Source organism: Ursus maritimus, unplaced genomic scaffold, assembly GCF_017311325.1.
Source record: "Ursus maritimus isolate PB19 unplaced genomic scaffold, ASM1731132v1 scaffold_12, whole genome shotgun sequence".
Lineage (NCBI taxonomy): Eukaryota > Metazoa > Chordata > Mammalia > Carnivora > Ursidae > Ursus > Ursus maritimus.
The window spans coordinates 31491936-31558530 of NW_024423564.1; the positions used below are offsets into that span (position 1 = coordinate 31491936).

At 38.2% G+C, this 66595-nt stretch overlaps 1 long non-coding RNA gene and 1 pseudogene across 1 annotated transcript; both read left to right on the top strand.

Moving 5' to 3' along the window:
* Positions 1-2712: 2712 nt before the first annotated feature.
* On the top strand, positions 2713-7482 carry LOC103662929. Its single transcript, XR_568596.2, has 3 exons — positions 2713-2864; positions 3673-3955; positions 7062-7482. It is a non-coding gene; the product is annotated as an uncharacterized LOC103662929 (long non-coding RNA).
* A 23043-nt stretch (positions 7483-30525) lies between these two features.
* Positions 30526-30625, top strand: LOC121102116 (annotated as a pseudogene).
* Positions 30626-66595: the final 35970 nt, after the last annotated feature.

The window sequence follows — 66595 nt, forward strand, 5'->3', positions numbered from 1 at the left end:
ATTCTCTTGGAAATTTTGTCAGGAGAAAAATTAGTACTATATATTTTCCAAAGCCAAAAGTTTAAGTTCTTTCAACTTAGTGTTTGGTGCAAAGAAAAAGATGGTATAAATATTTGATATGGGGCCCAAAAGAGGTCTTACAGATTAAGTATTATGGAAAGCTTAAAGTCCTCTGAAAACTAATTTTTGAAGGCTTTATTAAATTGTGGTAAGAGTCCTCATTGTTCTTATTCTTTTGTGAGTCTTGAGTTGCAATTTGAAAAAGCACTGGGCAGGGCAGTTACACAAATAATAATCATTGGCTCAAGCTTTTTAATGGTAAAAAGATGACTTGATTCTCTGAAGAAGTGAACAGGCAACATTTTCTCATTGCTGTTAATTATAATTTAAGACAGACTCAATTTTGTATTAGTCACAGATGTTTCATTTCTCAGTTCATATATAATGTGGTACATGGAATATCTCCAAAGAGATTTTAGAAGTGTTTGCAGTCTTGTCCATCTCTTTACCACTTGGTGTGGTCTTTTCCAAAAATCATGACATTTGGAAAGAAACTCAGATAAGTTTTGAAGACATTTTCAAGACATTTTGCTTTCAATGATCTCTAAAAATATTCCTATTGAAAGTGAAAATTGAGAACATGTTCTGCAAAACAAAATCAAAATGTATATTGTGTCTTTGGAAAGCCTGGTTTCGGGAGTGGTTGGGCTGTGTTTCAGTTGTGCCACGGGTGAGGGTGGGGATACAAATGCATGATTTCTGAATAGATGTTAGTCATAGAAACCTTTAAGAAGATCCAGTGTTCCTATTGCTATTAAGCCAAAAATGTATTTCAAATAATTAGTCCAAGCAACTAGTTCCCAAATTACTCCACTGTGGATTATTCTAACCAGGGAAAACTTATCAGTAGGACAAATCACTCGTGAAATTGTGATAGGTTTGGGAATGTTCCAAAACGTGGCAGGTTTGGAATGCAAACCCTTGATGAGGCTGGGTGTGTCTGAGAATTAAAACTTGCCTAAATGTTAAATCAGCCACAAAGACAATTTGCAATACAGTAACACCTGTATTTTCTGCTAAAGCGGTATGACGTTTCTTAGAAAATAAAATAGAATCCCCATAAGCACATTACAGGAAATTTTCCTTGTGTTATATTGATAAAAGTTGGAGTTCCAGGCTATATTGTAAATCTTTCCTCAAAAGAAAATACATATTAAAGGAGTATCATAACCAAATAGTTTAATTTTAAGATGAGCATTTATGAAAACATTTTTGGGTAAGAACGTATAATTGTAGTACCTTACACATGTATGAGGAGTTCATTATGGGCATGCATGCAAAGTTCTTTAAATAGCATTCTTCCTCATTTTTAATTATTATTATAGACATTAACTTTTCCCAGAAAGAAAGGCATGGTGAATTTGTACATTTATAATTTTCATACTTCGTTATTCACATCTTTCTCTAAAATCCATCTGTGATATCCAGTTAATGAAGTTCAGGCAGTTAATCTTTAGAATAAATTTCTGGCACGGTTTCTCCATGATCCGTGGAGTCTTTCTTTCCAAAGCTTGTGGTGAGGTGATGGGGAATGAATTCATTTGAGTAAATTGTTAGTATTGAGTTTTCTTGTGTAAAGTTCTGAATCCCAGTTGGAACTCCTGATAGTGGTTCAAAACTTTGGGAATTCCCCAGATGAGGTAGCCTCATCCCCAGAAGGCAAAGAGAGAGATGGAAGGAAGAGGCAAGCCACTCCAGATGGGTAGGTGGCCGTTTTAATAAACAAGGGAATTTACACAGGAGGCTTGCCTTGGGTGGCCTCAAGATGAGTCATCTCCTACCCCCTAACAGAATCATAAAGGTTTATATAGAGGCCTTAGCAGGGTTTAGTTATGTGTACTGTCCAGGTGGTCTCAATAACACATTACTCTCCCAAGGTTGTGTCCTTGATAAGGCTCCTACTGTGGGAATGGTGGGAAGAATGCACATGCTAAGGACAGAGGGAGCCGCTGGTTGTCCAGGTCCAGCTCACAGGTCACATCCTCTTGATAATCTCCTCCAACACCAAATACTATTGGAGAAAGAGCTGGAGACAGGGGGAGAGTCAGGGATAGGAGGGAGGAGCAGGATAGAATATATATTTTCTTAAAAATTAAAAAGATTGCAGAGATGACTACGTGGGGACTCATTACAATTAAGCATTTATTAGGTAGGCATCTCTAGTCCAGAAACAACACTTTCTTCCCACTTGACAGTGGCATGTATTGTTTATTGCATCGTTTTCTCAGCGGTGAACATCCAGTGTCCATTGCAAAAGCATTGGGCTGCCAGTCAGAAGGTCCAAATTCCTGTCTGAGTGTTGCTTTTATTTTGTTTCGGGGTAAAATGCTTTATATTTCTGGTTTTCTTTCTTTACATTTTAACATAAAGACATAACACGGACTTCGTCACAGGGATAAGTAAGCCGGTATCTGTGAATTGTTCAGAGGAGAAGAGACTTAACTGTAAGATCATCGGAGCCACGAGGAGGGGGAGTTTTGAAGATCTTGAATGAAGGTTTTGTTATCAAGTGGGTGAGCATGACCAAGCAATCACATCATTCATCTTATTTTATTTTATTTTATTTTAATTTTTTAAGTAGGCTCCATGCCCAGTGCGGAGTCCAACATGGGGCTTGAACTCACGACCCTGAGATCGAGACCTGAGCCGACATCAAGAGTTGGACGCTTAACTGACTGAGCCACTCAGGTGCCCCTCATTCATCTTATTTTAAAAGAAATGCCCCCCAACACATTGCAGCTCCTGACTGAGAGGACATCCGAGACACCGACTTTTCCAAGATGGCAACTCAAATTTGGAGGCAGGTACAGTTCAAAGTCCAAGAAATGTTGCTAACTATCAAATTCAAGTCTTTGATGTGGTTTGGCAGGATGCTAGACTTGTGTGGTGTCCTGTGCTCTCTGGATAAACCGCTAACGGTTTGGTGACTTGGTATTAGAATGTTCCATTTCAAAGCTTCTGAAGGGCAAAGATCCTGAGCACTGAGTAGAATTTTGTTGTTTAGGGAGCCCCAGTGCAGAGGAGAGCATAACCAACTGTTTCTAAGATGAGGGAGTATACACACCCTTCAGTCTCAGAGAGGTTGTCAGAGAAGTTTTCTGGGGCCCCTAGAAAAAGCCATTCTCGTTTCTAGCTAGATCTAGGGTGTTGAGTTCCCAGGGGAACTATAGTTGGTTTATAGCTGCCCTCACTGCTCAGCTTTGAACAACTTCACTTTAAAGTTCTTCCTATTCCTTCAAACTGTCCTCTTAGCTTTGCATGCCTATTTGTTTCATAGAAAAAAAGAGAGAAATGGAATGACTTTCAGAAGCATTGTTTGCTTGCTCAATATAGTAAAATGACATTTAAAAAACATTCTAAATTAATTAATATTTTTTCCTCAGAGAATTCATAATATGTTACTATGTAAACTCCACAAGAGAATTTTGTATTGACAATTTCAAGGCTAATTTTGGGCATTGTGAACTCTATTGTTTGGCCTTCTCTTAAGCTGAAATACCTATTTAATAATGCTTTTGTGTATCAGTTATCTATGGCAACAAAAATGCTATGTAACAAACAGCCTCAAAACCTGAATGGCGTACTACTGTAAATATTTATTTTTACTCATAGGTCTGCAGGCTGACTCATGGCTCTCCCGATCGGAACTGGGATTGATGAGGCTACCTATGGCCAGTAGCTGCTCATCAAGGCATCTACATTCTCTGACATGTTAGAGGGTTTGGCTGGGAAAATTGGGTTGATTTGGCTCTATGCCACATGTCTCATCCACCAGTGGGCTAGCCTGGGAATGTTTACATGGTGAGAGCAGAAGAGCAAGAGAGGAAATAAAAACGTACAAGTACTTTTTCAAGCCTCTGCTAGTGTCAAGTTTGTTCCTGTCCAACTGGCCAAGGTAAGTCACATGACTGCAGCCAGAGTCAGGTAGGAGGAGCTTATAAAATGGCAGAGCAAGAGGTATTCATACTGGAAAACCATTAATTTGGGCCACTAAGAAAATTAATCTGCCACTTCTATCTATGGTGTAATGATAGTTTCATAAAGATAACCTTGAGTTTCATCATGACCTTGAAGTATATTTTCAATGAAAAAAATATATTGTTTATTTTGGTGTGAAAAACGTTTTGTCATATTCTCATTCTTTATGAATTTATAATGCATTATTAGATATTTTGCATCAATATGATGACAAATATTTGGTTAACCACATACCGAGTCATATGTTAAGGATTTATATTATTCTTGGTATTGGTAGGCTTGGGGCTTGAGTAATCACACAAAACTATACAATTTTCTCTAATTTAATCTTAACAGCTTGAGAAAAAATTACTTTTAAATGAAAAAAGAATCACATTTGTGAATACAGTGGTGTATAATTGATGAATAAGTTCTTAATTAGACAGTTACTCCAGACACTAAGACTAGTATAATGGAATGAGGCATTAAAAGGAGGCCAAGGAGAGTATAGTGAGTGGGCAATTGAACTGAGACATGAAAAGTTAAGGTCAAGCCAGATGGGCATTGGCACTGCTTATGAAGTTTTGTGGCACACCCTCCTTCTCTGCTCCACCTTTGAGTCTTATAAACACAGTCCAGTTGGCTTTTGTGGACTGTGGCAGTAATGAGTTATTGATGGGAGTGAGTGCCAGGTGAATAACTATTTCTTTGAAGATCTCTTCAGACTGAGGTAACTGGAAGCAGCACAGAAGGAGAAATTGATGGCCCATATTCAGCTTTTGAATAGTAAAGCTTGAAGAGCTTTTAGGTACTGAACAGCTTGAGGAAAGGCAGGATAATGGGACATAATTGTACTGATTATGCAGGTGAGGTATGTTAAAGAAAAGTCTGCTAATTCTGCTAAATGGTGGCATTTTGTAGCTCCTGTTAATATTTTTTTAGTAGAGGAACAAGCAATGAGTTTATTGAGTCTTATTCAAAAAGATGATCTCTTAAATCAGCTCTAGCACCTTGGTATTTAATGGTTCAAGGCACTTCTCAACATTCCCTCACTAACCCTTCCAACATCCCTGAAGTGTACGTGGGTGTCAAACGTTTATGACTAAGAAGGCTTAGCAAGTAATAACAAGTGACTCGCCCAAGGTTATACCTAAGTAAAGCACTAATTTCTGTGCTAAGCCCATCCCAGGTGTGTGTATGTGTGTGTGTGTGTGTGTGTGTGTGTGTGCATGTGTGCAGCCCACATTATCTCAGGAGGCCATCTAGCCTGCTGAGATAGAACATTCAGAAGCAATAAAAAAAAAAAAAATCTAAGCTCCAAATCACTTTCTCCAAGAAACTTTTCCAGATTAAGTTCTGTTCTCTGGTAAATGAAAGATGTGGGAATGAAAAGACTATTTTTGCTAAAATATATTAGTGCTTTGATGCTTTTCTTTTGAGTGGAAGCTGTTAGAAGAGTTTCTTCGCATTTTGTTAGTATTGTATAGTGTCTATAATCTAGGAACTCGCTAAGTGCAAATTGACAATGGGAAGGAAATTTCTTCCTTTGATTTGCGGAGTTATTTTATCACTTGCTAAGTCAAGAAATCTTTTTCTTTAAGTATTCCTCTGTGATATTCAGTGTTGTTCATCGAGCGTATCTAGTTCTTCTGGCATATGGTGGCATTGCATTTCCAACCCTCTTGGAGTTAGGTACGGCTTGCCTTGGCTTGGGTGATGCATGTCACTTCGGGTGGATGCTTTAAGAGCCAGTGTGTGATTCAGCATGTTCTCTCTTGAAGCCTGGAGTGGTGACCAGCAACTTTTCAAATAGCGGTTGGGACCCTCAAAGATAGCAATGAGCTATTATCCTTGACAGTCTGCAATGGTTGTGCAGCATGAACAAGCAAAAGCTCCCTTAACCGCCCTACCCTTTTTTTCATCCATCAAGATCTGGAGTTGTTTTTCACTTTAGCATAAGCTAGTCTACCCTGACTGACATAAGAATTGGTACCTAGAATTTGGGGTACTGCTCTAACAGATAACCTAAAATATGTGGGACTGGCTAGCATGGATTGTCTGCATGGGGTGTGTTTGACTAGGCATTACAAGAAAGACTAATATATTCTATTAAAAGATTTTGTATATTTGCAAGCTGAAATAAAAAGGAATAGAGAGTCCACAGCAAAGCATAAAAATGAGAAATTCTTATAATTGTTGCAAGGGACACCTATTGTTAAAACCTCTGGATGGATCAAGTTTCAGTCAGCAAATACTTCAATTGGACAAAAAGGGCTAAGAGAAAAAATATTGAAGTTGTGGATCTCCTGGAGAAACCTGATATTCCCAAAGTACCAGCAAATAAGATGAAAAAGAAAGGTGGGGGTGGCCATAAAGTAAAAGAATATAGCAAATCTGAGAATTCTGTCTAGAAAAGAGCTATAATTACTGGTATATGAAAATTACTGTAATAAAATTGGTAAGAGGCCTACTAAGTTTTTAAGGATCTTATACTCCAAAGAATGACAAACCCACAAAAACCCTCCAGATTTAAAATGACTCTTGGAGTTACCATTGTCTGAGGTCAACAAGTGAGTTGAAAAGCTGCACAGCTCCAGAGGAGGGGATAGTCCCTGATGTCCATTTTATATGTGGCCAAAGAGTATAATGGAGAGGAATAAACTTCTAGAAGAGAAACTCAAGGACCACAGTGAAAAAGGAAGCAATCAAGGCCTCATTGAAGAGTATTTCCTACCTCCAGGATAAGGACCCTCAAAACATCCACCCAGGATTTCAGACTTGAGTAGATAAGAGATCTTTGTGTCCTTTGCTTTCTCTTTCCTGGATGAAGTGGTGATAAATGATAAGGAGACCACTGTGCATTATTCCAAGATCCTGGGTTTTGAGTTTGATGCTGTAATTATATAAAATTTTTGAGTTGTTTCTCCTGGGTAGATACGAATATGTTTCATATACAAGAATAAGAATGAATAAAATGTTTGAAAATCAGAAGGGCAGATTGCAGTAGTTATTTGTTTACCAAATTCTTCTGGTTCTCTTTTTAGACACATGGTGGGTTGGAATTTTCTTGATTCCTTTTCCAAAGACATGAAAACAGAAGTGACTTCTGGGTGGAAGCTTAAAGAGTCAAGAAGTAGTCAACTACACTGTCTTTCCTTTTGGTTTGGGTGCCAGCACCTTTAAAGAGTCCCTCCATCAGCTCAAGTCTGTGTGGAAGATAAAGTCTGCAATGCTGATCAGCAATGGATGTTGTGTGTTTGAGAAGTAACCCACTGTTGTTTTACTTTACAATCCCCATTACTTTGGGGATTGTTTGTCACTGCAATGTATTCTGCATTGATCTGACAGATATATTCCCCAACTGGAAAATGGGAATGTTAGATGCATATTGATGAAGTGCATAAATTTAAAACATTCAATTTTACTATTGAACTTTAGTGTATATTTTTTTCACAAAACAAAATAGCAGTCAAGAAATGCTTAAGTTTCTCAAAAACAATTTTACTCTCTATAGGAAAAATGTCTTATTACCTGTGATATTAAAAAGTGTCATCTTGGTTGAACACTGGTAATACTAAATAACATATGTATCTCAGAATTTGATAATGGGATAAACAGAAGCAGAGTTTAGACACATTTGTATTTGTAAATATACAAATAAATTTAGGGGGTTAATCAAATTTCATTATTTTTAATCCTGAATCTGATTTCCTACTGGGTCTGGAAGAATTCTATTCTAAGTAAGTCACTAGAAACATAATGTGTGTATGGCGGGGGAGGTGGGTGTGTGTGGGTGTGTGTTGAGTTCTACTGAATCACTGGGCATAGGCTATTCTTGGAGGCAGCTAGGACACTAGCTCTAAAAGAATCATATTCTCATCTGATATATAAATGCTATGTTCCTCAATAATTATGGATGGGTGAATGTAGATTTCTCTGACATGAGCATGAGCCCGGATTTCACCCTTTCCCTCAAAGGTTATTAATACTGTGCAGTGCTCAATGCTTGTACTTAATAATATAGCACTATTATATTCTGTACTTATACTTACAAAGCAATTTTGTAGTGTCTCTTATTTACTTTATGGTATCCTGCAATGCCTAGGGAACAGTAACTTAGATAGAATCAGCCAACTACAATAACAAGCTGGGCATATTTTATTATTGCTTTAATGGTAGACTTTTGATATTCAATTACTCAACAGTTGCCTGGTGCTTGGGTTTGTGACTGCTTTGAGCCATTGATTTCTACCTCCCCCACATCCCTCCACGTGATATAAGCAGTAATCATTTGATAAATGCTAAATCCCAGTATAATAAACTTGGTTTTGGCTACATCCTTGGGACTTCATTTACCAATACCAAATTCATTTGCAGGAAAAGTATAGGGCACTGTATGGATTCTCAAATTCGGCTCCATATTGGTATTACTGGCAGGATTTTAAAAGAGGCTAATGTCTGAGTGACATTCCCAGAAATTCTGATTTAACTGGTATGGGGATTTTTTGAAAATTCCCCCGGTAATTCTAACATGTAACAAAAATTTAAGAATGACAGGTTCTTAAGTTCTGGTTACAAGCATGTGTTCTGGGGTCATACAGATCTGGATTTATATTGGCAATTCCTCCTTACTACCTTTATAAGCTTGAACAAGTATTTAAATTCTCTAAAGTTTAATTTCCTTATCTTTAATGTTGGTACGCTAACTTGTTACTGTAAGTTTTAAATGGGTTAATACATGTGAAGAGTTCTAAGAGTACCTGACACATAGAAAGCACTCAATGAATGTTTTAACACTAGATTAATTATTAATTCAAGGTTGGGGGTCTTGAAAGCAGGATAAGGATTGACTTGCAGAACAAAAATTAGGTATTTCAGAGAGAGGAAGCAATATGTGTAAAGGTGTTGAGTTGATCAGGTATGACGCATTCTGGGGAATGATGTGAAATTCATTGAGGTGGGAACGTGGCATAGGTAAGATAGACTAGAGAAAAATGAGGCCGAAGACATTGCTGGAAGCCAGATTTTAAGAGTTATATATTCTAAGTGTTAGAGCTGGGTTTTTACCTTTAAATTAATAGTAGTTCTTAACACTAGTATTTGGACACCCTGATGTTTTGCAATTAATTGTGAGTTATGTTACAGGTAGAGTGAAAAACTAGATTCATGTTTATTCATTCCATAACACTATTCTTCCTCACTGGTCTTCTGATATCTTGAATACGGGGGAGTAAAGTAAAATGCAGCAGGTGTGCCAGAAATTACTCATAACCTAACACACAGCTTATTTTAGGCCCAGGCTACCCTTACTGACGTAGCATTATTAGTTGTGGGGATTGAGAATTACTTTTATGTTGTGAGATGTAATTTTAGAGCTATATTTATTATCTTTATCCATGGATGAACTTCTGCTTCAGGCCATGATGGAGCAACTGGTACTAGACTAGATTTCCTGCCATAAACAATGAGTAAACAACTAGAAAAGTGGGCTCATGTGTGAAACAACTTTTTTCAAATGTTAGACAACAAGCAGCACACATGGTCTATGAAAGGTAGAAAACAAACAAGGCAAGACCTGTGATAACCATGCTTTCTCCCTAGAAATATTTACCACACCACAGCAAAGGGAGGGGAAACCAAGCAGAACCCAGTGATCTTACTGAGCTGAGACAGAAATTAGAGTTTGGGGAAGCTGAAGCAACCAAAATTTGTAGGACAGAGTACTGAAGATTACTGAAGACATTCAGATAACTGAAGACAGAGAAAGAGCTTCACACACCTATGTGGAGTATCCTTGAGTTTTTAGCGGAATAGTAAGTTGCAGGTGTACAGGGCAAGACTTCCACAAGCCTTGGCAAAGGACAGTTACTGGGAAAGAAAAACTATCAAGGAATTATAAACAGAAAAACTTCCAGGGCTCAACAGGTTTGGGCCATTTGATATCCAACCAGCCAGTGTAGAGAAACCTCATGGCATACTCATGTGTGTGATAAAGATTGATACAAGATCCCAGAAACCCCAAGCCTTAAGAGTAAGAGCAAATTAACCCTTGAGTAAAGACTACTCTACACGTGCTCTAAAAACAACAACAACAAAACAATAAGCCTCCAAAGAACTAAGTTGATCTACAAGTAATTTAGCTGCTTACCAGGTCTAAGACTAACATTTTTTAAAGGCAAACAACAAAACCTGGACACTGAACACCAATAATGTTCACAATGTTCAACTTCCACCCAAAAATACATGACAGGAAAAAGCAGGATACTGTAAACCATAACAGTAAAAATAGATCCAGAAATGAGAGAGTGGATGGAATTAACAGGTAAGGAAATTAAATTGCTGATAATAACTATGTCAAGAATTTAAAGGAAACAAGAACATGAATAAGTAGAGAAATGGAAAGCATAACAAGAAAAAAGACTCTTCTAGAGGTAAAAAAAAATACAATATCTAGAATGGATAATTCACTCAATGGATTTAAGAGCAAATTAACCATTTAAGAAGAAAACATCAGTGAATTTGGAGACTGGAAAAAAAAATTAACAGAACCTTTCAGGCCTGTGGGCAATGTCAAGTAATTTTACGTATATTTAATTGGCATCCCAGAAAAGGTGGAGAGTGGAGCAGAAATACTATTTTAAAAAATGGCTGAAATTTACCAGATTTGGCAAAAAATATGAACACACAGATCCAAAAGCCTAACAGAATCCAAGCAAAGTAAATACAAAGAAATTTCCACCGTGGCACATCATAATACACTTGCTGAAAATCAGTGATAAAGAAAAACCTATGAGCAGCTAGATGAATAAAGAAAACATGCCCTATACAGGCAAAAAATATGAATAACCAGAAACAACACAAACTAGAAGACAAAAGAATGACATCTTTTTTATTTTATTTTTTTTTTAAAAGAATGACATCTTTAAGATAGTGGAGGAAACAACACCATCAAAAACACAGAACAAAATGAAACAAAGCAAACAAAAACAATGGGCATCATAGACTTCTATATCAAGCAAAAATATCTTTTAAAAATAAAGACTAAGTAAAAGTATTTTGAAACAGTCAAAAAGAAATAATTTATTGCTAGAATATATATTTACAAGAAATGTTAAAGGAAAATTTTCAGGCTGATGAAAAAATAATACAAGATAGAAATTCAAATTTACATAAAAGAATGAAGATTTCTGGATAGTAAATATACAGATAAATATAAAGGTTTTTTTTTCCACTTAAAATTTTTCTTTAATAGACATTGCATTGAGTAGTTTAAAAAATACAGAAGTAAAATGTATTATAGGAAGAACGAGGCATAGGAAATGGAAAAATACAGCTGTCTGGTTCTTAAATTATTTGTGAAATACTATAATATTATTTGAAAGTAGATTGTGATAAATTGATGATATTGTAAACCCTAGAGCAACAACTAAAAAGAAAAATAAAATGAAAAGGTCTACCTAATAAATTAAAAGAGGAGGTAAAATGGAATACTCAAAAGACAAATCACACTTTCCGAAAGAAGGAATTCAAAGAAAAAAGGAAAAAGGGTTAACTAATAGCAAGATGGTAGACTTCAATCCGACCATATCAAAATTACAGTAAACATAGTCTAAGCATATCTATTGGAAGGCAAAAATTATTAGATTGAATAAAAAAATCAAAGAATGGCTAAATCCCATTTATAAGAAATGCACAAGTAAGTTAGAGTAATGTAATAGAAAAGTTACACCACGAAAATAGCATAACAAATCTGGAGTGGCTTTATTCATATCAGACAATGTAGATGTCAGGATAAGAAATATTGAAAGAGCTTTAGAGAAATAGTAAAAGGGTCCGTTGGTTAAGTAAATAATCTTATATGTATATGCATTTAATAACAGTTACAAAATACATGGAGAAAACTTGATAGAACTGAAAGGTGAAAATAGAAAAAATCCACAATAATAATTGGTGGTCTCAACATTGTTTCAGCAATTGATGGAACAACTAGACAGAAAATCAGTAATATAGAAATCCTGAAAAACAATATAAACTAACCTGACCTCATTGACATTTGTAGACTGTTGTACTCAACAACAATACCATACAAATTCTTTGCAACTGCTGTTCTGGGGCTGTGTTCACATATTTAAAAGGATTTAAATCAAACTGTATTTTTTTTTACCACAATAGAATTATATTAGATATTAATAACAGAGAGATCTAGAAAATCCCCATATATTTGGAAATTAAACAACACACTTCCAATTAACCAGTGGGTCACGTAAGAAATTAAAAGGGAATTAAGGGCGCCTATGAGGCTGTCAGTTGAATGTCTGACTCTTGGTTTCCTCTCAGGTCAAGATCTCATGGGTCCTGAGATGGAGCCCTGTGTCAGGCTCCACACTCAGCAGGGAGTGTGCTTGAAAATTCTCTCCCTCTGCCCCTCCCCCACTTGTGTGTGTGGGCACGTGTGCATGCTTTCTCTCTTTCAAATGAATAAATAAACCTTTTAAAAAAAGGGAATTATACAATATCTTAAACTAAATGATTATGAAAAAGCAATGTATCAAATTTTTACCTAAAGCAGTACTTTGAAGGAAATTTATAGTAGCTAAAACCATGCTTCAGGGGAAATTGATAGCTTTAGATGAGCATATTAGAAAAGAAGAAAAGTGCAAATACAGTGATCTAAAATGTCACCTTAAGAGGCTAGAAGTGAAAAAGAAAGTTAAATCCAAATTAGGTAGAAGAAAAGAAATAACAAAATAATTTGAAAGAAATCATAGCCTAAATATAAAAGCTAAAATTGTGAATCTTCTAGAAGAAAACAAACGAGAAATATTCACCAACTTGAGATAAGAAAAGATTTCTTATATAGGATATTAAAAGCATAAACTAAAAGAAAAGTGATGGGGGCGCCTGGGTGGCACAGTGGTTAAGCGCCTGCCTTCGGCTCAGGGCGTGATCCTGGCGTTGTGGGATCGAGCCCCACATCAGGCTCCTCCACTATGAGCCTGCTTCTTCCTCTCCTACTCCCCTTGCTTGTGTTCCCTCTCTCGCTGGCTATCTCTGTTAAATAAATAAATAAAATCTTTAAAAAAAAAAGAAAAGTGATGAATTGGACTTTATCAAAACTAAAAACATCTACTCTTTACAAGACACCATTAAGAAAATGAAAAGGCAAGGTATTGACTAGGAGAATGTATTTGCAATACATACAGCTGCTAAAGGATTTACATGCAGAATACATTAAAAAAACCTCTTAAAACCCAATATTAAGTTAAATCTAGTTTAAAATGAGAAAAACATTTGAGAATACTTCAAACAAAAGAATACATACAAAACACCAATAAATGAATGAAATAATGTTCCAAATCCTTAGCTGTTAAGGAAATGTAAATGTAAATTAATACCACAGTGGGTACCTCTACATATATGAATGGCAGTAGTATGGAATAATCAGAATTGTCATATACTGGTGATGGACAGAAAGCGGTACAACTACGTTGGAATACAGTTTGTTAATGTCTTATAAAATATATTCACTTAACACAGAATTTCAGCTCTTAGGTTTTTATTCAGTAGAAATAGAAACATCTAGATAGAATGGAAACACTCAAAGACTTTTATACAAATGCTTATTGTAGGTTATTATTATTATTATTAGCTCCAAACTAGAAATGTGCAAATGTTCATTGGTTAAAACAATTAACCATCCTACTCTGAAATAAAAAGAGACTAATAATTGACACATGCAGCAATACAGATGAGGTTCAAAACCGCTGTGTTGAGCAAATAATTCAGGCACCTATACATACACCACATGTTAAGGAGATATTTGTTATAGTTTGGTTAGTCAAAAATTTAATGACCTACAATGGAATCTCCCGGGTGCCCCTTCTCACTAAAAATGAAATTAAGTATTCTCCTCGTGACTTAAAAAGTCCTGCCTTTATATGGCCTCTGTATATTCCCTAACCTCCCTGTTCCCTTTCTACTGAGCACCAACCAGTCAAGTTCTTATCTTCAAATCCAAGGTCATTGCCTCCTCAGAGACTTTGCACTTGCTGTTCCCTCGGTGTGAAATGGTCATTAGCCATGTCTTTTCATGGCTGACTCCTTCTCACCATTTAAGCGTCTATTCAAATTTCAACTCTTTGGAAAGTGCTTCCCTAACCGTACCCTTACCTAGCCACTCTATCACATTATCCTTTTGTGCTGAGCATGTTATTAAAATCTAAGATTATTTGTTTCCTTATTTATTGTCTGTCACTGCTACTGCCACTACAATGTAAAATTTAACAACAGTACCTCTGTTGTCTTATTCCTCAGTATAATCCCAGTGCCTAAAACAGTGCCTGGTACAAATATTTTTGGGATGAATAAGTGAGGGTAGGCTTTCTGCATATTTGAATGTTTCAGAATGGTAAAGATTATGAATGAAAAATTATCAAAATGTATTATCATAAACACTTATAAACATATGTATTCTGATAAATATATACATATATGCTGATTGTACATGTTGCATTGTTTTAGAGACATTTATAGGACTCCATGTAAGAGGGACTCACTAGCTTAGAGGATCGATATCATCGTTTCCTGTATTGTCAAATTGCACTTCTCACTAGTGAACCTGTTTTATGTATCATTCATTCATTCATTCATTCAGCACTTATTGAGAACCGTTGGGCACTGACAATTCAATAGGTACAAAATAAGATGCGTGGGTAAAGTAGTATGGAAGTACAGAGATGGAAGAAATAATCTGTGTTTGGAAAAGAGGTTGAGGAAGTGGGAAAATCTTTGAAAAGAACTTGCCATTTCAGCTTAGACCTAAATGATAGTAGAAGTAGGTCAAGTAGAGTGAGGAGGAAGGGATTTTCAGGCAGAGGGAAAAACTCTAGCAAAGGCAAGAGGTATAGGAGCTCAGGAAGTCACTTGAGGTGACTGAAGTATAGTGTGTGTTCGAGTATGGTAGAGAGTGACGTTGGAAGAATATGTTGAAGTCTGATCGTGAAGGATTTCCAATGCCATGCCAAGAAGTGTATGTAGTAGGTAATTTAAGAGCCATCAAAGGGCTTTGTCTAGGACTGTGACATGAGCAGGTTTGTGATTTCAACAGGATAATTCTTGCAGCAGTTAGAATGAGAGACTGAGCCCAAAGGCATGGAGATTAGTTAAAAGGCCATTACAATTTTCAAGCAAGAAATGAGGCCTAAATGAAGGCAGTGGAGGTATGAATAGGGAGGAAAAGACTGATTTCAGGATTAAAATTGATGGGTCTTGGGACCTATAGGGGAGTGAGGGAAAAAGAGGAGATAGAGCTGACTCTGAGTTTCTGATTGGGAGTCTTGCAGATGAGGCTCTAATTGATCCACTGTGACCTGCAATTGATTGGTCCTCCTGGTTCACCTCATTTCCTTCATTGACCTTTCTCCCCAACTTTAACTCCAGGAAAGAGGTTTCCTTCTACTTTGGGCTCATTAATACCTCTTCTCATTCACCAGGTATAGAACCTACTAGCTAATCAATCTGCAGGAGGAACCTTTCCTTTTCCTCTGTGTCAGCAGCTGAGTATCTTACAGATTGATTCAGTATGCTCTCAGTTCTGTCAAAACTGTTTCAGGATACCTAGAGAGCTATTTCACTGCCTTGTAGGTTTGCACGTCTTCTAACAACCTGCTGTAATACTTTAATTCATTCAACTTTTTCTTATTATCCCCTTGTATCCACTTATATGAGTCCATAGATGATCTCAACTCTAGCCTCAGTGGTCTCTAAAGGTTTGTTCTTAGTCCTTATGTGGGATTCAGTATTGAGATGAGTACTACAGGGAAAAGAAAAAACAACAGTGCACAAGGGGTGGTTTCTGACTTTTCAGAGTTTATAATCTAGATGAAGAGATGAGACTTTACCTCTTCTCTGTTTTCTTCCTTTCTTCCTCCCTTTCCCTTCCCTCCCTCCCTCTTTCCTTGCTTCCTTTCTTCCTTTGTTCCTTCCTTTCTTTGTTCCTTTTTTCCTGCCTGCCTTCCTGCCTTCTTTTTTTCCTCCTTCCTCAATTAAATCAAATTAAATAACTGCAAAGGCAGCAAGAGTGCAAAGGTAAGTAAAATATGAAGGTTTTTGATCACACGACAACCAATAATTAAGTGATAAATTATGTGGCACGGAGATGAAGCCTGGATTAACAGGGAAGACCTCACAGAAAAACCAGTACACATTTAAGGAATATCTGTTATTAGGAATAAGAGGTGGAAGAACCCTCATAAATATAGGACATCTTGATTTTAGGGTATTTTCTTCCCATGCCAAATCCAAACACAGTCATATTTTGTTTTTTCTCTTAGTAGAGGAAGTTGAACAAAATATTGATTAGATTAATAGATTAATAATAGAATTGTGGGAAGGGAAGTAGAGGAAAGATTATTGAATATTCTTTCTACTGTATTACAAAGAATGTATATTTTCCCAAGAACATTAGGCAAATTTTGGTAGATATCTTGGAAGTTGTTTTGAATTGATTTATGCCAAGAATGGAATCCTTTACTTCATTTTAGTCCCAAAGTGAAAAGGGAACCAGTAATGCGTTCTATGCATCCTTTTTGAATAGTTAATTGTCATATTGCCTAGTGTGGAACAAATGAAAAAACCACCTCGTTGTTAGGCTTTCAGTTAAGGCATTTGATTCCCCAAATACTGATGCTTAGCATGCACAGGGCACTTTATATTTGTCAAGTTATTAATTTGTCTTCATAATAACCATGGGAAAGCAATGCAGTGATATCTTTACTTAGCAGATGAAAAAACTAAGGCCACCAATATGCAGAATCACCAAGTCTACCATTTTTTAAAACACTTGAAGTGGGTTTTTTTCTGGTGGCCTTGATACTGTATTTCCAGATGGTGAATCCAAGGAGCCAGGCAGTTGATGTGATTCATTCGTTAACATTGCCTTAAACATCAAGCTCTTCTGAGTCTCATTCTTTGAACTTAGCTGATAATTTTATGGTTATTATAGGAACAATACTTTTTTAAATTTGTAACTTATTTTTGTTGCCTACAAAGAAGCTTTAAATTATTAAATATCATTTAACAGATAAAATTAAATAAGTGTTCTTAATTACCCTATGTGGCTCAAACAGTTGTTTCCGTAAATCCAAGGAAAAAATTCAAGTGAATTTGTTTACCATTGGCTGAATAAAATTGAAGTTCAGATGACATAGTTCTGATAACTTATTACTTGGCACACAGAATTATTTTAAATTACTGCATTAGCACTGAATCTTTCAGAATAGCATCTGCTGGAAGACCATCAAAGAATCCCAGGGATTTGGTGCAGTCACTACAATGACAATAAATAATAAATTGGCAACCTCCGGGGCTGGTCATTTTATTAAAATACATTATATATTTTTTCAAAACCAGCAGAATCTATACCAGTGAGTTCAAGTTTTTAAAAAATTCCATACACTACTGTTGCTTACTTCATATTACTCAATACTGTCAGGCTTTTTAATTTTTGCTGGCCTAATGGAGATAAAATTACATCACATTGAAGCCTTAATTTGCCTTTCATTGGTTGCTAATGCAATTGTGAATCTTTTAAAATATTTAGTCACCATTTGTGTGTTCTTTATTGTGAAATATCTATCCATTTGTGTCTTTTGCTCATTTCTTATGGGTTATTTGTCCTTTATTGATTTGCTGAATTTTCAAATTTATCACGGAGAGTAAACTTTTTTGGTTACATGTGTTACCAATGCCTTCTCTAAGTTTAGGGTTGTTTGTTTGTTTTAACCTTTTTAATGAAATATTTTGCTAATTATTTTTTGGGGGAGGTAAGGGATATATGCTTACAATTTATTAGGTAAATAGTCAACTTTTTTTTTTTTTTAAAGATTGAGTGTTCCACCAAGTCATTTATCTTTTTTTATTTTTTATATATTTTTTAAAGATTTTATTTATTTAATTGACAGAGAGAGAGACAGCCAGCAAGAGAAGGAACACAAGCAGGGGGAGTGGGAGAGGAAGAAGCAGGCTCCCAGCAGAGCAGGGAGCCCCATGGGGGTTTGATCCCAGGACTCTGGGATTAGGCCCTGAGCTGAAAGCAGATGCTTAAGGACTGAGCCACCCACAGACCCCTCTACCAAGTCATTTAAATCATGCCTATCTAGAGTAAAATCCTTGTTTAATGCAAGAAAATTAACACTGGTACATAATAGTTTGACTAAAAAAGTGGGCAACATAAAACATGATAATATAAGATACACAATTGAAAAAAAGCAAATGAGGAAACATACTGAAATAGTTTCGGTAAATACAGCTTAAATATGGAATGAGTAAAGACAGGTCACTAGCTTCTGAAAATCAGCCTATAGTCAGTATGTTCTGCTGAGGAAATGTTCTACTAACCATTTCTTAATACCAGCATTGTCAAATTTATCAGTTTTGCCCTATATGGTTAGTAGATTCTGAGCTCTTGTTTAAGAAATCCTTCTCTACCAGTGGTTTTAAAGATACTCTCTTCTATTTCTTCTAAAATTTTGAGATTTGCTTTTCCCATATATGTATTTAATCCATCTAGAATATCTTTTGCATAATGTAGAGATCCAATTTTATTTTTTCCAAATGGATTATCAATTTTCCTAATACAATTTATTGACTAGTTTTTTTCTTCCCTCAATTGTCTGCAGTGTCATTGTCACATGTGAGTATATGTGGTCCTGTTTCTGGACTCTCTATATATGTGGCAAAAAGGTTTACTGTTTCCACTGGGTCCAGGCTTGGGGGGCTCCAGGGTGGTCAACAAGCTGCCTAGCGGCTGCAGGGACACCCTCAGCCAGAGGCCCTGACACCAGGAGGGTGCCAGAGGGGCCCCTCAAAGCCTGCTGGGTTCTGGAGGCTCCTCACCGTGCTGGAGGATGGGCGTTTGGAAGAGAGGCCCGCCCGGCCCACGCCCTGCCACGTGAGCCAGGTGGTCGCCATCTTCTGGATGAGCTTCACCTGCGCACCCAGGCGCCGTTCTGCCGGAAGCCGGGGAGATGGGCGCCTGCGCGGGCGGAACCCGGGCGGGCAGATAAAGGCCCGGGTTCAGGGTCCGCTCCAGGCGGCTGGCGGCTTGCGTGGCGTCCGGGGCTCGATGCCGCTGGACTTGAGACGGCTTCTGCTTCTGCACGTCCGGGAAGAGGCCGGCCGCCGCGCTGGTTTTGCATCTTCCAGAAAAGTCGACAGGCTTCGCCTCCGCCGGCGTTGGAGAAGCGGGCCGCCCCGCGGAGCCTCGACCTGGCGGTGGAAAGAGAAGCCCGGAGAGAGGTGGGTGCGGGAGCCCCGGCAGGGTGGCCTCCACCTGGGGGGGAGTCGTTCTGACCACTGGGGGCTCGTAGCTGATCTACTCTCAGGAGCTCAGCGCAAAACACCGTGTTGGCTGGTCCCGGGGCCGGAGGGTGGCCGAGAAGATGGTTCGCAAGGTTGGGACTGGAAAAGAGGTTGCACGGTGGTGGGAGGTGCAGGTGGTGGGAGGCTGGAAGACGGGGTCCTGGGGCCCTTCTGTCCGAGCACTGTTGAAGCAAAACACAGATCTGCGGGACCGCCGGGCATACTCCTTTTATTATAGTTTTTGATTGATTTTTGTATATTTGTCAAAATACATAATTGGATTAATTAATACAGCTTAATAATAAACTTTGATTTCTGGTAGGAATGTAACACTTACCTTGACTCTGCCACCACCCCTTTGGGAATGTTTTGGCTATTCCTAGCGCTTTGTCCATATGCATTTTAGAAACGTTAAATTTTTCAAATACTTTCTTTGGAATTTGAGTGGAATTTTATTGTCTCTAAGATTAATTTTGAGGAAAACTGCTATTTAAACTATGATCAGCTATTTTATGAATTTGGTGTATTTCTCAACTTAGGCATTTAGAAATATTTTCTCAATGACTTATGGAATCTTCTTTTTCTTCCTAAAGAATACCTTTTTGTATTTTATTTAGTTCAGGCCTGAATTTTTTATTTTCTGAAAATGTCTTTATTTAGTTTTCATTTTTGAGGATTCTTTACATTGGGTATAAAATTTTATGGTAGCAGGTATTTTAGCATTTTGAAAAATCCTCCCATTGCCTTCGGGCTTTGAGGTGTTGTGCGCAGCGTGCACGCGCGGTTGGGGGAGGGCAGGGAGTGAGGAGGCAGCTGTTAGTCTCATTGATGCTCATTTGAAGGTGAGTATCATTTTTCTCCGGCTGCTTATAGGATCTGTGGTGTGCTTGGATATGGTATTTTTTATCTCACTTGACATTTGTAGTACTTTTTGAAAATATGGCTTAATGGCAACAGTTTTAAAACATTCTCAGTTATTATCTTCTCAAATAACATTTCAGCTTCTTTCCATAAACTCTTCTAGGACTTTAATTACACATAGATTAAACTACTTAACTGCATTGACCATATCTCATATACTCTTTTCTTTTTTTCACCCTATACCTTTTCCTCTCTGTGCTTTATCCTGGATGCTTTCTATTAATGTATTTTTGTTTATTGACATTGATATTTCTATTGACATTGATATATTTCCTAATATATCTTGGATATATTTGTGTATACTAAATCACTAGTAGTCCTTTAATTCGGTCTATTCTGCAGTTAATTCTAGCCATGAAATTCTTAATACAATTATACTTTTCATTTCTGAAATTTCCATTTCTATAGTTTACATTCTATGCAAAAATTGTTTCTCTTTTTATTTATATGAACATAATAAGCATAGTTATTTTTAAGTTGCTAGGTGATAACTCCATTATTCAGATTCTGTGGATCTGCTTCTATGTTCTATTATTTCTCTTAATTTTGGTTACATTATCTTGCTTAATTATATGCTTAGTTATCTTTTTGTTTTCATTGCTAAATCCTAATCTCTGCATATCAAAAAAAAATATAGAGATAACTTGAGGTTTAGGGTGATGTTATTTTCCACCAGAGAAAATTTGTTTATTTTTGACAGGTGGCTAAGGACATTTGTCATCAAAGTTTACTTTAATTCAAATAGGGCTTTAAGTCATTTGAGACTAGTTTCTCTTTTGTTCAGCCTTATTCCCAAGCGTCAGAGATTTGCCAGTCCTTCCCCACTTGGCAGGTTCTGGGCTTGAATTTCTTTCCATCTAGCCTTATGTGTCTGTTAAGGTCTCTGCTCAGCTTCTCTGTCAACTCTTTGTTCTGGAAATACAGGCAGCCATAAGGGAAACTAGACTCAAGTGTAGATTGATTACTCTGTGTGTTTATCTTCTTCTGAATTTTTACTTCATAATTCATTACTTTCTTGTTGTATTTCCTATGAATTCAAACATATGACAACATGATGTCCACATTTATTAGTTGTTTTAAGCTGGAGAAATGATCTGAACTATCTAGCTTACCAGTGTCAGAATTCCTTTCCACTAATTTTGAAAAATTCAATGTGTGTGTGTATGTGTGTGTATTATTTAAAAATATTTTATTTAGCTTTCATATCTGGCTGGTCATTTTTGGTAATAATTTGTTCATTGTTCACATATCTTGATTTTTTTTTCTCCCTTTTAAACATCTCGTTGTTATTCTACATTCTATAATTAATACGTTCAGAACTCTAAAAGCCTAGGGGTTTAAACTTGTGGCTTGTTTCTGCTTACCGTCCTAAATAGTTGAGTATTTTTTCATGTGTTTAGTAATTTTTTTTAAATTTTGGGGTCATATTTTGTTGAACTTCTTCTGTGGACATCTTGAGGGCCTAACATTGGGGTGCTTTCCTCCAGAAAATACTGGTACTTGCTCCTGGTGGGTACTCTTGGATGCGATTAAGTTGATACTACTGAAATATAATATTTCCACTTCAAGTTTCTCTGGATGAATGGATAGTATATATTTGAAATTGTGACCTGAATGATAGCAGATCGATGGAACCAATTCTTAGGAGAAACTATCAGTGTGTGTGTGTGTGCGCGCGCGCGCACACGCGTTCATGCATGTGTGCTCATTCATGTGTGTTCCACCTAGAGTTCTAATGAAGACACACAGGTTTCTGATAGGTTTCTATTGCTAATATGCAGATGTTTTTAAAATGTCTTTTTAGTAGTGCTGTAGCACCGTTGAGGTCCCAAATTAATGAAGTCTATATCTCATGGGTCCTTTACTGGGTTGTAGCTGTGAGTACATATCCTAGACGTGTTGGGTAAAGAAAAAATACATCAAGTACATCCAAGAACAGATGAAATAGCATGTTAATAGAGAAGTAAAATAATTCCTTAAGCGAGATATAATACAGAGGTCAGGCAGGTAATGCAAAGGCTTGAAGTTGCTAAAAGTAAGATAATAAGAAGTGGTAGACACACTGTCCGAAGGATTAAAATTTCAGTTTAAAAAAGAAGATGGCCAGGAAAACATCTCCTACAAGTATTTGACTCAGAAACTACTAGTTTTTGACCTCTGGTGACACTCAACCCATACCTTGATAATATACTTTAAGTAGGCTCTTAAATATGTGCTAATATTTCCTAATATACTGTGATGGCGTTCAACTTGAGATCTACATGTGATCTGTAATGGTCTGGCTTGCTTAGGCTGTTCTTAAAACCCTATGCCTGGTATAGGCTTTGTTCTACATTTCTTTTTTCATGATGAGAAACATCTTTACCAACATTAAAAATAATGGTCATGGAGCAAGGATTTCCTAATCATAGTAAATTGAAAGAGTTTGGATAAAGGATCAATTCCATAAATTAGGGATTCTAGAGGCTAAAATTAGCAGTATTCATGATTTAGAGAACAAAAGTTACTATTAAAACATTGTGCATAAAATGCTTCCACCACTAATCCATATTATATGATGATGAGAGAAATGAGGTGAAATAGAAGATTAATGAAAAAATCAATGATAATTTCTGTCTTCTTACTAAATAAGAGTCGATTTGTATCATCACTATTAGCATCTAAGTATAAATGGGAATAAGATCAGGTCTAGAGGGAAAAGTTGTGTTGAATTTTATGACTCAATGTAGGCAAAATGTAGTGCTTAATTCTACAGCTTTCCACTTACGTTGTGACCACACACTATTTTTTCCATCTCCGGACTAGATATTCAGTAAATTCTTTCTATATATCACGAAAAAAATGCTGCAGAAATATATTTCTTATTTAATTTCTACTATTCTTTTAAATGGTAGTTTGCAGAATGCATCTGGGTGTACAGCTAATGACCCATGAGCAATAAGCAACTGTTTAAGTAAAAAGCACTATGAAAAAGCTTTTACCAAACAGCATTTTAATATTTTAAATAGATTTTCCATTGCAGGCTCTTTGTAACTGGATTAGTTCTCTGATGTGTTCTGACAGAGCTGTGGTTAGGGATACTCCATTAACTTTGTCTGTCATCTTATTTCCCTAGTATCCAGCAGAACACCCTTATATTTCATAATTTGTATTGCTATCAGTGCTGATTTGTAAATGTGCAAATTATAATTAACAGTGGCTACTACTTCTATTAAATATTAAATCATTCTTGCAGCTTATATTTTCCACAGCAGATGGAGCCCTGTGGTATGCAAATAGACTTTCCTTACATTGTCAGCAATTTCTAACCTATATTTTAGTTTAAAGAATACATTTTTTTTCTGTTTGCTTTATGTTTTCTATAGCATTTAGGTTAATATTTATTTACTGCAGATTTTCTTTCTACCAATAAGAATTTCATGGACTATTACATCCCAGCACTGTGGTTTTGTTTCCCTTCATTAATAGCTCCTTAATCATCTAGCTTGCTTGTAAGTATGAGAGCTTGTTATTTGTACTGATACTGCAGTATTGCATAAGAAGCATTTAGTTATATTTTAATATGTACAGCAGAAGCAGAAATGTTGGGTGCACCATCGTAGGTTTTAATTTGAAATCCAATCTATGTGCACATTTTTCCCCCAGAATAAGCAAACGCATTTAAGGTTTTATATTGTGTCTTAAACATTCTATTAAATGTCATCAGCCGATTCAGGAAAATGTATTGCAAAAATATTAGAGAAGTATAAAATGTGTAAATGTAATAGATGCTTGGGACATGGAGAGGAATGTAAAAGTCCAACATTTATCAGGTAACCATAAACCACTAAGAAACATTGATAGAAAGTAACATTCTTATGATATATAGTATCTTAAGCATGAACTCTTATTTCTGGTATTTATTGCAGTGCTGTTGTATTAAAAAACACTAATCCAGAATTATTGCAACCTTTCCTAACTGTGGATTCCTAGAGTATGAATATTTTGGTTGCGGAGCAAGTTCTAACTTTCTTAACAGTGAAAGGATATATGCTCTTTAAACCCGCCGGAATCAGAAGGTTGTTTCCTTGACAGGTTTTTAATGGCAAGTTAAGACTGCCGGGGAAACCATAGAACTCAAAGGCATTAACTGACAAATTAAGCAAAGAGTAATGAAAACTTCGATGTGTTTGAATCATCATTCATTGAACTGTAATTGCCTTAGCAGCAGAAAATTAAATTGTAACAAGTAAGGGTCTTGACACTTCCCGCAATTTCTTAAAAAAAAAAAAAAAAAAGTTTTGCATGCCATGGAGGATAAACAGCAGTCACATGAAATACTGGATGTGAGTCTTTTTAATTAATTAATTTTATTTATTTATTTTTTGGAATCAACCACTCAGTAAGACACACAAGGTTATTATAACAGTCTGCTTTTTGGATTCTTTAACTTTGAAAATTTTGGTTTGTATTAGGTAATATAGTTATAATAGGGTCATGTTCAAGGTACAGGGCCTGTTGGTTTATGGAAACAAGTAGAAATGACTTGCCAATTATATGATCTTCCTCCTCCACTTTCTGGGGGAGGAAGAGAGATCAGGAATATGCAGGATAATTTTTTTTTTTTATTTTGCCTTTATGGGTGCCATTCAGAGGTCTAGTTGAAAGCATATTCATTCATTTTTGAGTGGCCAAAGAAAGTAATGTCCAAGCAGCACGTTTTTCTTGCAAGAAAAGGAATATCTTTGTTGTTGTTGTTTTTAAGTGGTATGAATACTAGAGAGCATACAGGGTACTCAGAAAGAAAAGCCTGCAGATATCCTATAGGAGTCAAAACAAGAGACTACACAGGCTTTATAAAGCAACATTTTAGAGTAATTGAAAGTTATAGTTATGGAACCCATAAGAACAGCCTGACCACCTCTCTGTGAACTGTAGAGATTGCGAATTTCCCAGAAGATAATGCTTCAGCTTTGGGTGGGAAGCTGTGATGAATGTTTGAGTGGGAAAATATGTGTCTGAGTTAGAGCATCTGCTTTCATTACTTAGTTTTCAAGAGGACATTGCGAGTCAAGGAAATGAGTGGGTTTTATCCTGGAAAAGATCCAGGGGAAACTAGATCTCCTGAAGACAAAGGAAGAGCAGATTTCGGCGGCTCCGATTTTGGGAGTGGTGGGCAAGACTGAGTGGGGTGAGGACTTACCATGTGGGTCAGTGGTGAGCTCTGCTCATTGGGGAGCAGTGTCCTCCCTCAGCACCGTGGGGCCTTGTTCAGGGTTAACTCATTTTAAAACCTCCCACTGAAATCTTCCAAAATGAAGTGCCCTAAGAGAATGCCTTTGCCTCAGGAAGCCGTGCTTAACAGGGATCTCCTGAAGAGAAGGCCTCCACAGTACATTCGTAAAAGCCTGGATGAAGGAGCCTAATGGGAACATGGAGCACAAAAAGTAACTGGACTCGGGTGTGCAATTGCAGATTCGAAGTTTAAGGAAGAATCTCCATAAAGAGACTAATTCTCAAGGTCAAGTAATTTCATTAACGATTCATAAGCCATCTATGTTCCGAGAGGATTTGTATACTATTCCAATAGTCTGTATATTTCTATAGCTTGAAAAAAATAAAATAAGACTTAGTGCAATAGTGACAGATACAGCATGTGTTCATATCCATATGAAAATCTGTCACAGCAATGGAGACAGGCTATTTTTTATTCCTTCTTCATTTGGGGGCAAAGGTTAAGGATGGAGGCTGGGCTGGAGTGGAGAAAGAGGAGGAAGTGGGATATTTCTGGATGAACCAGATAAAAGGCTGCTTTGCTTTGTTTTGTTTGAATGCCTATGGCAGACTTTGGGGACCGCATACTATCAGTAACTTCTCATATTTGCTAAAGCCAGTGTCCTTTCTGGACCTTGCTTCCTTTCCTGTGTATCTTTGTATCTTTAGCCAGTAATACCTACACAACCAGGTTAAGGTCTCCTGGTTTCCTATGAAAACTCCAATACTTAAGATCCGTTATCATGGCCACCATTAGGCTAAAGTATAAAGTGGACCAAGTGGAATTCACAGTTCATTCCCATTTTGTTGGATCCTTCTTTCTGATAAGACTTTCCCCTCACGTCCTTCAAGGAGCCCAGTTACAGCTGTCCTCCCCTAACCTACCTCACCCTTCAACCATCCTCTTCCTGTCCTCATCTAAGTATATAATTTCTGTGGCTCATGCCCTCAGTACCTTGTTAGGTTTATTTAATCTTATCTGGTAAATTAAGTAAGATGCTATTAGCTGATAAGGGTGTTTGGATAACTTTTGCCTTTTGGATGAAATTTTATTTACATGGGCTAAGAGACCCTGTGCTAAGAACAGTAGGACAGGAGCATCCTTTGTTTCTCTTCCAGTCGCCAGTTTAACTACTTTGACTATGAGGAGCTTTGGCCTTCTACTTTAAGTCCTGAGATTGTGGAAGGCCCCCAAACCAGAGCCTTCTTTATTTAAAAAAAAAAAAAAAAAAAGTTAAATAAACATAGCATATCCTCGAAAATAATGGTTGTCCAGTATCTGTGAACTTACACAAACCTAGTATTAGGCTCAATAGAAAGTAAATAGTAAATCTAAATAAAATTACCCTGTAGGCATCTAGCTTTGCAAAAAATGTGAACTCTCCTTGACCTCTTCATATTCCTCATGTTCCCTTTGAATTTTTTATGGATTCTGCTTTTGAAGACTGAATGTATTTGTTATAGATACACATGTTCTCTGGAAAGCTTGACTTGAGAGAAACTCCATGCAAAGAGCTTTGTTTCTGTGGGATGCATGATCCAATAATTTGCAAAATGCTGTAGCCACTATCTAAATTTATATATATATATAAATATATTTATATATAAAAATATTTATATATATATAAATTTATATATAGTACTTATTTATAATATATAATATATATTATATAGTATTTATTTATAATATATAGTATTTATAATATATAATATATATAGTATTTTATACTTTATTTATTTACTTATTAGAGAGAGCGCACTTGTTAGAGCACAGGGAGGGGCAGAAGGGAAGGGAGAGGGGTAGGGGGAGGCAGAGGGATAAGCAGACTGTGCACTGAGTGCAGAGCCCAATAGAGCACTTGATCCCAGGACCCTGAGATCATGACCTGAATGGAAACCAAAAGTCCGACGCTTAACTGACTGAGCCACCCAGGCACCCCAACACTATCTAAATTTCGAGGTTTTGCAATGTGCATTAGTGTAGTAAAGACTCTTAGAAGTACTGTAGTGAAAAAGCCTGTTTGAATTTGTTTAACTCAACATTTCCTCAAGGCATATTCTTTTGTGCACAATGTTCTGGGGGACTAGTTTTCTAATTAATACAGTTGTGGAGGATAGGGCAGGGCATGATGCTATGGACATCTACTTGTGCTCTAGTTATTTTAGTAGAAGCAAAGGGAGAAAATGTTATGTTGGAAGAGGATATAAGCAGCAACAGTAAACACACCCATTCATTTTCAACTCATTCATTTATTCATTAAGGATTTACTAAATACCATACAAACAATACTAAACCAGGAGTTGGGGATTTTCCCTAAAAACAAACAAACAAACAAAACAAAACAAACGCAAAAAACAACAAAAAATAATCTATGTTGGGAGACATTTAGAAAAAAAAAAATCTTGATTGAACTTATGTGACTGAATCCATGATCAGTGGTGAGAAGATGTCTTATAGTGGTTGAATCTCAACTTCTTAGAATTTGCAGGGAGTACTGGATGCTAATAACTACTGCCTTATCTAAGCCACATTTTATGCAGACATCCAGACTCAGTAAAGAACATCTAAACAAAAAACCGTCCCTTCAGCAACCTTTCATTCTGTTAAAGTTTTGGGCTGGGAGTGATATTTCCTTTCTCTGATATTGGGAAGAGAGCATAGATCTTTGATTCAGAGGACTTCAGTTTGAATCCTGCCCCGTGGTTGGCTACATCCCTAATATTGCCAAGGCAGAGACACTGAGGATCCAGTTATTAATATTTTCCTGTACTGAATCTAGGAGGATCCTAAAGGGATCTAATGAAAATAGTTCTGTCCTTCATAGAATGTGAAAGTCTGTATGGATGTTCGGTATTGTTTCTATTATTCTTGCTTTTATTATTCTCCATCTAAACAAAATAACCAATTTGCAAGGCATTGTCTTAAATATGTTCCATTTATTTTCTCCCTAAATCTTAACAACAACCCTAAGTGTTAGATACTGTAATTGTTTCATTTTGCAGATGAGGCTCCCAGAATTTCAATAACAGGTTTAAGTAAAATATGTACAGATTTTTAGTGTGTTAGATCTGTGCCATTTCAGCAACTTTGGACTTTTTTTTATTCAACTGATAATAATAAGCACCTACCATGGTCTGTGTATGGTTTCAAGTGCTATGTGTACAGTAGTCAACAAAATGGACTAAAATTTCTGTACTTGTGGAATTTAAGTCCTAGTGAGGAAGAAAAACAAACATAATATCTATACAGAATGTTAAAAAGTCATGAGTGCTATGGAGGAAAAATAGAATAGGATAAGGGGTAATCGAGGGTGTGGGGAGAGGGGATGAAATAACTTTAAATAGGTAGGACAGGGTTGCCTGTCAAGATGGTGGCCGTTGTGCAAAGATTTGAAGGAGTTGAGGGAATGAGTCATGTGGATATCGAAAAGAATGTTCTGGTTAGAGGGGACAGATAGTGCAAAAGTCCTGAGGTGTGAATATGTTGGATATGTTTGAGGAACAGTGTGTCCACTGGAACTGGATTAAAGTGAGCAAGGGGGAGGGTAAGAAATTGATCAGAGAGGTCAGATCACATAGGGCTTGTGGACCACTGCCAGGGCTCTGGCTTGAACTCTTCATAGAATGGGAGATAGGGAAGAATTGGGAGCAGAGGAGGGACATGATCTGATGTATATTTTGAAAGGATTTCTTTGGCCATTTTGTTGAGAATACACTGTAGGGGTTAATGGTGGAAGCAGGGAAATCAAAAACTGCTCATTCCAGGTACAGAATGAAGTGAATTAGAACGTGCTTCCAAATCTCATTTGGTGTACATTAAACTCAGTTAGTTCATTTTCCATATAGCAAAATGAGTAAGCTGGGGACGCCTATTTGAACACCTATTTATCTTGGCCAAATACTTTCTTCTAGCATCTTGAAGTCATTTATTTGGCCATGTTGGTGCTATAACCAAAATGAGTTTTTCTATAATAGTGACATAAATCCTTGACTTCCAATAGAAGATTGGATTAAATAGGATTTTTTTTTTGGGGGGGTGGTCGGTGGGTGGTATATTCCAACTACTTCTTATCAAAACCAGTGTAATTTTCAGTATAGACTAGGTAGTGGTTTTAAACATCATCTATCCAGATTCCATCTGATGGTAGAGTATAGGATTAATAGTGGATTATCATTAGAAGCCCATATTCTACCATGCAGAATTAGGATCAGAACCATGATCTTTTGGAGTATTGACACAATGGGAATTTGAATTCATTTTTAGTAACCATTGATATTATCCAATTCCTAGCCCTCAGATCCATACAACAGAGCCTAGATGGGGAATTTGATGCTGTTACTCTTATGGAACTGATAGAACTGGAAATCACATAAACTGTAGTAAGCTCATTTATTGATATTTGAGTAACTTTATGGACCATGCTTGGGTTAATGATAGGGCAGAAATGCCATTAAAGCAGAATACTATTAGTTAATCCACTGGTGACATGCATTAGTGATACTTGAAAAATTGTACAGTGGTGAGGACTTTTGTAGTTTTAGCTCATCCCCCTATTAAGATTTGTAGGTGTTTTTTTACATGAACTTAATTTTCTCCCTTCATCCTCAGCGAATGACTCAGATCCCTTTAACCTACCAGGAGACACGCTCGAGAAGGCTTTCTGTTAATGGAACATGACTGCTGTGTTTTCTTTCAAAATGCAGCACCGTTGCTTTAGAATTACAAGTCTACTATGTGACCAAGAAGCATCCTCCATTGAGATACAGATTGCACAGTTTATTGGAAATGTGAATCATACTTCCTTTATTTACTGTAAGGTTCATGATGGGGAGTAGACTGTTCAAGAAAGTCTTGGATTAATCTGAGGCCCTTCCCCTTCATATCTGATTTATCTTTTGCTGAGAATTGATCAGTGCCTTCATGGAAGATATGCTCCAGAAATGACAGTCAGTTACCTGTTAGAAATACCTTCGGTGCTCACCTTGACAGCACATATACTAAAATATTGGAATGGTATGGAAGAGATTAGCATGGCCCCTGTGAAAACAAATTCATGAAGCATTCCATATTTTTATGCTAAACTTACGGTGTAATAGTTACAAATAGCAAATCATTAAGTTGTACACCTTAAAATACAAGGTTATGTGTCAATTATATCTCAGTAAACCTGGAAAGAAGAGGAATATTTGTGTTTAGAGGTTGGAGGGAGGGCCAAAGGGTCAGATAAGGCCATCCCATCTTTTGAGACTCTGGTCAGGAATTTAGCAAGAAACTGAACATGCAAAATGCTGTATTAAGCACATGTGTTGGTACCTGAAATCCGGCATCCTTTTAAAACAAAGTGGTTAAGAGGGTATAAATGTTAGTATTCCATTGCCATCCCTGCCACCACAAATCTACAGCCTACTATTTTCCTACCATACATTTCCTAATGATGCTTCTGTTGATAGAAAGCCCCAGTCATTTTTTATTAATGGATGCTGTGACTTCTTCCCACTCTCTTTCCATTGGCACAGCATTTACTGATTAAGGATGCTGGGTGAGTCAGAATATTCCTTGCATAATGATTGGTTACTTGGAATGGGCACCAGCTCTTCCTTTGTGATAAAGAACAGTGTATATAAATAAGGGTAAGAGATTTTCTTGATGTTCAAGGTCTTTGGTCTCTTGAGTTACAGACTATAAATTTCCTGGGCCACATTCTAGATGCAGAACTTCCAATGAAGTCAACAGAAGTTTTTTAAAAAAATTAATGGCAGGAAAATGCACTGTTATTATTTATTATTATTTCTTTTTGACTGCTCTGAAGATAATTTGGTGCATAAAGTATTGAAGTTTTGGGTTTTTCCAGTGACTCATTTTCATGCAAATGTCTATCACATTTCTGGGTATTGTTTTCCTCTATCATATATATTTCCATCTTCCATGGGTAAATCAACATCTCCATCCATATTGCACATTCAGCGGCTGTAAATTCAGCCTGTATTCTCATTAAATGCTACGAATATGTGATCTTCATTTATGATTTTAGCGGGTGTTTCTGAAATTTCTACAGCAGCATCTGGCCAGGAAATAGTGTCTGTGAATCAGAATTACTACACCTAATTTTATTTTTCTTTGTATACTCATTTCTCTAATCCTTTCCTAGCCAACAGGAGAGTATGTGAATTCTTTTCTATCCTAATTCTCAGAGACCCCCCCCCCCCCCCAAACTCATGTATAGACCTTAGGTTTGATTTTGGTTTTCCTGTTAATGTTGGTTCAGGGAACAATGGAAACAAATCCTGAGTCCCGCCCCTTCCTCCCTGCCAGCACTCACATCTAAGCCACCACTGTGGTTTAATCAGACCAGTGCAAGCACCTCCTAAGAGGTTTTTCACCATGTTCAGCTTCAGTCCCTTCTAATCTCTTGATGCCACTGTTAGAATGATCTTTTAAAAACACAGAGATGATTCTGAATCTCCCTGCTTAAAACCCTTCTTATCGTCCACAGGATAAAGACCAAATTCTTGGACCTGGCTCATGGAGCTCTTCCTACTCTGGTCCCAACTTGCCCCTGAGGACAGTTGTTTTACCCTCTGTCTCCCTCTATGCTCCAACCACAGGCCCAGCTTTCAGACCCCCACATCATCACGTTCTTCACCTCGGAGGCTTTGTACGCGCTCTTTCCTTTGCTTGGCGCACTGTTCCACTTCACCTGCTCCTGAATATATCCTGCTTATCCTTCAGCTCAAGCTCTCCTCTTCTGAGCGGTTCCTCTTACTGCCATCCATGAGTTCTGCATTCCCATAGGATCCTGCACTTGACCTTTTAAAATAGCCATCACTCCTGTGACTTTTTAGCGCATATCTTCCCCAACAGATAGCTCTCTTCATGAGGCCAGTGACCCAATCTGTGTCGTCATTGCTCTGTCCCCAGCACTTTGCACATAAAAGGCATTTGGGCACCTAATGGATATGTAATGAATGTTTGCTGACCTCACTTTAGTCCTCTTCTATTACTGACCTCAGTCACTCTCTTCTACTATCATTGGCTGTGTGTTTGTCTCTTTCCAAAAGGATAGTGGGATGTTCTTCTTTTGAAATTGCACAGATACTCATTGTCTTTTATCCTTCCTCTCTGGACCAGCTTCCTGATGGTCATTTTCACTCTAAGAGCCCAATTTGCTTCGGGGGTGGTTGAAACATCCATGTGTGAGGAGGAGACCACTAGCCTGAGAGGAGAGGCTTGAGTTTGAATTCACCTATGACATTAATTGGGCTTTTAACTCTGGGCAAATTGTTGAATCTCTGTGGTTATTATTCCCCTAGGCCACAAAATGAGAGGAACAAACTGGATACTGAGAAGCCATTTCGTGTACTTCAGGGGAGATTTAGTCCGTTGTGCCGGGGTACAGAAGATAACGTGATTGAAAGGTGAGCAAATGGAAATTCAGCATATCTTACTACAGTGAATGCTAGATTTTGACCTAGAGAGGGCTGAGGACAGGCTGTCTGTTTCTTCTAGCATGTTCCCTCTTCCCCATTGCTCTGTGATCCACAGCAACCCTGGGCAATTATGGCTCAGAGAGAGAGTGGATGGTGGACATCCATGAAACATGCTCCCACATGGATTAGTGACAAGCCAGGGTAGTATATGGCCACATGGTGGAGGTTTTGGGGGTAGGGTGGGGTGTTGGGGTGATTGTTATTGTCTGCCATATAATCATAGTATCTTTCCTTATATAATAGTCACATTGCTGAAGAGTGTTTAATGTATAATTAGTGAAAAGGCATAGGATTTAGAATTAGACTGATTAGGGTTTAAATTCTTGCTCCATCACCTTAGCATGTGTGTGTGTGTGTGTGTGTGTGTGAGAGAGAGAGAGAGAGAGAGAATGTGTCAGAGAGCTATGGATCCAATTTGATTTCTGAGTCTCCGTTTCCTCCTCTACACATTAATGACAGTAACTCTGTCATAGAGTTGTTTAAGGATTTTAAAAGATAATATTTAGGAGTTACTTGTGTCCATATAGCGTGCTTCTGTCTTGTGATAATACCATTGTCCTCTAGAGGAACTGTTCCTCTCTACTTAGTTCATGACTATGATGTAAGGGCTGCTAATCAAGTAGTGACTGGTTGCTCTATGGAAGCCGACTCCCATTATCCCCAAAGCAAGGGATCTGTAGATGAACTGAGCCTGGGCAATCTGAGTATAGTCCCAGGTCTTTGAAACTGAGGCTCAAGTGAGGCTCTCGTGGTGGAGGCGTGAAAATGCAGACTCAGAAGCTGCTGGCAGCTGGGATGCTAGCTTCTCAGAGACTCCTGATTTGCAGAAGACATGGATGGATGAAGTAACAGAGAGGAGAGATCCTGGTACCATCACGTCTTTCGTTCTAGTCATTCCCATTTACACTTTTCCTTTTCCTTGTCATCTGAGTCAATAAATTCACCTTTTTGTGTAAGCCAGCTCAAATTGCATGCCTGTAATTTACATATCAAAGAGTCAGGACTAATAGAATAGCATACTGTAGATCCTGAGGGGACTTTAGTTCTCTTCTTCACACAAATATGATCTAATTTTTTTGTTTCCTCTTAGGATAAGGCCAGGTATTATGGGTTGAAAAAACCAAGAGTTTCTGTATTCTCAATTCCAAGTTTTTAATATATTAGTGCTCTCTCCTTTTGATTTTCCCCACAGATTTAACTACTAATCTAAACAATATTTTTTATACTTTGGGTACTTTAAAAATATAACAGATGTGGATATTTAAATATGTTAATGTATACTACTGCAGATTATAAAATTGGTACAATATTTCTAGGTGGTGCTTTTGTAATAAGTATCCAAAAGTTTTGTTTATACTTTTTTACTCATGAATTTCATTTTTGGTACTCCATTCTGTTGAAATAAGCCTGGATGTGAACAATGCTATATGTACAAATTTATTTATTGTAGTTTAGTTTGTTAGGATGAAAATAAAACCACTTAATGTTCAAATTTTAAGGGTTATTTGAATTCAATGCCGCCTTTTAAGTAATTTTTATAATATTTGATGACATGAGAAAACTCTGATATATATTTTTCAGAAAAAAGAGGCCATAAAATAGTTCATACAATATAATTCTGATTTGCAGTATATATACATACATGAGTGTGTGTGTGTGTGTGTGTGTGTGTGTGTGTTCAGAGCTATATAGCAAAAATATCAACAAAGGTTCTTCCCTAGGCAATTGCATTACTTAGTGTATGGAAGACATTGTGATTGATTCCCCAGCATCCATCCCATTATCCCCTCCCTACCTCTACAATATGTGCAGCAGCCATGCAATTTGGTGAGGTTGACCTTCACCTTGAGTTCTATGGGTGGTCAATCATTGTGAGAGATCCGTCAGCATGCTCCCATCCCTCTAGTGATGGTTATTAGGTTAGGTGTGGACACATAATCCAGGCATGAGCCATTTAGTGAAAAGCATTATCTTGGCATTAATGTCTGGTTCAGAGATAGGCAGATAATTTCATTGGATCTAATCAGAGTTGAAAGACTTTTAGTTGAGTAGGAGATACCCAGTCTCTCTCCCTGACATGGATAAGGACACCTGGAGTTCCAGGTGATATTGGAAGATATTTTGTGATCTTAGGGGGAAGCTGGCCTTGAGTGAACTGACACAGAGAGGACAGAGCAGAGGTGTCATGAGACCTTTTATGTGGTGACATTGTAACATCTCTGAATCATAACATTAAAGTCTGCCCCAATTTTAGAATGAACTTACATAGTACCTAATTAATTAGACTAGATGGCATTGAGCTTTTTATTACATGAAAATAAAACAGATAAAACTTGAGTGGTTTTCATTTTTTCTTTTCCATTATTTGTAAAGATTTTTTTGCATTGAACATGTTTTACTTTTATAACTAAAAAGATTATTTATTATAGAAATTGCTATTAGCCAAAAACTGGCAAAGACCCATTAAATCAGTGTGTATTCTTCTCTCCTTTCTCACTCTCCCCCTTCTTCTGAACCTCTTTCAATTCTCTTTCCCAAATTCCCACAAGAGCCAGAGAAGCCAAAAAAATGTCAAAATTTTGTCACTCCATTAATTAGGAGACTTGAATTGGGTGAGGCACAACCTACATTCTGTGAAATTGATTGGCAAGTGACTGGCAGAGCTACCTTCTTGCTAACAGGGCAATGGCAGAGATGAGATGATCACCACTGTTTATCAGCATGTGGCTCATTCTCAATCTATGGAAACGTGGGAGGATTCATAGAGATGCTGGTTATCATATACTGACCAAAGAAGCTCCAAAGCCAGGCTCTAGAACTCCCTTACCAAATTTGGCATTGTGGTCAAAGGAAGAAACCCCATGAGCAATGTGGATTGCAGAAGCTAAAGTAAATTTAGCCTAGACATATACTCACATCTAATGAGTTGCAGCCAAATCAAATTGGTTACAATTTATAAGGCATGATGCATTGGAGAGGGGGTGCTGTTTGAGGCAAGTGAACCTGTAACAAATGGTAAGCATGGAGAGAAGTAGCTCAGAATTCTGTTGAGAAGGTGCTTCAGAAATGGACCTGGAGAGGAACAAGGGAGCTAGTGGCAGCATCTTTAAGATAGCAAGTGGACAGCTGTAATAAATCCTGCCTCGGGGAAGAAGAATGCTCCCTGGCAGGATCTGTCTAATGATGGCACCCCTATCTCTATTTCCCCACACCCCATTGCTCCTGGTTCCAGATTATATGCACTGTGGGGCTGCCATTAACTAGATGTGAAATCTTAGGCCAGCCACTTAACCTCTCTGTCCTTGAGTTTTCAAATCTGTAAAAGGGCTGAGAGTTGGTCCAAAGTACTTCTGAGGACTCTGGCTGCTCTATGGTTGGTCCATCCTCCTGTCTGTCTGCACAGAGCAGCCAATGACGAGAACCTCGGGAGCCTGTGAGCTCTGCTTCACGCTGTTGATTCCCTGCTGGTGAGGAAGGCAGCCTCCCAAAGTGGCGCTCTCAGGGAGGCAGGGGGCTTTTGAAGTTGATGCTGCTCTCCTTGCAGCTGCTCTGCAGAGGGGGAAAAACCTGGATTTTAAAGAAGCAAATGGTCTTTTTTTTTTCTTTCTTTCTTTCTTTTTCTTTTTTTTTTAAACAAAATTAACTCACAGCTGCAAGCAGCACAATGAAAGCACATTTTAAAATAATCAGATGCTTTTGGGGCCTCCTTCTGCTGCCAGAACAACTTCAGTCCGAGCTGCTGCGGGCTGCCTGTCAAGACTGCAGCCACAGGCGCCAACTGTCCAGGGGTGAAGTGGGTCCTAAAGCTGTTGATGTCAGAAAAGAGACCGAAAGTTTTATGATCTTGGGGACCCTAAAGGCCTCAGCTGTTTGTTTGTTTGTTCTGTTCTAATTAGGATGCATTATATACATTTGAAAGGCATCTGACAGCTAATAGGTTGTTTTTAAAGGGTCTTTTCATGAAACACTTTAAAAAAATGTTTAGTGATCTTTTACATTCCACTTAATCCACTAATCTTTATTTTATAACAGTGATAAAATGTGAGCCCACGCAGTCTCTGAAAAGTGCTTGAGATGACCAAGGTCGAAAATCATGCTAGTTTCTGAATTTCCACCTGTACACGGTACACTGATTTTAGGATAAGGATGGTGTGTATTTAGAGTTGTTTACAATACTCTACTCTGACATAGTGTGTCTGTTTGTGAACTTCTGCATGTTGTTCAGGCTGCTGAGTTGACCTCAGAAGAAAAAGAAGTAATGGAGTTGGATATTTTGAGAAAAGCTTAATGAGATACTTAACACGTTGGAGAGGCCAACTTTGTCTAAGAGAATTAAGATCATCATCAAGAGCTGACGGCCAAGAATCCCCTTGATGGCTAGGGCTGGGTGCAGGGACTTATAGTCAAGTGACCTCAGGGCAGATCCTTTGGGGGCCATCTGTTAATGGTGTGACCCTAAGCGAGGCTCCGCATCTTCCAGATTTCTTGCTGGCACAGCAGAGATAACAGTCACTACCTTATGTGATGGTGATGTCTTGAGGACCAGATAGGAGTGCATAAATATAGTGAGCATACTCTCTGCTCATATTAAAGAGTCTGACCTGACAAACCTTTATCGAGCATTTACTATGTTTTCAATAAATGTTTCCTTTTCTTTTAAATTTTTTTAAAAGATTTTATTTTTGCGAGATTGAGAGAGTGATCGTGCGCGTGAGCACATGAGAGGGGTGGGGGGAGGGGTGGAAGGGCAGAGGGAGAAGCAGACTCCCTGCTGAGCAGAGAGCCTGATGCAGGACTCAATCCCAGGACCCTGGGATCATGACCTGAGCCAAAGGCAGAACCTTAACCGACTGAGCCACACAGGTGCCCTCCTTTTCTTTATTTTAAAGCCCAGATTTAGTTGTCAAATCTCAGGAAGATGAATGGGTTTAGCATTTTCTGAAGATTGGAAGAAGAGATGTAGGACAAATGAAAAGCAATACTGGGCAGGAAAGAATGGGCTTTTTCACTTCAAGATTAAAATATCACTAAGTTCAAAAATGTTTTTCTATAAACTAAGGGATGCTCTATATTTAGTATGTTTTAAAGGAAAACTAGGCAAAAATTGAAACCAGTCTAATCTGTTGAGATTGTGGTTTTCAAAGTAAACCATGTGTTTACGTCAAGGCCAGGAACCTGGCTGTGATTGAAAGACAATTCCTTTGTTCTTATTATAATTAATAATGATGATGCTATCTTATTTTGGATTTTGAAGGCAGCCAGACTATTACTGTCATAATTAAGAGTATTGGCTAGAACCCATTCATGTTGTTAAGGCCTGAGCCTGCCTTTCTTTAATTGGGCGATTATAACAGCAATGATAATAATAATGTCACAGCTGTTCTAAGCTCTGTACATATAACAACTCATTAATACTCATAACAACACTTGTGGCAGTTAGTTTCTTATTCCCTTTTACAAATGAAGAAAGAAACTGAGAAACAAAGAGTTTTTAAATGACTTGTCCAAGATCCTACAGCTTAGTGGTAGAGGCAGAACTTAAAGAAAGGCAGTTGGCTCCAGAGTCCGCTTAACCCACTTATAATACGATCATTTTCTTAACTGTGCTTTACATATTGTTACAAGCTATCTTGAATCATGATAGGTCATCTTAAATACTAAAATCTGGGTTACATATTTATCATTTGAAACATATATTTTCCTTGAAGTTTGCAATGTTGTTAGCAATTGGTATCTAGAGAAGGTATGTTTAGGAATTTACCAATTCTTCTATTATGCATATGGACAAGTATGTGCAGTATTTTTTATTGTGATGTTGCTGTTTGGTTTCTTGGCAAATTGGAGAAAAGTCCATCCTGTCAATGGATGTCAGCCAGTCGTAAGTCAAAAACTCATTCGCAAATATACCCGTTACACTGTGAGCATAGTACAAGGTGTGATTTCGAGAATAACAAGAATTTCCCTTTGACAAGGCTTCATTCCTGTCTTTAGAAACTTAAGGGCTAATGAGTCATGTCACCTAAACACTGACGGAACAAAGAAGCTGAGAATCGGGGTCTACATGCCTATGTATACCATAAATAAAATCCATTCAACCATTCTGTTCCTAAATATCTTTCAAATTCATTTCCTCTACCCAGTCCTGGCCCTTTACTTCCCCTGATCCTAACTCAGATCCTTATCACTTGTTCCTACTGCATTGCAGTAGCCTTCTATGTGGTTGCTTTTCTTTTAATAGCTTCCATTATATCTTACATATTCTTTCTAGTTGATCCTGATGAAACAGAATAATTACCCCATCGCTGTTGCCGAGCACATTCCCCTGACTCTTTACCTCCACACGATAAAGCTTGAACTTTTTAGGATGACATATGAGGCCTTCTACAAAATCCTCTGCCTAGTTTTCCAACCCTTTCTTCCCTGATACAGTGTGCCCTTCATGCTTTACTCTTTCAAGCCTGTAGAATGCCTTTTCTGCTCTTGTCTGCTGGGAGAAATCCAGTGAATGTTCTCAGACTGAATTGAACCATCACCTCATTGGAGAATCCTCCTTTGACCACCTCCTTACTTGTCTCTTAGTCAGAAATAAATCTCTCACCTCTGTGCTTCCATTACACTTCATACACACCTTTATTTTAGCCCTTCCCATGGAGTTTTGTAATTTTTTGACTATATGTTGATCTTCCTCACTGGAGGGGAGGACTCTGTAAGGTAAGGATTATGTCTTCATGCTCTCTCTGCAGTATCTAACACAATGTCTGACACAGAAAGGGTGGGTATTCAATAAATGATTGTAGATGGAAGGATGAATGGATCAACAAATGATGGAACAAATTATATTGCCCAAATAGAGAATTTTGGAAGTTTTCTGGAAGTTTCTTTCATGAACTCACTTAAATATCGGTTCAGGTGGAGTAGAACACGTGACATGGACTCGATGCCACAAAGTCTGGGTCTAGTCCAAGATTGTCCCAATTTGGTCTGGTGGCCTTGGACAGATCATATAACCTATCAGTGCTTCCAGTGTCTTCATCCTTATCTTCTTGAGGAAAAGCCTCCAAGGTTGCCATCAGGATCAAATAAAAATAATTCATGGTCAAAATGCTTTTGAAAAATATAGATAAGACATTTCAACAAAGCTTCTAATGACCAGACCTCTGATGTTTAATTCTATGTCAGGAAGGCATAGCATATATATGTTTCTGTGCTCCTTATCATCTCATGGTCGTCTGCTTGTCCCTTCGATTGCTCTGGGCCATTGAAGATGATCTAGAAGGCTACTTTTAGCAGGTCAGTATGCTCACAAGCAGTATCTAGAATTGCAAAGAGAATCTTAGAGAATATAGTACACATTCAGTATAAAAAGAGCATGCCTATATTAGACCATCAAAAGTCAAAGGCGTAATTTGAAATGATGAACGTATCCATTTTAAGTTACACATTACTTTGCATAGTTAATATCACTGTAATTAGTCATAGTTCCTATAATTTATTGAAAAAGATGCTCATCCCCTCTAGTGTACTACAGTGATGAATGTTGGGAGAGCAACTTTGGAAGCTGGAATCAAGAAAATGAGTAACAGTTGGAGAATTAGTATGTAAATCAATAATACCCTTTCTTCTTCATTTCAAAACCAGGATTTTCATGACACGCTGCAAAATCAGAGAGCTCCCACAAGTTAGAGCTGTCACCGCACCCCACAGAACTAGGCAGGCCGCTTCAACTGTGGGAAATGTTTAAAATCCTCTCAAACATTTGAGTAAATCTCTAGTAAATATTTAAACTCTGTATAACTAGTCACAAATAAATTAAGCTGATTTTATGCAGTCTCTCTAATTAGAAGGGCACAGCATTTGTTGAAACGTGATTAGTATTATTCATTAAGCAAAAAATTCTCATTTGTATCTTATTATCACTATTCTGCATAAACCAACACAATTTGTCATGAACTCCCTCATTTGCTGTATCCTCAAAAAGCAGATTATGCTTATTTTTCATTTGGACAGTGGAAAATCAGGCCAGGTGTTTGGCAGCACCAGAGTGTTCAGGTGTAACTGTGCCAGTGACGGAACATTACGAGCAGCGTGGATGAAGAATGAGGCATGGAGAATCTTGGGACTGAGGTGCCTTGAGGCCCATCCCTTCTGAGTGCCCCTGCTGATGAGACAGGTGTTGCATGGGGCTGCTGGGAGGCGAGAGGGAAACAGAAAAGAAACTTTTTTTTGTCATGTCAGATCTTTTCCCTTCCGTCGGAATCTGAAAATGCTTGCTTGAATTCCTGCAGCATTCAGGCTAGGGGGCCTGTGCGGTGTAAAAAGCATGACCAGCCATATCTTTGTTTAAAATATTTCCAAAGCATAAAAATGCAGCTCCGTGATTTGTCTAGAACTGTCTGTCTGTCTAGACACACAAGCGCTGTACATATTTAGCTCTGCAGCCTTCTAGATATTGATAGATAAGACAAAGACTCTGTTGTATTAGCTGGACAGAAGGGGACTGAGGGCTGCTTTTCCTCCTCTGCAATCTATTCGTTTTGTCTTTAAAATCTTCTTTGTTCTCTGGCTCAGGTTAGAGGCTCCATTAGGGCTTGCGAGAGCAGCTGCTTTATGATTCTGGCAGAAATAGGGGTGCGAATGCGGTAAGGTCTGTAAAAGAGTGGCACAATGATAGGAAATTATTTTTTAAGGTTGTAGTGAGCTTAAATATGCCCTTTCAAATCCTGTCTGCTCTTGGGGAACTTTAGAGCTATGAAGAACTGGATACTATCTGGCTTATGTATCAGTGTCTCTCCGTTGTGTCTCTAGTCCTCTTTGTTCCTTCACTGTCCTCTCTTGTTTTTGTAAATACTCTGCCTTTCCCAGGCCTCCCTCCCTACTACTCCTGATGTGGTTGATTTCCTGAGAGACCAATCCTGTGGGGAAAATATCCAACAAGATATTATTGGAGAGGATGGGGATATTGACCTAACATACACAGCAAAAGGGCAAGGTATGATTGTGTCTTCAAATGTCTACAGGGTACTCGACTATGGAGTGGCTCCAAAAGCCACTCTAAAGCAAGCAGGGGGAAGATACCGAGAGGCAAATTATGGCTCTGTTTGAGGAAGCACTCTGTCATAGAGGTGTCCAGACATGGAACAGGGAGGCTTGTGAGGTGGTGAGCTCCTTATCACCAGAAATAGTAAAGCGGAGTTTGCCCTGGGGACTTGATCTAGATGAGTGCTAAGTTCCTTCCCATTACTGGTTTTGATGTTTTTCTTTATTGGGAAGGTGGTGCTCAGTGGCCTCCAAGTCAGGAAAACTTGGAGAATCCCCATGGTGAGAGAATTTCAAACTATTCAGGAATCTCAAGTTCTTGCTCTTCTGTTCCGCACATTTTTTCCCCCAAAGATTTTATTTATTTGTCAGAGTGAGAGAGAGTGAGCACAAGCAGGGGGAGTGGCAAGTAGAGGCAGAGGGAGAAACAGACTCCCCGCTGAGCAGGGAGCCCGATGTGCGACTCGATTCCAGGACCAAGATCATGACCCGAGCCGAAGGCAGACGCTTAACCGACTGAGCCACCCAGGTACCTGCCTCACATTTGCAGAAGCCTGCAAAAACAGTTTACCTGCTACCACATCTTACCTGGCAAATATTCTGTTAACACTAGGGTGGCTGGTCATGCTGAGAGACCAGTATAACGGATGGCATTTTTAACTCCAGCTTTAGGGTACCCCTTGTCAAATTTCATACAGAAACCTGACCAGTAGACTGAGGGCCTCCTGTTATTGCCCTGCAGCCAACGCACAGCTACGAAGAAGTTAATGGCCCATCCAGAAATCACCCTTGCTTTCACAGCATTTCCTTGTCTTCTCCGTGAATGAGGATTTGTCCAAACACAGATTTGGGGTTTCACATTTGGATGTAAATAGTTTATCCACTTTGGAGACTTTTACAAAGTTAAAATATATTCAAGGGTATATCTATGTGAGGTGGAATTAATTACAAATTCAAGGGATAATTATATTATCTTCCCAAGTAGGAAATTCATTGTGAACTTAGTTTATGGGTAAGATGAAATGAAAATTATGAAACTTTTGAATGTGGTTTCTTAAATTGTGGTCAGGGACCACCTACTTGTTGAAAAACAGATTCCTGGGCCCAGCCTCCTATTTATTATATTAGTTTTTATTGCTGTGTAACAAATGGCCACTAACTTAGCAGTGTAAAACAATACGTATTTAGTATATCTTAGTTCTGAAGTCACAAGTTTGGGCCATGTGGTTAGATGTTCTTGGTTTAAGGTCTAACTAGGCTAGCTTCTTACTGAAGACTCCAGGGGAAAATCCAGTTCAAATCTGATTTAGGTTGTTGGCAAAATTCCGTTTCTTGCTGACTGTCAGCTGAGGGCAGCTTTCTGCTCCTGGAAGCCACCCACATTTTTTTCCACACGACCCTTCCCATCTTCAAACCAGCTAAGGCACGTGGAGTCCTTTCCATACTTGGGATCTCTCTGACTTCTTTTGCTGTTACATGTCAGAGAAAACTCTGCTTCTGAAGCACTCATATGATTATCGTAGGCCCAACTAGATAATCTCCACATTTTAAGGTGCGCCAGCTTGAGACTTTAATTACATCTGCAGAATCCCTTCATAGCAGTACCTCGATTAGTGCTTGATGGAATAAGCAGGATATGGGAATTGTGGGGAGCCCATCATTAGAATTCTGTCTACCACACCTACTAAATCAGCATCTCTTCAGGGGAGCCAATGAAATCTGTCTTTTTAACACACTCCAAGTGATTCTGATGAATAATAAACTTTGAGAACTACTGGCTTAGAAGGATAATAAGTAAAGCTGTGAAGGTTAGGTATTAGGTGAGTGATGTAGAAAACAACTGTTATAGGAGTTCCAAATGAGGGACCACTGAAGACTGAAGACGTAGATGATTACAGGGATGTTCGTGGAGAAACTGGACATTCAGAAGGGAACAGCAGGATTTCTAGACAGGGCAGAGGGTGTGAACAGAGATTTGAACTTGAGAAAACATATAATTGGCCTTTCAGAGTACAATTAAATTCAGTCAGGTTGGAGAGGAGAGGTGTGCAATTGTGATTTGAGGGAGAATGTGTGGGGCCTGGATTATATTAACCTGTAAGACCTTGATTGCCAGGTCAAGGAGTTGAAATAAAGGGGAACCATTGAAAGTTTTTAAGAATAATTATGTTTAAAAAGCAATGTAATTTTATTCACTTTACCTCATTTACTCACTGAATTTCTCTGCAGTTGAGGGTTGTGTTTTGATTTGCTTTTAGTAAAATCAATGTCTTGGTTGGATCCCCATGAGGGCCAAACATTTTTATTATTTTTATTCATGGGGATGAAGAAGGAAGGAGGTTTTCAAGTCGTAAAAAACAAACTGACATTTGGAAAAGGGTAAAATAATTCAGGGTCAGACTCTCTGGTTGAGGGAGAGTGAGAGTGACAATGTGAGTCTCTTTCACAGGTACCTTTCTACCTTTTCTGATCCCTAAAATGTTTTCCACTCACCATCCTCCAGGTATAAATATATTCCTAAGACTCAAGATCCTTAATGAATGGGGACTTGTGGGGAAGGGGAGTGTTATTAGTCACTACATAGTCATCAGAATTGAAAGATGAGAGTTTTGTAGCTTGGAACAGAAGGTGCTCTACCTTGGAGCCAGGTTTGATAGCTTTGAATTCCAGATGAAGACTGCAGATACAGGAGGGTATCATCTGACAAGCATCTTAAGCAGATGGATGACAGAGTGGGTGCACTGGAGAGTATTGTTAATTTAATGACTCCAGATAATGCTTCTTTAAAATTGAAAGCAAGCCACTGGGAAACAGCCAGCAAAGCTGTGACTAGTGGGTTTCTGGCCTCCTGGTAGATCTACATAGGGAAAAGGAGAGGGACATGTGTAGTTCTGAGTTCTGCAAAACTCAAATAGCTTCTCAGAAGAGGTAGTACAGGTCTTACTCATTGGCATTTTTGAGGATTTAATCAAATTCTCTTCTCAGGAAGCTGGGGGATCACTTTATTTTAGTCGCAATTCTAAATCTTATGTTTAAATATTAAATGAATTACAGAAAAGATTATCTGGGCTCTTCCTTCCCCTAGGTTTAGTGAACCAAAACCTCAGGAACTTTGAGCCCATGAAGTTCTCTAATCCCATTGTCTCTTCATTTCATTATTTTACTTATTCATTTAATGATCATGAATAGCTGTTTCATGCTAGAGGTTCTAGAAATGTAAAGATGAACCAAACACATTCCTATTTCATGGAGCTCATGCTCCATCAACAACAAAGCAGGGTTCTACTGCAAGTTGAGCCTACACTGTTACCCCAGCAGCAATGAGATGTAGACAGATGGTGAAAGTAGGGACTTGTCACTACTCTTCCCCTTCACCAATGTCTGTGGGACCCAGCAGAGAGCTGAGGCTCCACCTTTACCTGAAATCAGTGAAACTGAATGAAGTAGAGTCAGCCCCAAGCTTCTGACTTTGTCCCCGTGGGGCAGAGTGGGCAGCTAAACTGAGCTTATACCCCAACTTGAAGTGAATGAAGTAGTGCAAGTCAATGCTCCACTTTAAGCAGGAAGGTCTCTTAGACACTGAAGAGGGAGCTAAACTTCCAGTCCACCCATTTCCAATGAGGCAGTGTGAGTCAGTATTCCATTTTTGCCTGGGTAATGTCAGCAGGGCCCAGGGGGATGCTGGACATACACACTCAGCTAGTGCTCACACTGTACCTCAGCAGGAGGACTGTCTACAAAACAGAAGACCAAATAGGATCTAGAGCCTACTAATACTAATATCCAAACTGTCTGGATACAGAAAAAAAAAAATCACTCATCAAGAACCACAAAAATCACAACTTGGAAAGAACTGATAATCAAGAGACACCAACACCAAGATGAATCAGATGTTAGAATTATCTGACAAGAGGGGGAATGGGATAGACCGGTGATGGGTAGTAAGGAGGGCACGTATTGCATGGTGCACTGGGTGTTATATGCAACTAATGACTCATCGAGCCTTACATCGGAAACCGGGGATGTACTGTATGGTGACTAACATAATATAATAAAAAATCATTAAAAAAAAAAAAATTATCTGACAAGAATTCCAAAACAGCCATCATAAAAATACTTCATCAGCAATGACAAATTCTCTTGAATCAAATGAAAAAAAATGAAAATCTTAGCAAAGAAATAGAAGTTAAAAAAGAACCAAATGGAAATTATAGAACTGAAAATTATTGAAAGCAAAATAAAATACTGGATAGGCTCAGGAGTAGAAAATAGATAACAGAGGATAGAATCAATGGACTTGAGGATAGATCAATAAAATTTACACAATTTAAACAACAGAGAAAATAGACTTATAAAAAGGAGAGAGAGAGTAGGAAAGAGAAAGAAAATATTTGAAGAAATAATGTCTGAAGATGTCCTAAATTTGATGAATGATCTAAGCCTACATATTCGAGAATCTGAGCAAACCCTAAGTCAGATAAACCCAAAGAAATCAGTGCTAAGATACATTAAAATTAAACTTTAAAAACTGAATAAAAAAACAACATTGAAAGCAGCTGGAGATAAATGTAACATTATTTATCAATTGAACATCGGCTTGAATTCAACATTGATTCAAATGATAGTGAATTTTTCATCTGAAACACAGAAGGCTAGGAAAAGGTGGCACAGAATTTTTGAAGAGCTGAGAGAAAAGAACAGTCAACCCAGAATTTTATATCCAGCAAAAATATCCTTCAGGAATGAAGACAAAATCGACATTCTCCAAGGAAAACTAAGGATTTGTCACTAAAAAGCCCTACTCTTGCATGGCTAAAGGAAGTTCTCTAAACAGAAAGGAAATGAAAACAGAGGGAGGCTTGGCACTTGAGAAAGGAAAAAAACATCAGAAAATGTAAAAATCAGGGTAAATAGACTGTTCTGATGAATTTCTTAAATTATATTTAATGGTTGAAGCAAAAACCAATGCACCTTCTGATATGGTATTTTATGTAAAAGAAATACTTAAGAAAATTATGTTTTAAAAATAGGTAATGTAATCTAAATGGAAATAAGTTTTCTACACTTCATTTGAAGTGATAAAACATTGAGATTGGTAAACTGTAATAAGTTACAGTCTAGAATGGGAAAAGTATGTTTTCCTGAAACTAGAAATCTACTCATCAACCAGAACACCTTGAGTAGACTGTACATGGGTGAGAAATACATTTTTATTATGTTCACACACATAAAAAGTCATGCTGGTACTTACTGGATTGCATTGGATCAAAGAGATCTTCTTTGGCAATGTAAATTGGAGGTGGGAGCAGAAGCAGTAAGGCTTGAAGAAAGTGGATGAGTTCCAGTACTTGAATTCCTTTCTAAGTTCCACAACAAACAGACTTCAGCTCAAGTCAGAACTTATCTAAGCAAGACCATCTCTTTTTTTCCCAGGCATTTTTACCTTTGATTTGCAGTAATACCCCTGAGTGATTGAAATTGAATTCTAGTGTGGGCTCAGCCCCACCAGCAGGCAAAAGCAGGGAGTAATTTTGCTGCCATGGGCCTGATGTCCCGTTTCTCAATTATAAATCATAAGTAAATATATTTGTAATGGAAGGAACCCTTCCATATTACTCTGATACGTTGTTTAATCACATAGATCTCCTTGGAGGGGTAACCAAGATCCTAAATCCAGCCCAGGCATTCACTGGGACCTCAGTACCTGTGTGCAGTTTAAAACCCAGTGTCACTTTGAGCAAACAAGTTTTAACTTAGGCCTTAGCACTAATGCCTGTTTTGGCCTGCACTTGTGAACTGGGATAGACTACACCTAGGCTTTGAGAACTGCTTTCACCTTTCTTCCTTGGAATTCCTTTCCTCAAGCCCCATCTGATGATAATGGTCTGCAGGAACTTACCACTTTCAGGGTGAGGGAAGGATACAGAAGTCAGCCCTTCTGAGGGTTTGCAGCAGAGCTGACTAAAACAGTGTTTCCACTTTCCTGTGCTTCCCTGGTCCTGCTGGGCTTTGCAGTCAGAGTCAACAAAGGAGCAACATTGGAAGAGGGTAGAAAAGAATAAAGTAGTGTGAACCATCCAGATAGGAACTCTGGAACATTGCAGAGAAGTAGGGATGGCTTTTCATCTTTTGGCTGAACATATCTGAAGTTCCTTAGTTATCATGGCCCAACTATGCATCTAGGAGGATTTTATTGTATGCTTGGATCTTCCTTCTTGGAGGGTTGGGATGAGGTGTGAAAGGCTTGAAACTCTTCTACGGTGGTGGTTTTCAGACTTCAGTGGAGCACTGTGCTGGATATTCTGCTTGTAGTCAGTGAGACTGACCTTTCTTCAAAGAAAACTTACAAAAATAAAGAGGAAGCTGCTCTTTGACATGGAAAATAGGGATCCTAAATTCTTAATTTAATCAGTGTTCTCCTCAGGGCTCCTATGAGGCACCTTCTTAGGCCACGAGGGCTTCACATAATACAACTGGAAACCACTAAGTTAGGGTAAAGACAATATAGGGAACACACAGGCCCAGACTTTTATCTTCTCATCCAGATGAACACTGCAGGCTCCCCTTCTAGAAGCCTGCCCAGGATACCAGCCAGTTACCTTCTAGAAAGGGCTTATTCCACCTCACTTTCTGTCATCCAGCTATTGGCTGGAGTCCTCTTTCCAGTGACTGATCACTTGAGGGAGCACAGCTACTAATCCACCTGACTTAGAGTTGCTTATGTTCTATTATTGCTGCTGTGCTTACTATCCTTGGGTCTGAGTTGGTATATTGGACTCTTTAGTTTTCAGCACAAATGGTCACTAGTCAGTTTCTACAGATCCTTACCCAGCAGGTACTTGTTTTATTCTCTGCTTTGAGTGGTCTAGGCATACCTTGTGTGTTTGAGCCAACCCATGTTATGATAGCCCATTCTTCCATGGATAGCTGTCAGCTAGCAATTTATTTATAACATTGGGGCAGAACTTACATCCCAGTGGTCCTCACTCTTCTTCTTGAGAATATTATGTAACAAAGTTAATTTCTCTCTCACATGACAAATTCATGTCTTCAAGTTTCTGAAGACCTCATATCTTCTCTGAGCCTTCTCTTTTTATATTATGTATTATCTTTTCAGGATGCATTTATTTTATTTTTAATACTTAATAGTAAAACTTGTTTATCTGATCACCTGCAGAAATGATATTTTCTTTGTCTTAAAAACAATTCAACACCTTTAAGAGTTAGGACTTCTATAGGAAGTTCTGTAGGAACTTCAGAGAAAGATGGATTTTCTTTGTGCCATCATCCTCTGCTTCTTAATTTGGCTGCTGTTATGGATCTGGAGCAGTATTGATCAAGAGAGATATTTCTGATTCTTGAGGGTTTAGATACAGTGTATGAATGGAAGGGGAAGAGTCATTTGGTAGTGACCTACGCATTATCTTGGATGATACTTCTGCCCACTTGACCCCACCAATTATCTGTGCTATTGGTTATTGGGGTCCTTTCTCAGGCTCTGAAAGTAACAGATATTAATGTTTATTCATCCATATTCTCCTTGTAAATGCATATCCTTCCAAATGAAATAGACTTTTTGTCTCTCCAGTGCTGAGTGCAGTGGGTAATACAAAGGAGACATTCAATAAATAGTTGGTGATTGGAATAAGTAAATCAAAAAAGGAAAAGCCCCATAGACATTCTTTCTTCTCTTTTCTCTCTCTCTATGTATCTCTGTGTATATGTCTGTCTCTAACACACACACCCCTACCTAGGAGGGTCTAATCATACCCTAAGCCCTTGCACTAAACCTTCCCCTGACCAGCTTAGGGTTTTCGCATCATGTCACCCTGGCTGCAGGTTTCTCTGACAGTTGATGCTGTTTACAGGATCTGAACTTTCCTGCCATTCTAAGTGGCCAAGTCCATTTATTCTACTTGAAATAATTGATTCCTGTCTTGTGCCTCCCACCCCCTGTCTGTCCCATAGTTTCCTGCCCCTGCAAATTCTGATGAGGACTAGTCTTGGTTTGGTCCCCGCTATCTACAGTTGGATCTCCCTAGTCCTAACTGCGTAAGCCTCTGCTCAGTGCCTCATTTTTCCTTCCTTCCTTTCTTCCTACTTCCTTCCTTCTAGGGCAAATATACACTGTATTCTTACTCTATTGCTGAGAAAACAGTAATGAACAAAATACTAGTCCTTGCTTAAGAAGCATAAAGTCTAATGGAACCCCATGCTCCTGTGAAAGCCTTCAGCTGTTGTCTGCTGCTGGTACCTCTTGAGAGTTCACCTGGTTCCCATTGAGTCTGTTCTCTGGGTCCTGGCCCCATCCCATTTCCCCTTACCACCACCTCACTGCTGCTGCTTAGGACCTGTATTTTACCGTTGAGGGTCCACTTTGGAATCCTGTGCCTGTTGAAGTCAGCAGCATGCTTCGTGGCTGCCTATGACCCTATGGGGGCATCATCATATCCCATGGAATTGACACGTCCCTACAAGCATGTGTTCATGCTCATGTGCACACACATGCACACACATTTATAATGCTTTCTCTGTTGTACTCCACTAGAAAAGAGGGTTTTCATTTATATCAGTTACATTTTTGATTCTAAGACTTCCTGTTATATGCCCCCAAACCTTTACTGGGGACTCTGATAGGATTTCCCAGAATACATGATGACAACTGCCTATGGTACCAAAGGAGCTCACTGGCTCTGTATCTGAATATGAATAGTGGGTGGTAACAAGGACTCACTTTTTTTCCTTTTTTCCTAATTCCATATTGTCACACTGAATGTATCAGGGTACATATTCATTGCCTTAGCCTCCTGGGTTGAGTTGCTGTGCTCATGCATAATCAGATAAGGAGAAATGGGCCCCATCCTCATTTAGAAACTCAATGCACCTGGAACAAAGAACTTCTGATTCTGCTTACCATCTGCTGGGGGAAGAGAAGGCCTCCCACTGCCCCATTTGCCACACTTAAATTGAAGGGTGCATTCCCAGCAGGTGGTTCAGAGCGTGGATCTACAGCCCGGGTGTGGATTTCACCCTCAAATGCCCCAGATGAAGTTGTGTGGGAGTTCTTTGACTTCCCACATTTGGGAGCAGAGTGAAATTGAATTTCTGAGTAGGAGGACTGGTAAAGAAGAGTCAATGTTCTGTAAACCATAGACTAAAAGACAGAGACGAGAAGACAGATAATAAGTATATGTTTTATTTAATAATGTTCTCAGTAGTTTCAGTCATTTTTCTGTAATTTTCATGATGAATGCAAGCGATACTTTTCTGCATATCCTTAGTGTTGAGAAAACAGGCTAGGGAAATAATTTTTTAGTCAAATATGAAACTGTACATGATTCTAATACCTTGGAGGAGATTTCCTTCTACTTTCCATTGTTCTGTAAATGAAAAGTAAATTATGCTTTGTTAAAAAACTTTCCATTGAATAGTTTTATAGCAAATGTTTCATTCACTTCAATAAATAAATGTACAATATTTTTTGAAAGTTGAGACTCAGGCTTTGTAAAATTTAACAACTCCACCAAATTAGTCTCTCTGGTTCTTATTCTGCAATAGAAAATTATACTTTTTAACTTTTAGTTAAGTAGCATTTAAATAAAATGTTGAATTCATCTCCAAGCCTTTGTGAAGCATTAGACCTGAGATGCACAAAGGTAGTTACTGTTAGAAAGCTAAAGGATTTTTCATGATTATGTTCCATCTTAATGAGAGGTGCCATCTTATTGAGGGATAGTACGGCTGAGTGAATAGAACACTGCTTTAGAAATTAGGCTTCTGGAGGCCTCCTCGTAAGATTTCCAGTGTATCACTCTGTGGCTTTTTGCTGATGCCTTAACCTCTCTGGGTATTTGATTTTGCTTCTATAAAATGGAAATAATAAATGTGGGTGTCCACAAAACTCTCAGGGATCTTTGAACGAGAGAAGCTTTTTTACATGCAAATGATACAGGAAATCATGGTGGACCTACCTAAAACCTACAAGGGGACATTCAGCAGATATCATTTGTGACCACTAATCCAAGTCAGAATTATTTCAGATCGTGGGTTAATTTCATTCTTCTATGTTTGTGATATTGTTATTTTGACTGATTTTGGGGAATGGGCGTGAGAGAGGAAAGGAGGAAGGAAGAACTGAATATATTGAAGCAATTATTTTTGCTTCTAAATGTAGGACTGCATTTTAATCAAAACAGTAAGTAGAACACATGCACTACCTTACATGATACGGCATGAGAGGTCTAGAATCTTCACAAAACCTCAAGTCTGGCTTTATGCTTAGAAAAAAATAATTGGGGGAAAGATTATAGTTGCTACTTCATATCCTTTTTGGCACTTTGTAAACACAAAGCAAGCTCCCCTCTGTACTCTTGATTCTTCCACAGCAACAAAGAAAGGAGGAAGGAGTTGTTATCTTAAAAGCCGTGCCCCCTCAAAACTGAACCATAATGGTTGGTTAACCACGGCCAGTCAGCCAGTTGGAGTGAGGCTGGAACCTAGCACTGATTTCCTCGCCCACAGGGACAGGATCTTTTTGTTGGGCTCAGACACGGTATGTTTGCACCTCATGTACTCCTTTGAGTCTCAGCCCAAGCATATCAAGTTGTTCAAGGAGAATTGTTATTCCTGGTTAAAGCCAAATCAAAGGAAATCATTAGGTGTTAGATGGCTTTGGATGAAGGTATAAATTTCTTGTGAATTCCTAGTCATAAGGGCATGCACTGACTTAAAGTTTATCTCAGGGGCACCCAAAACTTAACTCAGATTTTTCTAACAGAGTTTGCCAAAACAGGATTGTCTTTGAACAAACTCCCTAAGTGGACAAATGTTGCCTGGTGTACAAATGCAATGGGGATTTGTTGATTAAAAGTGACTTCTAGTCTTATATAACATATTGAAAGAAAATTCACAAGCCAAATATGGGTCTTCATTGTAGCATGTAAAAAATAAGGCTAGCACAAGATAGACAAGGCCATTCTTGGAGTAGATCAGTTTTCATTTGTTCCTTTGAAGTAATGAAGGTCTTGGGCATAAGAGTATATACCCAAATAGAGAATACATTCCACTGATGCATTTTCCAGATTTAGGTAGCCAGGTAATATTGCCCTGATTTCAATAGATAGGCCCAGAGTAGTAGTAGTCTGTGTATTTATGGCTGCCTTATAATCACCAGTTTTAACACATTTCAGGGACCATTTATGCCTGGACATCCACTGACTCTAGTATCAGAACAGGAGCTCCTGCAGGAACCCAGGGCTTTGAAATAAAGAGCTTCTAACACATCTTATCCCCAGTGTCTCGCTTAGGCCAAGCACTTAGAAGACACTTAATGAGGTTTGTTGAACAGTTGGGCAGTGTTGTCCATTATGATTTCTTTGTTGCCTTTTATCATAGTTGCTGCTCCTTGAGAAGCTTGATGGTCATAACTGTCTTCAGTCTTAGATCCGATGTTAGCTGTGGTTACCTGTTAAAGACCTAACCGGTGATAGCCTCAATTCAATGACAATTCATGATTGCCTTAACAGATAGCATGAAGAAATCTAAAAGTGACAATGCAAAGGATCATGTTAGCTTCCCTGGGAAATAAACAGAAGTATGAAATATAGTCTGTGTTTTAGGAAAGCATACCATCCTATGGAAAGGAACAAGGCAAATTTGAGGAAGCACTTAAGTTACAATATTTAACAATGTAAGTAAAAGGAAATCACATGGCACAGGAAGTGTTAGTGGAAATCAGAGAAGGGAGAGGAGGAGACAGTTTCACGGAAGAGTTGGGGCTTGATCTAGACCAATGACGTCAGAGATTGGATGGAGGGAAAGGCATAGCGTATTGTGTTGAGGTACGTAGCTGATCTCTACCAGCCTTGGTGAGGGGAACTGACCTTTTCTCTAGGGAAGAACTCTAGTATCCTAGAAGCATTCCAAGGTTGATGGAAGCCCCTGTGTGAGAGGTTCCATTGAAGACTGGAAGGAGACTAGTCACTTGCAGTCCTGCTGTTTAGTGTGGTACAGAGGATCCAAAGAGTCGCAAGTTCATCTGGCTTTTCATGGACAGAACAAGAGTCCTCTTCTACCTCCTCTGTGTCACCAGATTGTCCAGCCTCCTGGGAATGTGGTCTCTTGCCCTATCATTCCCTTTCAGGAGGCCTTGGTAGTCATACTAATTTGCTGTTAAAATATTGGTTCTAAAACTCTGATGTTTCCTCTGGGACCCTGGACTATCCAGAGGAATATCTTTCTCTTGGGTTTTGGATGAGACTCTGGCATTTCCTGCAGCACATCCTCTAGGGCCTGTTCAGTTGGCTTCACCAAGCAGCAGGGATCCCTGAAAGCTTGTACACTATCTAGTGCCTCACATCCAAACAACAGGACAGAGAATCTAGAAGTTAGAATGATGATCTGACATTGATTTGAGTATTCCACACAAACACAGTTTTGACTGTCCCAAAGAACTGTAAGTTAGTTCAAAAGAATAAATAAATGTGGTAACATAAATTCAAATCAGGCATCTGTGTAGCTGTTTATATATGGACATTGAATTTGGGTTCTGTTACAGAGCTAACCCAAACTAAGGTTTTTTCCCCCTGTATGATTTGCACATTTTCCCATATTGCTTTGTAAGTATTTTACATGTGCATGTATGTGTACTTTGTGTGTGTGTGCATGTGCGTGTGTGTGCACGCACACACACGTCATTGCTTTCTAGGCTAGCCTGTAAACTCCTTGAGGGTAAAAATTTCATCTTTTGAAATCACTCACAGTGCCTATCAGATGGATTTAGACTCCAGTAAGAGCATAAATGTAGCCTAGTTTAATCCACAGAGAATTTGTTTCTGATTCCTCGCTTTATTACGTCTACCACTCAAACTCTAGCTTATCTCCTTCAAAAGCTTTCTGTTTCTTCCTCATGTTTCATTTCATGCTTGGTGTATATGTGTATAACCAGTCAACTTCATCTCACTTCTTTTTATTTCCTTGTGTGGGAGCCATTTTAATAGTATTTGTTTCAAGTGAAGGTCTGTTATCCAAAGTAAACACAGAACTTGGCTAGAGAAAACTATTTGAATAATATTCATACAGCAATAAAACCTTGAAAATGTAAATATAAAATACAATATCCATGGGTAGTAATGTTATTCACATACTTTACTAAGTGCTATTGGGATAGAATATAGCTAATATTAGAAGAATCCTCATATATTCCATATAAGCATCTTTCATGAGGAACTCAAAGAAAATTTTACTAAAGATATTATAAAACTTAATCATTCTCTTCTCACCAAAGTTTAATGTCAAAACAGAGATGGGTCAGTCAAATATGCTATTAAGTTTGGGTCCAAAGACTCCAATTTTTTTTTTAAATCCTAAAATATAGGTTCAGTTCATGTTAAAGCATGAGCTCTTTGTGGGTAAATATGGAATTCTGCTCTCTCCATTCCTGCTAGCTAGCTACACAGTGCAGTTAAAGGAAGGGGTTTTGTTATTCACCTTTACAATTCCAGTGCAGAAGTTATGAGGTTGTTTTTTTCCTCCCAGGGAAGTTATTTTGAGCACCAAGGCATTGTAAAACCATTAGATCATAGATGCTAATGATTGTAGACTTATGGTGTGGGTGGGGGGAAACTGGAATTCTAGGGAAAGTGTCATTCATCTTATTAAAGATGACAAACTGGCTGCGTGGAAAGTGTTATTGAGTGACAGGATCCTGTGGAAAGAGCGCTGAACTTAGAGTCCAAATGCCGGAATTTGGAATATGAGCTCTGAGCGGTGTTAGAGCATGTGACTAGCCGTATGACTGAGGCAATAATGATTCTCAGTATACTAAAAGCTATATACATTATCAGGTGGTTTCTATTTACCAGCTACTTTGCATCTGTCATTCTAGTCCTTACTATTGCCACTAAATGGTACTATTTACCTTTCCTGTTTTACAGGTGAGGAAATAGACTCAGAGAGGTTCAATGACTTTCTAAATGTCACACTACCAGTATACTGGTGGAGCTGAGATTTAAAATAGAATCTATTCCAGGCCAAAGTGTAGGCTTTTTCCACTTGACCATGATGCCAGTGAGACATCTCTAAGCCACTATGTTTTAAGCGCTTACTGTAAGACAGTCAATGTAGTATTTAACATATATTATTTCGTGTGATCTACCAAAAATGCTGTGAGGCTAATATCATTTTACAGATTCATAAACTCCAAAATAATCTCCAAATATGTTGTCCTTTCTAACTTACAATCCTTTTCTCACATGACCTTGATAAGTTTCTGGGGTGGTAGTCCGGGCTGGTGTTTTTTTCTTCCATTTTGAAAATAAGGAAGAGGGTGCTCAAGGGTATCCCTCCTGTTTTTCTTCTGCCTGTTGGTTGTTTCTCTTCCAGGTCCCCTAGCCCCTCCTTTCAGTGTTAGAGCTCCTTAAGGGCTTGTCTCCAACCCCCTTTTCTAATTTGCCTTTATCCACTGTATCTCCTCAAGGCCATTCATCTAGTCCCATGTCACTGAATGCATTGATGACTTCACGTTGATGATTTATTTAATCATTTATTTATTTAATATTTAAATCTCTACTTTTATGACTTCCAAATTGATGACTTCTAGATCTGATGACATGGATGTCTCCCAAATTTAAAGCTCTAGCCCTTGGTGTCTAAGTTCCAGATGTCTGCTCAGTATTTCTACTTGAATGTCTTAAAGGCATCTCAAACTGAACATGAGCAAAAACAATTGTTTTCCCACTCATTTATCCAATCTGAGGCTCCTGCATCCTTCCCTGACTCGGGTAAAGACACCACCTCTACCTCATTGCTCAAGGCAAAACGTGGGAGACATCCTTACTACCTTCCTTCCCCTCACCTTCCAAGCCAAGCCATCCCCAACTTTTGGTAGCTGTGCCATTGGATTCAGACTACTACTTATCACCCTCACCATTATGTCCTAGGTCACATCTCCATTATGTCTTACTTTGGGAATGGCAATTGTCCCCTGATTTTTCCTTTTAATCACTTTGTCCACCTGTATAATTCATTCTACACTGAGACAAAGATTTTTTTTTTTTTTGTAAATCTCCTACTTAAAAGCTTCCAACAACTTTCCATTGTATTTAGAAGAAAATACATATATCTTTTCAGGCCCCAAGAGACCCCCACTCTCTGTCCCTGCCTCCACCACTGACATCATCTTCTATCACACTTTCTGTTGTTCATATATTCTGACCACATGGCCTTCTTGTTTTTTCTTAAACATGCCAGCATTGTTCGTGCCTCATGGCCTTTGAACTTTTGAAATATTTTCCCCAGATTTGTGCATGACTGGCTCTTTGTTTTCACTCAGCTCTCGCTTAATCATTCTCTTGTGTTGACCACCTTTGTCAAGTAGGATCCCCCAACCTCATCCAGTTAACTTTGTATTTTGTTGTCCTGTTTCATTCTGTTTGTAGGGTTTGAAATTATCTACTTGAAAGTATCTTCTTTTTATTCTAAATATGTTTATTTTACTGGCTTATTATCTGTCACCCATTGTAATGGAAATCCCCAAGGACAGGGACCTTTTCAGACTTGTTCGCTATACAACTGTGCCTAATACATAGTGAACACACAGTCGTTACTAATGATCAAATCATTGAATGGATAAGAAACAACAGGCAGTATAGGATCAGGGTTATGAACCCAGGCTTTGGATCAGGCTGACTTGGTTATGAGTTTAGACTTTGCTATATCACCTCGGGAAACTTTCCTTTTGTAAAATGGAAATATTAATAGTAATTATCTTATGGTTTGTTCTGAGCATTAAATGATAAAAGTGAAGCACTTAATGAAGTATCTCTGGCGCATAGCGAGGCTTTAGCAGTGCTGGGCTTTCTTATTAAAAGCATCTCTAGATCCTATGATATAAGGCAATAGGAAGAAAGGTCTTTATATCCCACCTCTTATCAGGTCTGGCCCTGGGATAGGTAGTGAGAAATGAGCTTGAAGAACATTAGATTTGGCTAGGAAAGGGTGCAGGTCTGAAGCTGTCCAATAGTTCATGATGTATCATTTGCATCTGCACAGAGCTTCCATATATAGCTCATGGATGCTGTGCACTGTACAACCCCAGGGGTTTCATTGATTTAGACTACGATGTAAGTTCGTGAAGTTATCCAATGAATTGGCCTTATAATATATATCCTAACTTATTTAGTCCAAGGTCAAGTAAGTTTAATATCATCTGAAATTTCACAATTCTTGGTTGCCTTTTATCACCAAGGCGTTTTGAATTCCATGCCATCTTATTTTTAAAAGTACAAGGATTCTTCCCCTACCTCAGTTTTCTACATCCTAAATGCCGCATGCTGAAATCTCAATAGTTTCAATTTTATCAGTACTTTAAGAATTACGCAGTGACTATATTTTATGAATTAAGGCATGCTGTCTGACAATAGAACAGAATATTTGGGAAATGATCTGTCTTGGAATCTTATCTGTGGGGTCATTACAACCTGTTGTGAGTGGTCCAAGAGCTGGGATGGGTTTCATTTATCCTGCTTCCTCTTTGCCCTACACTCTACATGCCGATTAGAGGTGTTCAATAAAGGTGTACGACCTGAGTGAACATCTGACTCCCAGTCTTCTTTGTATGAGCAAGATGGGATTGGTTCTTCCCGAGGTGGTCCTGATATGAGACATCTCATGGTGGTGGAAGGGAAAAACAGCTGCACCGAGTTGGTTGCACAGAAGATAAAGCACCATTGTGACATTGATCCTAGTCTAATTTGAGACACTGTGTTACTTGACATTAGGCAATATGTCCAGAGCAGTTGCAATTTCATGCCAGATGTTTTTAGGCCACACATGGAGTCTGAGAGTTGTCCCAAATGGCAGAATGTCTCGACACATCATTTGAAGGTCATAAGTAAGAGGGGTCAGCTCCACTCTGAACTCCTTCATAGTCTTAGCCCATTTGATTTTTATAGCACTGCTGACTTTGTATGCTCTTGATTTTCACCTTCTTAAACTTCAGAATCTAAATACTGCTCTGTGAAGGCCTTAGCATAAGTATCTTTGTCCTCATTTACTTCCATTATTCTTTACCTCTTTGTAGGCATGGGACCTATATGTATTATAGATTATGTGGGGCACTGGACTCCTGCTCTGGATCAGGTTCAATGAGTTAATGATGGAATTAAAAATATATATACCCGTTCTTTGACTTCTGGTGGTTTTGCCCGTCTTCTTTCTAATACAGTTTCTATTTGTAAAATTTATAAATAAGCAAAAATATAAAAGGTGGGGAGTGCTTTTATCATCAGGGGACGCTCTTTATTTTCCATCTTCACTTAGAAACCCCATTTATTCCTTTGCAGGGAGTGTATGGGATTATTTCAGAGCTCATTAATATAGTGGAGTTGATTTCAGCAGTTCCTCTAAATGACTTCTGTTCATTCCCCTCAACCCTAACCTCCCTGTCTGAGGGAGAACTTTGGCATCCAAAGGGGCTTCTTCCAGGTAAAGTGACTCTACTTTGTATTTAGAAAATGATCTTTTACAGAAGAGGTTAATCACACTACTTAAGGCAAATTCACAATAGTTAAAATAGATCATTAGGAATTCATTCAGGTGTGGCTCCTGTACATTGACTTCCAAATTTGCAAGGGAAAAGAGGAATGCTTAGTTTTAAGGACAAGATCTATTCGAAAATAATGTTACCTTACCAGGAAGGATTATAGTCTGACAAAAACTATTAAATCTCAAAAAAAAGAAAAATCAATCCCTGTTTCAAAAACTTGGTAAAAATCTTAATTTAGAGTAAGCCTGGATATCTATTTTGCTCAAGTAAAAGGGAATAATACCGTTAAATTACCGTTAGATTGTATGTTCCTTGAGGGCAGAGGGCATTCTTGGTCAACTGTAAAGCCCCTTTTAGTGTACATAATATCTTGCACACGGAAAATGTTTAGTAGGTTGGGTTTGAGTGAAATTGGATGTTTGGACTTCATTCTTTATATTCAGAGAATATACAAAGAGTAAAATTACAAAGAAAAAGCATAGTTTGGCTCTTGGTGGTGCCATAGTGGTGTAGCGAAAATAATAGGAACCTGAGATGCAAGAGACTTGGATCTGATTTGGGTCTGCCATTGGCTAGTTATGTAACTTTGGTTGATAACATCTGCTGACCTTAATATATCTTAACTTTAAACTGAGGAAGTGAGAGCTAAGTGCCTATTTGCTCTAAAATATGGTCATTTGAATATTTATTTTACTCTTATTCTAAGCCTAATTTTTACTTGTGGTGGTTACCGGGACAGAGATATCAGTTCATTCTTACCTTTAGACACTAAATTTTTTATCAACCAACCAACCCACACTCCAGTTTTCTCAGCCCAGGGACACTTCTCCGATTGCATCAAGTAGGTCCACTCTGTCTGAATATCTGACTCTGAATATCTGGAGTTTTGAAAACTTACTTTGAGAACTTGTAAAAATAGGGCAGAGTAAAGACACAAATGACTGTCCTTGCTATACCCAGTTGAAGTTTATAGTATTCTAATTACAGTGGACCTGAACCTTTGGTGAGCTGGAGTAATTAAACTATTCGGTAGGAGCAAATCATTACCCATAGGAGATGGATTTGCCCTTCTAGGATGCTGATTAGAGCTCTGAAAGAGGAAATTTACTTAATAGTGCCTGGAAAAGTGAAGGGCATCTTGTTTCCAGAAAGTTGCTTGTTCACACAAAATCAGGCCAGATGCTGTTTGTTTTTCTGTGATAATTTTATAATCACTTCAGTTTTAACAAATAATTCAGAAGGGGGGGAAGGGTGGTGGGAACAGTACAAATAGGAGTCTGGAAGGGGGGCAGAGTCTGCTTTAGTTTCATTGAGAATCTCACAGGAGGGATTACTCAATAAAAGCACATTTTGGGGTCTTTCTGATGAAATCATAAAAATGAGGGAGGGAGGAAACCCTGTCTACAGTTGGAAGACAAAGGACACTATAGTTGAGGGGGTGTTTCACATTCTTCTTATTTAAGAACAGTGATTGCTCTCGAGGGCTCCTTCTTCCACCAATCCCACTAGACCCCATTCTGTAAGGAGAGGGGGCAATTCTTGATGTGATTTGCTATCAGTAGATATGCCGTCTTTTGGAGAAGCTATAATCCTACATCAGAGCAGAAAGGGACTCCCGAGTTCCTTCTAGGAACAGAGAGTGCCCTGAGAGAGTGTGGGTACCCTGGGACCAGGAAGGGGATATTTCACCAGCAGTACTTGAGGAAGGTATGGCCACTTGTGTGGGCTGCTCCTACCAACAAAGCCTGCTACTAAGATGATTCTTTCCATTCACTATTGAAAAACAAGAGACTGTGAGATTTAAACCACCATGTTTTGTCTCTTGTAGAATATATAATGTTTGTTGATTTTTAAAATCTTGCTATAGAATATTAGGTGGTGCGCTTACAAGTTGAGAAATTAATGTCAGCTAATTAAGAACTCTAGTGGAAGGAGCCCCTCATTTAGGATTGGTCCTCAGGTCAAGAGGAATGTGAAGTGGCTGTGTGTCCAAGGTGTTCCAGGCCCTGGAATCTAGACCTACTTTGGTTCTAGAAACACAGGGCCATTCTAACTAGACTGTGTTTAGCTACCTACATATTGTGGTGAAGAACACGGACTTGGGAATCACATAGAATGAAGATTGACTTTAAACCTGGCAGTAAGGGGTGCCTGGGTGGCTCAGTCATTAAGCGTCTGCCTTCGGCTCAGGGCGTGATCCCAGCGTTCTGGAATTGAGCCCCGTATCAGGCTCCTCCGCTGGGAGCCTGCGTCTTCCTCTCCCACTCCCCCTGCTTGTGTTCCCTCTCTCGCTGGATGTCTCTCTCTCTGTCAAATAAATAAAATCTTAAAAAAAAAAAAATCTGGCAGTAAAAAAATATCTTCTGCACAGTGTTGCTGTGTGTAGTCAATGCATGTCAGTGTTAAATATTTAACATTAGGAAGGCCTAGGCACTGATCAGTTATAACAAATAGCAGTCATAGGTCTGGAACAGGGTTCTCGTGGCTTCTCTGCTGGGCTGCTTTAGTGACTGTACTGCGTGGGTAGTCCAGGGGTGTTCCTGTGGGAGGGGCTGGACTGCCAGAGCATGAGGGAGACCTTGTGGGATTGGAATAGCAGCTGCTTACTAACCAGAACAGAGGAAATTCTGTACATTTGAGGGCATACAGGTTAGATTAACAGACATGAGATTGTAAGAAATTAAGTTAAAATGCTTAGTACAAAGACTGGCACTTAGTAAATGCTCAGTTAGTGACTTTAATTATTAATAGTACCATTACTATTATTTCTTCTCCCCCTTCTCCTTCCCCTCTTCTTCCCCTCCACTCCTCGTATTGTATAATCCAAAAACAAATACATGCCCTACAATTTAGAAAGTAAAGCTGGTTTTTCATCCAAGCTTTGGATGACTCTTGAGACTAAACCAAGTGCTTCTCAAACTTTCTCGTGACTCTTGGTGCTTCGGTGATTTTTCTATTTATTAAGTAGGCAAGTCCAGACAATTTAGTAAGTAGCTGCGTGCTAACATAACATTTGAAAAACAGCAAAACACAGAAGTTGAAACACAAACTCATTTTTTTATTCTTAAATAGCTACAAACACTTACTAATGGGATATGTACACCTGTTGGATACCTCACAACTTTTCGGACTCTGGAATCAGATTGAATACTGCCTCCCTCATTTTTTATTCCACAGTGAATTTTGTGTGTTACTTAGTTTTTATCATAATGATCATCAAAAACATACCTTTGAAGAGATGCAATGTCATTGAAAGGAATGACAAGACCGAATGTTGAAATCATGCTAGTAGTTCAGGGGATGTCTGAGAAATGTGGCTGTGTCCCTTGAAATTTAAAAACCTCCTTGTGCCCTGTGAATTTGTTGAAGTATTCAACAGTGCCTTGGCACACAGTCTGGGAACTGTGGGATTAAATAGATGGACTTTTAGGAATAATAAATATGAATAGCCGGGGTCAGCTAAAGACTAATGCAGTTCCAACTCAAGGAATCTAGTAGGCCTAAACTTCATGTAATTATGCTTTGACTCTAGGACTCCTGAGATAAATGGTGGTTTGGGCCGACTGCTAGCAAATCGAAGCTTGCCCAAGTTTATCTAATTTGTTGATTTTGAACTTTCCAGAGAAATGAGAACACCTTGAAAGGAGAATCACTGCTCGTACCTTTTAGTCATTCTAATGGCCTTTATCTACTCATAGAAACTCAATTATGCACACGAAGAGGTACAGTATATTGTGCTAGTTTTTCATGGAATTAATACTGAGATTATTATATTACCAAAATTAATCCCCATTCCCCCTAAAACTGGATTTTTATATTTCTGATCTATCACTGGATTTTCTGGATTCCATTTATATCTGTACTTGGGGTGTGGTGTTAGTTTGTCTTCTGTTTTGGAGCAGAGAACACTGTTTTGGGTAGAATTGATGGCATCTAGAAGAAGAAGAACTTTCCAAGTAAACTTCCACTACCTTCACATTTTGTTGTTGAGGGGAGGCCAGGTGATTTTCCTAGGGATGCTCCTCAGTTGGGAGCATAACAAGAGTGAAAGCCAGTTGGTAGCCTTTTACGACAGTGAATGTCCTAGTTGACTGTCCTTTTCTACACAGTACCTGCTTGAAAAGTCCCTTTTTCCATTCATGGAACTACAGAGGTCTCTGGGTGTTTCATTGTAAATGACCTCTTGTGGATCCTTAGTCACCGTCTCCTATGGAATTAGTGTTGACCTCAACTCACACACAGAACAACATTTAGTCATTACTTCTAACATCACACTGAAATGCTGTTAAGTTTGGGGAAGGTTCTTTTCGGTATTTTTAGTTTCCTATGGTCATTTTCTTAAATCTGTAATTAATTACAAATCTTTCTAACTAAATGAAAGCAAATGATGCTATCCTCCTGAAAATGCACACACACACACACACACACACACACATACACACACACACATACACACACACACAATTGCATACCTTTAGGGGGATCTATGAACCTTCTGAACTCCTGTCAACTCCAGGTTAAGAACCTCTCTGGTGATAGAAAGCTTTTAAAGTATTATTTACTATAAATAATTATTTCGTTCTGGTGTTTTGCTAAGGTATGTAGATCTCATGTCTTTTAGCCTTGAAGTTGGTTTACTTTTTTGGGTCTTTTCCCAATAAAAGGAAGAGTAAAGATTATTAATAGCTTGTTTCCAAGATTATGACAAATCATAGCCAAAGTTTCTTTTGAAATGAGAGATCATCTATCAGTGGTTTCCAAATCCAGATGTCCTTCATGGGGGTAGGGAGTGAGCTTTTAAAATTAGACATGCCTGCACTAAACCAACCTTGGCCCCATCTAAAGATTCTGATGCAGGAGGTATTTTTTAACATGTGACAAAGATATTGATACACTAGTGCATGAACTGCTGAAAATCCAAAATTCTCACTTTCCACAGGTACTATCTGAAGACTAGAGAGTTGCCAAAATTAATGACATAGTTGATAATTCATTATAAAACTTCTGGCTTCCTGGATCCGAAATACTTTTTTAAAAAACATTTTAATTAGAAAATATTACTATACAGAAAGTTCTAGAGAGCAATAAAATAATAATCAGCTTGATCAAATGTTAGCATGTTACCTATGCTTATGATTAAATGTTAGCATGTTGCATATACACTTATGATTAAAAAAAGTACAAATAGACCAGGTTTATTTTGACTTATGGACTCACTATTGTTCCTTAATGACTTCCTTCTGTGTTCATTTGTATTTTTCTGGTATTTTTCAATCTTTATTTTTAACCATTCTTTGTGATTTTGTTCAGATGTGTCTAGTAAGCAATACAGTGCTGTTGTTTTTTCAGTCTATTCTGATATTCTCTCCTTTCTATTTTTATTTATTATAAATACTGTTATATTTGACTCATTATATAATCTTACTTTGGATTTGTTTATGTTTTCCTTCCTTTATTAACTCTTGGATTGATCAAGTTTTTAATAATTTTTTTACCCTCTACCCTTTGCTTCCTCCCTTTCTCCATTTCTCACTTCCTTTAAGCAGTTATTCTTAATTTCTAAAATAAATGTATGTAACATATTAAAGTATAAAATTATTCAGTATTTCTAGCCATCTCTTAAAAACTATGAATTTTAGCCAATGATGTGCTGGTAAAAGTGTAACTACCAGCTCTCTGGAAAAGGAAAAAAACCCTGATTTATAACATTTATTAATTTTCCTGGCATAAATAGTTCCATTTGAAATCCCATGGCTGATTTCCAGTTAAAAATATGATGTCATTGAATGCATAGTTGGGAAGAAATGCTCAATAGCACACAAGCGTAAACATATACAATAGATAGAGATTACCTTGAGGACATAGGAAATAGTTAAGTGTAGCAAAATAATTAGAAAGTGACAGGTTTTGAGTATTATCTTTGCTTTTATTAGAATTCATTTAATTGTAACTTTATATCATTTAAAAAAATGACTGTGTTTAACAACTAGCTCACACAATTCCTGAAAATTTAACATCTGGCTTTCTTGAACTATTTCTAGCACACCACTGCTCTTAGCTGCCACTGAACGCTTTCTCCCTCCCCTCCCGCCAACACACACACAATATGTCTGTTATGATGGCAGTTTTTAACTTGCTTTATTTTAAATGTGAGAATGCACAAATATTGCTTTCACAGTTAACCATTACATGTATTGACCTGTTTTATCAATTCTGGTCTCACCATTGTTGCTTAATTCCCACAACTTCCTTCAGTGTTAATTTGTCATTCCTGAAGTATATCCTTCAATAAATCTTTCAGGGAAGCTTTGTGAGTAGTAAACTCCCTTGGTTTTGCATGTCTGAAAATGCTTCTGTTTCGCTTTCCTTTCTGAAAAGTAGCTTAGCTGGGTAACAATTGCCAAATTAACAACTGTAATTTTCCCTGAGTACTTCGAAAGTATTTTTTCATTCTTTTCTGGCATTTATTGTTACTGCTGACAAGTCTGCTATCAGTATAATTGTCATGGTAATCTCTCTCTCTCTCTCTTTTTTTGAATACATCTTCAATGTCTTACAGTTTTGATAAGATGCCTCTTAACTAGATTTATCTTTATTCACCCTACTCAATACTCAGAGAAGTATTTAGAGCTAAGTACTTGTGTCTCCAGTTCTACAAAATTCAATTATTAATTCTTCAAATAGTACCTCTTCATGATTTTTCCATTCTATTTCCATTTTCTGTAGCATTTAGTAGACCTAAAGTGGATCTTGTCATCTTTTGTTCTTGTATCTGATATTTCATATCAAAAACACCCCAACAAATCCTGAAATGTCTTTGTCTCTCTATGCTTCATTCTGGGTAAGTTCCTCAGATCTGTTTTCCAATTTTATAATTCTTTCTTCAGCCATTTTCAGTCCAGGGTTTATCATTGCTGTTATTTATATATATATATATATATATATATATATATATATATATATATATCTTTTTCA